Source organism: Cricetulus griseus, chromosome 2, assembly GCF_003668045.3.
Source record: "Cricetulus griseus strain 17A/GY chromosome 2, alternate assembly CriGri-PICRH-1.0, whole genome shotgun sequence".
Classification (NCBI taxonomy): domain Eukaryota; kingdom Metazoa; phylum Chordata; class Mammalia; order Rodentia; family Cricetidae; genus Cricetulus; species Cricetulus griseus.
In genome coordinates, this window is record NC_048595.1 from 375,457,185 (window position 1) to 375,518,132 (window position 60,948).

Here is a 60,948-nt window from a genome sequence, read left to right on the forward strand (position 1 = left end):
AAGTGTTTCAAATGCCCTAATTCCGGAGCTTATGGAGAAATAGAAAGTTTAGGGCAGGTGTAGCAAAGAGAAATTTGCCCCAGACAAAAGCAATTTCACAAGCCCATTGGATACAGATTTGTTAAAGGAGCACACATGGTGGCCACATATGGAGCATTTGACAAGGGAAGGAGAGCCAAGAAGAAGTCTATGCACAGTGCATTGCCAGCAAGAGGCAAAAGCACCAGGTTACCTGACAGGGCATGGAAATGGTTAACCTGCCAGTCATTCTGGTGAGCTGAGCTTGTCAGCCTGAAGCACAGGGCAGTACCAGAGCTAGAGGGACTTGTAGGCTTCACCTCCTACCCAAGGCAGACATTCCAGAAGTCCCATCTCTGTCACCAGATGTCAGTCGGACTGACAATAGCCCTGAAGCTCACTGAAACAGAAATGAAAGATCTAGGAGGATGTTTAATGCCCTGGATGGGCTGGTTCTGTATTCCAAGAAATGAGAGAGGAGAGGCATGCTACATTTACAAAGAAAAAAGTCAGTTTAGATAAAGCAAAAACTAAAGGTATAAGTGCATCAGATCGTAGAAAGCTCCAGTCCAATCTCCAGCCACAGAGAGGGAGAGGGGCTGCACACTTGTGACTGGTGGCTTATAGCCAATGAGGGGACCATGCTTTCAAGTCACACTGTTCCCTTACACCTTACCCTCCATTCCAAATCCAGTGTGGATTACAGATCTGAAACTAATGCACTGAGAGCATTAAAAATACATCTTTAATCACAGGGGTAAAATGCAACATTGAACCAGAAACCAGAAAGCAAAACAACACCCAAACCAGCAAACAAGGCTGGAGAGGTGGCTAGGTGGGTACAGGGCCTGCTTTGCAAAGATATGGACCTGAGTTCCATGTCTGGAATTCACATGAAGAAAAGCTAAATGTGGCGGCATTTGATTTTGAACCCAGCATTCAGGAGGAAGAGATAGGCAAATGTCAGGGGGCTACTGAACAGCCAGCCTAGTGTACTCACTAAGTTCCGGGCCAGTGAGAGACTCTGTCTCTGAAATGAGGTGGACTGTACCTAAGGAAGGACACCCAAGGCTTTTGGCTGGCCTTCACACGCACACACACATATGTGCACCCATGCATCCATGAACATACACACAGAGCAAACAACACAGTGAATGATGATGGAAGCATTTTTTTTATGACACAAGACGTCTTAAACCTGACCAAGGAAAAGAGAAAGATAGCCCAGGGACTACACTTCACCACATGTAAGTAAATTCGGGTGCATGGACTAACTGGTTTGGCCCTCAAACCGGCAGATGAAATTTATGAAGCAGTACAAAGGGAAACTTCCTCCTGTACATTGAGACTTTTGGGGGTGTTGACTTCTGATGCTTTTTCAGTGGAATGACCCTACACTACCTCTTAATATTTTAGACACACCTCTGGGATATGACTAAAACTAGAGACACTGCAAGACCACAACCCAGAGGATGGAAGTTGTTCCAATCTGCCAGGGAAAGAAAATAGTTTTGGAGGATCATGTGACAAAACCAGGACAAAGACAGAGGGTGGAGAGCCTGGAGAAAGCCTGGTGGGAAAAGTTCACGGTGTGTGCATCAAAAGGGAATCGGGTTTGGAGTAGGTGAAGCTGAGAGATGCTCAGGAACCTGGGGAAGGCAGCCTTTCTGGAGGAAGGGGACATCTTTGAATCTCAGAGCTGAGAAGAGAACAGGGCACCCAGAGAGGGACGCTTCACTCAACAGGATGACAGCAGACAAAAAAGGACTAGATGAGCCAGGAGGCTCTGCAGAGGCCCCCAAGCCCAACAATGGCTTGCACAGCAGTGAGAGCCGACATCCATGATGGAAAGACTAGAAGTGAGTGTGCTGCTGACCAACAGGCAAGCCAGAAGAGTCCTCTACATCCTGTCATTCTTTATGAAAGGAGGTGAACTTGTCACCATGTCTGGGACCTGCAGCTCAACACCTGCTTTGGTTTAACTTATGCATTTAATTATATGATATAATATATATTATGTATGTGTGTATGGAAACTTGGTTTTGAATTATGAGTGTGGAAAAAAATAATTATTCTACTGGGAACAAATATTGTTACATTTTCTTGAGAGTCACATTAGGAAAACTGTTGGGATTTTCTGTTGATTATTTTCTGGTTTCTTTTGTACCAATGGTATGGTATGGTTACTTTGGAGTTAGTTTTTCATGTCTCTAAATGCTGGGCACATTTTCCCTGAGGCATTCATTAGAACTGACTTACCTGGCATGCCAAAGGGCCACTCTGGGGTTTTGCTTTGTTTGTTTGTGGTGTGCACACACACAGCACTTCTATAAGCAGTGGTTGCTTTGTTTATAAACAGTCACTAACTCAAAGGCATGGGTGATAAACCCATGTTTCTGATATTCTCCAATTCCAAGGGACCTCAAAGAATAGGTTCAGTTTAAGTGGGATGTGCTGAGCCAGAGCCTTTCAAATCCAGCAGAGCTTCCACATGCAGGTCGGACTGGATAATTTATAAGCGTCACTTCCCAATACCTATTTATAGTCACACAAATGCAGTGACGTGTTGTTACATCCATGACTCTGAATTATCCTCATCCTTAGTAAATGGGGTGTGTGTGTCTTTGATGTTAATCACCAATGAATCTGGGCCCTCTCCTACAGTACTGGGGCATGAGTAGCCTACTTAGCACAATAAAAGTAAAACTGGTGATTGGTGGGGGCAATTGTCAGGAGTGGGTTCAAAGTTTACTCACTATAAAACTACTAAGAAGAGCGATATTATTTAATAAAGTTAGAATCTGAATATGTAATCATGTTCTGGCAGGGCCTCTGAGGATGGAAAGCCCTACAGCCAGGCTCAGAAGCTTGTAATTGAGGCAACACGCAAATCCCCCTGAGTGGACAGACACACACACACACACACACACACACACACACACACACACACACACACACACACACGCACACACGGACACATATGTACCTTCCTCCACCCAGGCACTCACCGCTCACCCTCTGTCATGGGGAAAGCACAAAGCATTGGAAGGAAACCATCAGGTCATATTTTCTGGGAGAGTTTCAATAAGAGCTGTTGCAATGGACAGAGACACTGTAGGCAAATTCTTACAGAAAAGGAGAGAATTGTGGGTCCCAGGGGTGGATGGGATCCTTTTATAGTGTGGATGTTTCCTAGACTGACCGAGGGTCAGTTATGGAGGAAGAAGGATGCCCAAGGGCTACAGGCCACTTGCTTTACACTGTGTAGTGTAATCCAGGAAAATCAGAGGAGCTGTCTCCGAGGCTACTTTGCTGTGGTCTGTGTTACTAAAGAAATCAGGATTTGAGGTTTAACATCTTCCCCGGGGTGAAGTGTGTAGAGGTCTTGCAGAAGCAGCCGAGAGACCAGTCCTGAGGCAAGTGAGAGTTAGTGAGGCCTTCCCACAATCCAGTCAAGAGGGTCTAGAGCAGTAGCTGTCAACCTTTGGAATGCTTCGACCCTTAACACAGTTCCTCATGTTGTGTGACCTCGATCATAAAATTATTTCCATTGTTACTTCACAACTGTAATTCTGTTACTGTTATGAATCATAACCTAAATATCTGTGTTTTCGATGGTCTTAGGTGACCCCAGTGAAAGGACCATAAACCCAAAAGAGATTGTGACCCCTCGGCTAAGAAAGACTGATTTAGGGAAAAGGCAGCAAGGGATACACCTTACTGATGGGTGGCCAGGGAGGCTGAGAGCAGGTGTCTCTGTATCAGCAGGTCTGGGTGATGGAACAGACCCAAGCCCCTGTGGCCCCTGTGATGTAACACTAAGATTCCCAGCACAGACAGACAGAAGATCCTGGAGACCCAAGGGTTTCAGCAGAGAAGGATGTAGGGTTGGGGTTAGATGCAGAAAGAGCAGCAGCAAGGAGGGGATGAGATCACTGGGCAATGTCACTGACACCCCAGGATCCATTACTGGATCTTAGGTTCTAACAAAAGAATTGTTAGAGCCAAGCCGACTGCACGGTAGAGTCTGAAGTGACATTTCAGCTCATCCAGACAGAGAAGGAATCTTCTTTTAAAGCCCTTTAGAAAGAGGTTCAGAAGGGTGGTGATGCACCACGGAGAACTAGGTGAGCATCCCATTTCATTGCCAAATTAGGTTAAAGGCACTGTGAGCTGGGTTTGAGCTGAGGCAGGGATCTCAAGCAATTTCTTGTGTTCACAGGTCATGAGATTTTCTCCAGCAATGGTTAATGTGTGGCCTGTAGGACTCGACCTGCAGCACGTATGAGACAGTTAGTTTGTGAGCTCTGAGATGTGACAGTGGTCAGGGTGCCTCTGACTCCAGTCAGCAGGGGGCTGAGTGCATCATCGTTCAGGAGGAACAGATCCCCTGCTATGGGATGAGACATCTCCCAAACAGCACCTGAGGTGTAGAACACATACATCTGGGCCCCAACCCAAATCACCTGTGGTGATTCAGAGCTCTGTGTGATGGGAGAGAGAGACACAGAGACAGAGACAGAGACAGAGACAGAGACAGAGACAGAGACAGAGAAAGACAGACAGAGGGGGGGAATGAGAGACAGAGAGGCAGAGAGAGAAGAATGAGAGACAGAGAGAGACAGGCATAGAGAGAGAATATTTATCGATAGGACTAAGGATAATAAGTGCTGATGTTGTTACTGGGTGAAACTTGGCAATCTCACTTTGGAAGGCACCAGACACATACCAGATTATTCTGCTCTGTCTCTGTCCCTGTGTGTGTGTGTGTGTGTGTGTGTGTGTGTGTGTGTGTGTGTGTGTGTGTGTCTCCTTCTCCTTCCTTCATTCATTTCTAATTGAGAACATAGGGGGTTATGTCTCCAACTCACCCTGTCCCACAGATGTGTGGCTGGAAGCCTAGGGCAAGAATAGAACTAACACATGGTGTTAAAGTAAGATGAACAGTGTGCCTACCCCCAGTCAGAGCTTTCAAGGGAGTCCTCCCTGCCACCAGAACTCCAGTGATGAATCTGTCTCCTCAGAGAGCCGCAGAGCAACCCTAATTCTAACCCTTCCAGAGCTGGCTACTCCTGGGTCCACTCTGCCCTACAAACTACCTTGAGATCAGGGACCTATCTACTCAGGGAGGCCCAGTCTTACTCCTTAGGTCCCTGGAGCAAGCTGCCACCCCAGGTCCTTCTCCTGTTTCTTTCTTTCCTGGAGACCCCCACCTCCCCTACACTGAGCCCATTTTCAGCTCTGTAGCAGGAAGCCTTACCTCTGGATTGGGTCCAGGCAGCCTCCTTCGGGAGCCTCCAAGCAGCAGTGAGCCTTAGGCACTTCCTATTTATTTGTGCCACATCGGGAGGAAACAGAGAGCAGAATGAGGAAGCACCAGTGCCCTTTCACAAGCAGCTTAGCCTGCTTCTCAGAAATGCGGACATGAGTCTCTGATAGTACGCACGCCATTTATTTCTGCCAGGGAAACTTGTACCCCTCTGCCTTCTGGTCAGCTCACATACACTTCAAGTCTCAGCCCACGGATGGCCTCCTCCATGCCGCCTTCCCTGTCTGGAGGAAGCAGACACAGTGGGCAATAGCCACCTCCCTGCTGGATGTGAGCCCAGAGCCAGGCAGAACTAGGGTGGATCCCAAGGACAATACTTCTCAGCATGTGGCCTCATGCAAATCAGCTACAGGTGTCCTCTTCAAGCCTTGGGACCCCTTGTGGCCTTTTTCTAGAAGCACTTCCGAACAGAAGGGTTTTGAGGGAAAGCCATCCATGTGGAAAACCTAAGTCCACAACCCTCAGTAAGCAGCAGAAACATTCTGGATCCCTGGGGGGTCTGCTTCACTTTCTGGACCCTGCCCTGGAGTCCACTGTGACCTCCCCCCAGCTTGGTCCTAGGGCAAGTGAGGGTCTGCCTCCATTTCCCTCCCAGCATCCAGCCATGGCTCACAACTCATGGCTGGTGTGAAGGGAATAAATGAAAGAACCAAAGAATGAATAAATCTGAGGCTGGTGGGTTTTGATGAGGTTGGTGAGCCTCTCCTTCAGAACAAAACTTAAAGGAGCACCAAAAAAATATAGAAATGAGAGTAATAATTTTGATACAATACTGTAAAACACGAAACAAATGAGTGTAAAAATACACTGGATGAAATGTCAGCCTATTTTTAGAAAAAGGCGCCATGACTGACACACTGGTCGTTTCCCTTCTCCCAGTACAGAAGTACAGAAGTGGAGGCCGGACAGCCAGGAGAGGGACCCCTGGCAGCAAGAGTCGTCAGCGCAGGATGAGCAGAGTGGGCCAGGTGTAGACTCAAAACCACCTGCCAACCTTATCATTATTTTCCTGGAGATCAGATTTACAGACACCAGCAAGTTTTGTTTTGCTTTACATTTTCTTTTATTTAAAAGAAAATGAATGTCAAGAAAACTCACAGGCTAACTGGGAGTGACCAGGGCAATTCATGGCATGGACAGTAGATAAATGGCCCACTTTTGGTCCACTGGGCAGACAGCGGGTAGATGGAACACCTTTGGTGTTTAATTAAGTGCTGAGTAAATCCTTTTACCTGTGTAATAGCTATGCCAGAGTAACTGTACCAAATGGCCCTGGGTAGGAATGGTGTGGAACCCATGAGAGTGAGTCTTTCACTGTACACACAGGATAACCACACAAGGCTGGTGTCCTCTATCAGATCACAGGATATACTCTCCTATGTCATCTTAAAATTCAGAGAAATGAGTATCTTTTCACACATTGCCTAAGTGTTTCTCCAAATATCTCCGTGTTTGAGAAAATTAACACATCTTTTGAATGCCGCATAGACTCAGTGCACGGCGCGTAAGTGAAATGGTCACTTCTATTTTTCCTCCCAACCGAGGCTGCTCCAGACATGCAAAGTTGACAAGAAATCCCTTGACTCTTAACATGTCTTTCTTGGCAGCCTACTAGTTTTGGGAACAGTGTCAGACTAGGGCCTAGTAGAGCACTTGCTGTGAGTGTACCACAGGGCTGTCACAACCTTCTGTCACCTCTTTCAGATACCCATCCCTTTCTTAACATGGAATGATTTCAAATCTTGACTTGGAGAGTATGAATTGGGCTGAATCAGGCCTGGGGCTCAGCTGAGCTCAGGTTCCTGGACTAGGACAGTCAAGGGCTCATAGTGGCCAATCAATGACCAATCAGAGCAGGTCATACAGAAGTGCACAGCAGCCTCCACATTTCCCACAGGCTATTGCTCTTGAGCTCAGAGAGAGAGAGAGAGAGAGAGAGAGAGAGAGAGAGAGAGAGAGAGAGAGAGAGACAGACAGACAGACAGACAGACAGAGAGACAGAGGCATTCAGGAGGGCAGAGAAGCTGAGGGAAGTGACGATGGGCATCCATGGGGTCTGAAATTGCATCCAGGGTGGCTTTGAACAGATACACTGTCTACTCCTGACTGACCCGTCCTTCACCAGCTGGCTGAGCGTGGAAGTGGTTCATCACTGAGGCTGCTGCCCTCGAGAGTGGGGGAATCAGCAGCAGTGCCTTGTGTTCTACCCAGTGGCCTCCCTATGCTCCTGGACTGCTAGCATCCAGCAGCTCTGAGCTACCTCAGAGGGGTAGGGTGGGGTGTCAGGGACAACTTCTGAAATGATGGCTTTTTATTCCTTCACCCATCTGCTAGGCTCAGAGACCTCTCCCCTCTAAGGTCAGAAACCTGTCCCCTCTGAAGTCTCTAAGCATGAGGAAGTCTCTTTATTCTGTGAGTTGCTGCAGATCCAGTGCCCTCTCCACACACCACACACACAATGGCGGGCACTGCTAGAGCACCTGAAACCTCCCTGAGTATATGTCTTCTGAGCCAGCATTCACAGCCTGTTCTGTCCATACCAGAAAGAGGAATCAAACAAGCAAGGGAGCAAACAGCCCTCTCTCCACATTAGCTTCTGTGGAGACAGCTAGTTGAGACCAGCACCAGAGGACAGTCTCCAAGGTGGTCACTTCCAAGCTGCCTCTGGGACTAGGGTTCCTATCAAGGGTTTACTTAGGAGCTGAATGGGAGGGAACTGAAGAAACAGCAAGGTAGAAAGGAGGAGGGGACCAACAACGAGGCAAGGCCAAGATGCAGGGGGATGTGGTGGCTTCCATTGGGTCAAAGCAGAACAGAGTCAGCAGAAACAGACCATGAAACCCACTATTTCTAGGAACAACTCAAACGAGAGATGGTGCAGTGAGCTAAGGGACAGGAAATGGTGTTCAAGAGTAAAGTAAGACAAGAGTGAGCCTAAAGTGTGTGTTCTAAGCAACTGAAAATAGACTTACCATTTAGAGGGAGCAGAAAAACAAAGGGACAGCTGAGAGTGCACAGATATGCATGCACATAAAATTAAATAAATTTCAAGATTTCAATGGTAAAAGGTAAACAAGAATCTTTTCGATGTTTTTAATCCAATGCTCAATTTGATCCTATGCCAAAGAGGTGGAGGCAGCCCAGTGCCTCCGGGGAACCACTGTCCCTGGGCACACAGTCCTGAGAGGTGAGTGGCATTTGCGACATAGAAAGGATATTTCCAGAAACCAGTATGTCTACATTTGTTTGTTTATTCCTTTATTTGTTTATGTGGTGCTTGAGAACAAACCCAGGGCCTTGCACATGCTGAGCAAGTAAGACTCAGTGAGTCCCCCATCTAATAGTAAAATAGTCAAAATATTCTAATCTAAATAGCTAGAAGGGCCCATTAACAACGAAACACTTCCAATGCCTCGGGTTTCCATGGTTTAACAGCAGGCTCTGCCCAGTGCTAAGCTCAGTTCAAGTTCAAATGCTTAGCAGCCAAAGTGCTTTTTAGAACAAATAATCCCTGTATCATTTAATAACACCCAGGGGAGGGACACGGAGGCAAGGAAAACTTGCCCATGTGTGCAACACACTATCCGTTCCCTCAACTGGGGACAATACATGAAAGCCCTCCTTAAGAAGAAGACTTGAGCATGGCAGGTGATAACAGGCCATTCTGAGCTGGAAGAAGTCTTCCTGGGACTCCAAAACAGGCTTGCAGTTTGGAGCTCAGCCAGAACCAAGGTCTCAAAGCCAGCTACCTGAGCACCAATTCCTGTCACCCGGTGAAAAGATGAGCCATTGAAGCTAATAAGCATTTTCTTTTGTTCTTTGTTCCATGTATCAGGACTCTTGGTAATCCAGTTGTTTCGATGCTTGCAAAAATCTCACTCAGATTTTATTGCATAATTTGTAACAACTGATAATGACTCGGAATTTACATGAACCAGACATAAATGGTTCTACCATGCTTCATGAAGCACGGGGCACTCAGAGGCTGTGAAACGTTAGTGACTACAGAATCAGATACCATTCTAAACCTGGGACTCTCGAAAGTAAATTAAACACAAAATGGGAAGATTCATCACACACACTCTCCTTCACATGTGGAAATATGTTATCTCAAAAAGAGACCAGAATGGATGTTAGGAGAGGAAAGGACAGGGCCCCTACAGAGTGTGGCTGTCAAGTAAAAAAAAAAATATACTGTTTATTAGGAGGAAAAGTCCTAGCACTCCACAGCACAGGAGGTGACTGCAATTCACAATCATATATCAGATGTATCAACAGAGCTAGAAGAAATGATCTTTCATGTTGTTGACACAAGGAGATGTTACGTGTGTGTACACTTCTTACTGGCTTGATCACTCCACACTCATACATCTACTGAAATACCCCCAACCAATGCTGTGCTGAGTGCCTGCAATTTAGGGAGGCTGAATCAGCAGGATTGAGAGTCTGAAACTAGTCTGTGTGCCTGTAATTCCAGGGAGGTTGAATCAGCAGGATTGAGAATTGGAAACTAGCCTGGACTACATCATGAGACCTGGGCTGGACCCATAGCACTACAGTTACGAGCACATACTGTTCTGGAAGAGGAACCGAGTTCAGTTCCCAACACCCACAATGGGTTTGCCAATGGGACTGTTAACTCCTTTGAGTTCCATCTTTACTTTTAGCAGAACCACTCTGGTCTTCGATATAAGGAAGAAATCCAGACTCTGAGATGCCAATATCACTTTGAGAGCCATGAGACCTATACAGGTAAAATTAAAGCCAGGGGCAGCCACCACTGGTGTGGGAGAACTGCCATCTTGCTTAGCCAGGGCTCTCTAGGGCAGTGGTTGTCAACCTTCCTAATGCTGCCGCCTTTTAACACATTTCCTCAGGTTGTGGTGACCCCCAACCATAAAATTATTTTCATTGCTACTCCATAACAGTAATTTTGCTACTGTTATGAATCGTAATAAATATCTATGTTTCCCAATGGTTTAGGCAACTGCTGTGAAAAGGCTGTTCAAAGCCTAAAGGACTAGCAACCCACAGGTTGAGAACTGCTGCTCTAGAGAGACAAGCCAATAGAAAAGAGGAAGGGGAAAGGGGATCAGAGGATTAGCTTTTGTGATTATAGACCCTGGAAAACCCAGGAGCTCGCTTCGAGCTGGAGACACTGGGCTATCACACTGTGGCTCAACACTAGTTCAAAAGACTCATGTACTGCTCAGTCTAGACTCACGGGCTGGGGTTGGGGGTCTATTCATATAAATTTTGCAGTCAGGGCCAAAGGGTCTCTTGGAAAGTCCTGGTGTCACAGGGCAACAGGAGGAGTGTCCCTGCTCCAGGACAGGGAAAGATATCTGCCCTCTGCCTTATTCTATCTGGGACTCCAGCCAATTGAATTGTGACTGCCCACAATGGTGGATCACCCCCTACTCAATCCACTGACAAGACAGTCTCCTCAGACACACCCAAAATGAAGTTTCCTAGATATTCCCCAATCCAGCCATGTTGACACCATTGTCCCACTAAAGGACAAGGATGGTTTTCAATATCCCCAGAGAGTGATGGGGGGATCCCACCTGTGCCCACACACTGACTGCAGGTGCTTTCTGAACACAATGGTTACTTCTCTTCTGCCTGCTAACTCTGGCTCAAGAGCAACCCCACTGGAGAATAAGCTAGGCCTCTAAGGAACAGGATGTGGGAAAACCTCTGCCCCATGGAGGAGGCCTCAGAAGGGAATGGTGGTGATTCCTGGTGTCCAGACACACCTGTACAGAGATGGGGTCTGTCTTACAGCTGTTTCCCTGTGGAAACATTCTCCTAGTGCTTGGGGAGTGGGGTCAGTTACCAGTGACTTCAAGGACATGGGCCCTTCTCCTGGTTCCTAACTTGGACTCTGGAATAGGAGAGATGGCAGAAAGAAAGACAGGAAAGAAAAGGCTAAAAGTGTTTTTTGAAACCACATGTAGGCCTAGAGAGATGGGTTGGGGGCTAAGAGTGCTTCCTGCTCTTGAAGGTAAGCCCACGTTTAGTTCCCAGCAGGCACACCAGAGGCACACAACTGCCTGTAACTCCAGCTCCAAGGGCTCTGACCTTCTTTTGACCTCCAGAAGCACCAGCACACACATGCAGGAACCCACATTCACACACACACACACACACACACACACACACACACACACACACACACGTACACATACATAAAAATTAATATTTTAAGTATCAACTTAAGATGGTTTTTACATTTGTGTGTGTATGTGTTCTGTTTTCTACAATAAAATGTGTTGTTTGTATTCAGGTTTTCTTTGTTTGCCTGGTTGAGTCTTTTTTTCCGAAACAGAGTCTCACTATACAGCCCTGGCTGTCTGGCACTCACTCTGTAGACCAGGCTGGCCTCAAACTCACAGTGATTGGCCTGTCTGCCTCCCTAGTGCTAGGGTCAAAGATGTGTACCACTATTCCTGGCTTGTAATCAGATTTTTTTTAAAAGAAAGCTATTAAAAATGCATTGGTAGCAGAATGGTTCAGATAATCCTCTCAGAGACAGTTGCTTTGGGGAATCTCAAACTCTTAGGAAAAGAGTGGATTCCCCTGTCACCTCATCCCCGTAACTGAAAGGCCAGCTTCCTCACCAAGGCAGCCCACTGAGGTTTGATTGGAGTTGTGCTGCCACCTAGAGGTTGACACCATGCATTATTTCAACTCTGCAGAGCTGGCAGTTCTCTGAAGCCTTTGAGCTTGAGGGCTGGGGCTGGTGATCAAGACAGGAAAGCTCAAAGCAGAATGAGTTCAGTAGGTTGTGGGCGCCATCTGTGTAGAACCACACACCAAATGGAAACTCGGACCGCTCGTTCAAATGCTGCTAAGAATTGCAAAACCCTGAGCATTAAGCCTAGTGTGGGCAGACCTGAGGGTGGTGAGTTCTCCCAAATGATTGCTCACAGTTAAAGATAGAACCTCATATTCTTAACTCCCCCTTCTAACTACTGTGCTTGACTAGTCTAAAAAGGAAGAAATTCGGGCCTGGCGAGATGGCTTGGTGAATAAAACATACTCACCATGCAGTCTGACAACTGGACCCATGGTGGGAGAGAATTCACTCCCAAAAATTGTGCCCTGGCCTCCACAGGTGTGCCACAGTGCGTGACCATGATACATGTGTGTGTGTGTGTGTGTGTGTCCTCACACACACAATAATGAAATAAACTAAGTTAAGCCTGGTGTGAACCCTTCTGAGCATGAGGCCCTCTGTGACCACGTGAGTGACACACCCACAGAGCTGTCACTCCTTGCACACTCATACTTGGGTGCAGGTTAGCAATACAGTGTAACTGTCCAGATGTGTACAGATACCTATGTTAGTGTACGTGCCAGGTTGCTGAGCACCTATTTGAACAAGTGCACATGCCTCCGTTTAGCCACTTAGGTGACAGGGTGTACATCCATGTGTGGTGCATAGTGTATGTGATGAAGAGAGCGGGCTTCAGTGTTCTGGAATGTAGGTCCTACATCTCTGATTAGGACAGCTGGGAGCAGCAAGACACAAAACTGCCTTTATCTGCACTCAAGCAAGTAAGACTCTGGCATGGCTTCTAGCAGCATAAGGGTGTGTCCCCTGACAAGCTCAGCTCCTATTAGCCAGCCTGAGATAGATCCATGCTGCTGCTGGGGGATCAGCCTCTTGCTCTGGCCAACACCAAGCACAGGCCCTGATGTCTTTCCCATTAACGAACAGGGCAGGTGGTGGATTTCCCTCCCCTCATCCCCCTTAGCTGAGTGTGCACCAGCTGCTACTCAAGAGGACCATTCTCAAGACCTCCAAGGCATTCCTTGGAAATAGAACCAATGAGAACAGAACCACAGCTTCGTGGCAGCCAGAAAACACAGATGGCTTGATCACATTTGTCACTGGAGTTCCTGCTTTCTTCCTCTACACCCCATTCATCCTTTCAAAGGTCCAGCCAATCCTTTTGTCAGTAATATTAAATCAAAGAGCCAGGAAGCCACTGTTTCTGTTTTACCTCAATGGATCAAGCTAGTAGTTAAAATGGACTCATCATGCTGAAGTCCCATGACACCAAGTATGCTCTTGACAACTTGACTGGATCTAGAATCATCATGGAAACAGCTATGGGCATGTCTGTGAGAGATTATCTAGGTTAGGTTAATCATTGTGTAAAGACCCACCCTAAATATGGGGGGTGCCATCCTATAGGTTGGGGTCCTGGGCTAAATAAAAAAGGAGAGCGCACTTAGCTTCAGCCCCCCCTCTCTGCCTGATACCTGACTGTGGACCCACTGTGAATGGCCATCCTGCTGCCGTGTCTTCTTGGTCATGACCGACTGTGTTCCCTGGAACTGTAAGCCCACGTAGACCTTCCTCTCAGTTTTCATTGTCAAGCATTTTGAAACAGCATCCAGACAAGTCACCAACACATCAAGTCACAGACTTTCTGACCTAAGAAATTAAGATTAAAGAACAGCCACTCTTCCAAGAAGGCCAGGTGACCTGGAAGGGTAATGGGGTTCCCTTCTGCCTAATCCTCCCCCCAGAAAACAACAAAGGCACCTGAAGTCATCCGAGGGAGCCAGGGCTTTTCATGCTTTCCTATCTCCCTGTCTACACTCTCGAGGGAAGTCCCTTTCTCTAGCCCTTTTCTGTCTGGAAAGCAACCCTCTGTTGGCTCACTGCAACTATTCTATGTTGTAAAATGAAAGCTACCTGGTTCTAGAATTAAAAATAATAATAAAGCCAAATTACATATTTAAATCCTGTCATGTTGCCCTTTGACAGTAGTTACTAGGTAAAAATTGCTCTTTCCTAAGAACTCACATGCACGGTTTCTCTTTTGTGCCCTCTCACTTTTCATATTCCAGGGCACTCCACAAAGCCCCACTGCCACCCACACTGTCACCACACTGTCCCCATGAGAACTCTGAGCAGAGCTCCCAGAATCAGAGAGGTGGCACCTAAGAGCAGCTTCCACCCACCTCCTAGTGGATGGCGGGGAGGTGTGCGGGTTCTGACTGCTTCCCAGAGCCCCTCTGGGAAACTGGAGAAACTACAGGGAGACATTTTGCTGAACAATTCATCCAATTAGTTTCCCTCCCTCTGCTTCTCCCCCCACCCCCCACCGGCAACTCCTGGAAAATGGCTCCTAAGTAAACCCTTGATAGGAACCCTAGTCCCAGAGGCAGCTTGGAAGTGACCACCTTGGAGACTGTCCTCTGGTGCTGGTCTCAACTAGCTGTCTCCACAGAAGCTAATGTGGAGAGAGGGCTGTTTGCTCCCTTGCTTGTTTGATTCCTCTTTCTGGTATGGACAGAACAGGCTGTGAATGCTGGCTCAGAAGACATATACTCAGGGAGGTTTCAGGTGCTCTAGCAGTGCCCGCCATTGTGTGTGTGGTGTGTGGAGAGGGCACTGGATCTGCAGCAACTCACAGAATAAAGAGACTTCCTCATGCTTAGAGACTTCAGAGGGGACAGGTTTCTGACCTTAGAGGGGAGAGGTCTCTGAGCCTAGCAGATGGGTGAAGGAATAAAAAGCCATCATTTCAGAAGTTGTCCCTGACACCCCACCCTACCCCTCTGAGGTAGCTCAGAGCTGCTGGATGCTAGCAGTCCAGGAGCATAGGGAGGCCACTGGGTAGGACACAAGGCACTGCTGCTGATTCCCCCACTCTCCAGGGCAGCCTCAGTGATGAACCACTTCCACGCTCAGCCAGCTGGTGAAGATGGGTCAGTCAGGAGTAGACAGTGTGTATGTTCAAAGCCACCCTGGATGCAATTTCAGACCCCATGGATGCCCATCGTCACTTCCCTCAGCTTCTCTGCCCTCCTGAATGCCTCTGTCTCTCTGTCTCTCTGTCTCTCTCTCTCTGTCTCTCTCTGTATCTCTCTCTCTCTCTCTCTCTCTCTCTCTCTCTCTCTCTCTCTCTCTCTCTCTCTCTCTCTCTCTCTCTCTCTCTCTGAGCTCAAGAGCAATAGCCTGTGGGAAATGTGGAGGCTGCTGTGCACTTCTGTATGACCTGCTCTGATTGGTCATTGATTGGCCTCTGTGAGCCCTTGGCTGTCCTAGTCCAGGAACCTGAGCTCAGCTGAGCCCCAGGCCTGATTCAGCCCACTCCATGCTCTCCACTAGTTAGAAAAAGCTGAGAGGTCACCAAGAAGTCACAAGAGGATGTCCAGAGGCCTGGATTCCACTCCAGGTCTCTGTGCCCCTCTATTCTACCTCTGTGCCTCTGGGCTTCAGCAATCCATCTCTATCTATATGTGTGCCTCAGTTTCCCCGTTTGTTTATGAAGTACTTCTTAAGACTTCCACACTTTACCCTTTTGTCCCTTAATGACTTTCCCACCATAGTCCATGCTGCCCTGTACTCGTGACCACCTAGCAATTGTCCCTCTGGGTAATTTTCCTTATGGCCTGGCCTGACTCTGACCCAAGTCTCACCAAGTACATCTGCAGCGTCTCCTCTGTCACCAGCTCTGAAGGATCTCTGGCACTTGCTTATCGGGATTATTTAAGGACTCACCACAAACAAGAAAATCTCCGTGTGAACTTCCTCCTGTGCACTCTGAACAAACACTCTAGACACCTCCTCCATGCCCAGCCTGAATTCCTGAGAAAACCACAGTTTGCACTTCAGTGGAGTGAGGTAGCTTGTTGGGCAAAGCATGGACTTCAAGTTAGGCCACCTGGCTTGAATCCCAGCTCCAGAGTGTATTGTGTGTTAAAGGGTAAAATTACACTCATTCAATTTTTAAATCTTAAAGATCTTTATATTTACTTTCTCTTTTTTGTTTGTTTGGCTGTTTTTTTTTTTAATGACAGGGCCATATGAACCCAGGCTGCTCTTGAACTTTTGACCCTGTGCCCTAAAGTGCTGGGATTATAGACACCTCCATACCCAGCTTTAAGACGTTTATCACCAATTATTATAATCACACTTCATTCCATCCAGTAGAAGAAGTGTTCTGATGGGTGGACAGAACCAATTGGGTTCATAAACCCATTCACAAACAGCTTTGTGAGGAGGCATAAACAAAACCAAAAGTAGAGTGGTCCTCCCAAGATCTTTCTCGTAACAGGCAATGGGGAGGCAGGATAGCAAGGGAATGCCTGGTTAGTATCAGGATAGTTCAGATTGCCTTTGCAGTAGTTTGAGGCAGAGGGCACTTCGTGACTGTGACTATTGGGAAATCTGACTTTTGTCTCTCATGCTGTCAGTTTGGTAGCTGACACTTTAGTACAGGAGTTTGGTCCCCAGCTGTGGCTTCCTGTGATGTCTATCCAGCAAGGGCCACAAGACAACATATATGGAAGGAGGAACTGTACCATTACCAGAAAGGTGACAGGGCAGGAGGATGTACCAACCCTGGCTGAGGTGACCTGAGAAAGAAGCCAGGATGCAAGCCATCTGTGTCTTCTATCAGAACATCCTCCAGGGCTTCTCTTGGTGGTACGTGGGCATGACACAAAGTATGACAATGACTCTGAATAACTTTTCACAATGCTAAGCAGTGCCACTTGCCACCCAGTCCCCGTACATGGCACTTACCAATCACTGAGAATTCCATCACACCGGGATCTCACACGGAGAGCTAAGAGTAATGTCAGGGGCAGTACCAGTGAGATCAGGGCCTCCTTTAGGTTTAAAAGCAAAAAGCTTTCATTTTATTTAGTTTGCCAACACTGCAGCTTTGCTCTCTCCAGAAAAAGTTTAATTAAACCTAACTCTTCTTTGTGTCTTGAGACAGCATCTTTAACTGAGTGAGGTACGGTCAATATCACATAGGCCAAAGTAGAAATCACCGACTTGTTTTACATCAGCTCACAGACACTGGGCTATCAGGCACCTTCCTCCATCATACAGGGCTCTGCCAGACGCCTCTCTCACCAGATTGGCCCTGAAAGTTCTGAGCTAAATGCAGCATGAAGGTGGATCCAAACCATGCTCTCAGTTCTCCCTCCCTACCTTACAAGCACCCCCATGAGCTGTGGTTGGCCTTTGGAGGCAATATAATTGGTGTATTCTGTATTGTGGGACACACTCTGTGGGTTGTCATTTGATGCCATTGCACACAGTGACCTGGCTCCATGATTCTGTGTGTAGATAAGGTTCATTCCTTCCCACTGGCCTGGATTAGCCTGTTTGTTCTCAGTCTGACTGAAGGACATTTGGGTTGTGGTCCTATGAATCAGCACACAGTGAGTACTTGGGGTGGTTCCCTCTGCGTGTGGGTTCTCTAGACTATGCAGAAATGGAATTTTGAGGCTGGGAGATAAAATTTCAGTTCTGCTAAATGTGCCCTCATTCTTTGTTCATCTGTGAAGCTTAATCTTGTCCACTTGGTGGGGTTTGGAATGACCACAGAAACAAACCTCTGGGCATATCTGTGGGGGAGTATCTGATGGATGGGGTTACCTGAAGTAGAAGACCCACCCTAATGTGGGCAGCACATTCAATAGCCTGAGGTCCCAGACTGAAGGGGAGAACTTGAGTTAAGCACCATCATTCATGATTGTTGCTCCTGTGGCCAAAATGTGAACAGCTGCCCCCTGCATGATGAACTGTGACCCTGCAACTGTGACCTAAGTTTTGCCAGGTCTTTTGTCTCAGTAATGAGACACCATATTTTGCTCTTTAATTCATCTCATTTGATGATCTGATTGCTTTAATCTGCATCTCTGGCGACTCAGTGTAGTGTAGGGGACAGTAAGCCACGCCTGTTAGAGGCTGGCTACAGGTGTGCTTGACCATGCCCTGACAGCCAGGTGTGCTTACTGTCCCCTACATGCATGCTTTCAGTTCTCTTTCCTGTGTTGTTTCTTCGGTCATTGAGGACTCTGTTTCCACTCCTGGAGGGGCTGTGCTGTGTTGGGCTGGACTGGCTGGGCTGCTATGGCACTCTGGGACCTAGCCCCTTCTGGTGTAGGCTGTCTGCTGTCCCTACTTCTCTTCCAAGCTTCATGAACCACATCCATCTTCTAAAGTATTCCTTGCCAGGGCTTCATACACAGCATGGCATCCTGAATGCTGAGCCTCTTCTCTCCACCTCAGTGCACCCAAACTTGTTCCAAGGTTCAACCTCTGCTACGAAGCCTCCCATGTGACCACAGGCCCCACCCCACTCATCCTGCAGCTGTCACCACATTCCCCTCCATGTCCCCACGTGAGTCTCACTGTATGCAGCCTTCAAGGTGTCCCTTGAAGCACAATAGTATCTATGGAGTGTCTTTTCACAATCTGACCTTGACCATGTGTTCTTAAATCGAGACCATGGGAACATCAAACCACCCAGTGTCACACTTGCACATCAAACCATTGCACACTAAGTCTGTCCCCCTTGAATCTTTTATAGACACTAGTCACTATGCCATGGAGAAGTCCAAGTAAATATGGAGTTCCACAGAGAGATGACAGAATGGCCTGTGGGTACCCACCTCAAGTGTGCTGTCCATCCCATTTGTATCTAGACCAGTGGTTCTCAATCTTCCTAATGCTGTGACCCTTTAATAAGTTCCTCATATTATAGTGACTCCCAACCATAAAACTGTCATTGCTATTTAATAACTGTAATTTTGCTACTGTTATTAATTTTGATATAAATATCTGTATTTTCCAGTGGTCTTAGGCAACCCCTGTGAAAGGGTTATTTGACCTCCCTTGTGACACACACAAAGGGGTCACAATCCACAGGTCGAGGACCACTGATCTAGACCATCTGTAGTATACATTTCAGCTTTGGTGATGGTGCCAATTGTATTCATCCCACCATGGTACCCATTCTACTTGTGGTATTCATCACAGCACTGGTACTCATCCAAGTTGTGGTGCTCATCTCAGCTGTGGAAGGCATCTCTATTGATGTATTCATATTTAATAATTACAATAATCATCCCAGCTGTGGTACCCATTCCAGCTGCAAGACTCATCCTAACAGTGGTACTCACTCCAGCTTATGATGCTCATCTCAGCTGCAGAACCCTTCCTAACTGTAGTATCATGCCAGCAGTGGTACCATCCCAGATTTGTTATCCATCCCATCCATAGTATCCTTTTCATCTGTGGTACTCTTCCCAGTTGTGGTACCATCCCAGATGTGGTACCCATCCCATTCATAGTATCCATTCCAGCTGTGATCCCCTTCCCAACTGTGGTATCATCTCAGATGTGGTACTTATCAAGCTGTGACAATCAACCCAGCAGTAGTACCCATCCCTACTGTGGTCCAGAACTGTGTGGCTTCTGCAAGGTCCAGAAGACTCAGAATGTGCTGAGCTACCCAGAGTTCCTCGAATTATCTGCCAAGGTGGCCTGCATAGCTTCCTGACTCTTCATTCAGTATGTTGGAAATAACAATGCTCTGCTGCACGCCCAGCTCAGAAATGTTTACCAGGCAACATCTCACACCTATACTTTGTCATTAATCTCACTGGCCCAAACTGAGCCACACACCTATTTCTGAACCAATTACTTTGTGCATATGGGAGACTCATCAGATCTACTACTAGGTTAGAAGAGGGGATGACCTGGCCAATTCCTCTGAAGTCTGTTCGGTTTCTGTGAGAGGAATAAACATCTAGAAACAGTTGGAATCAGCTAGGGACCGTATGAAGGGTATAACCTAGCAGTGTCCAGTAGAGGACCTGTCACACTGGCTCAACTCTCCCAACTCTTCCTGAGGTCATGGAAGAAAGCATGGAAGAGGGGTTTCAGGAACCCTAGATGCTTAGAGTGTCTGTCTTCCTCAGTTGTTCCCCCAGCCCCACACATGGGTCCCGATCCTGGCATGGAGGGAAGCAGCACACAGGGGCAGGCTCAGACCTGGGCCTTTCTTTCTTTATTGGCATCACTCTCCTCCAGCTTCCTTCCAATGCCCTTTTAACTACTTGCCCCTGGATTTGCTCTTTTCTCCATATTTCTCTTCCAGTGCTTTCTGCAAGTTCATATCCATAGCATTTTTCCGGTGCCACCGTCCTGCGGGGAACAGAGAAGGACCATCACAGGGGCTAGCACCTTCCAAGAGGTCTAGACCCCAGTGTCTGCCTGTGACCATGCTTCTTCAGGTCCAACCCCAGGGACCTGACTCCTCCTCTGCACCTTTCAGCCACCCACCCTGCCCATGGAGGAGAGGGTCACCCCTCAGCCCAGTGTCTACCTACCCAGCTCATCCGTCTTCCTGCCATGCCAATGCTCTACATCCCTCACAGCTTTCTCAATCACCTCTGGCGTGTAGGAAGCCTTCATGAGGCTCTTTGTCTCCTGGGGCGGGCCTGTAGACACCATGGAGAAATCCCTAGGTCATTAAAGGTATGGCAGCCTATGCTGTATGCCCATGTCAGTTTGCTGTGTGGGTGGCAGGCATGGAAGAGAAGGGGAGTCAGCGGGTTAGGATGGCCTCAGTGTTTAACCTCTCTAAGCTTTGGGTTATTTACCTACATGAGGGGATAGGGTCTTTTTTCAACCTTGGGAAAATTAAACCCATCTTTTTAAAAAAAAATAATTTATTTTTATTTTATGTGCATTGGTGTTTTGCCTTATGTATGTCTGTGTGAGGGTGTCAGATTGTGGAGTTACAGTTGTGAGCAGGCATATTGGGGGTGGGAGTTGAACCCCAGTCCTCTGGAAGAGCAGCCAATGCTCTTAACCACTGCACCATCTCTCCAGCCCAGTTAAGCCTATCTTTAAACTCAGCTTCTCACAGGATCTCAGGATATGGACAAAATATAGACACATTCTTTGACTCTAGCATGAAATGGCCTTGAGCCCACTCTCTGGAAGTGGGCTCAAGGCCCACTTGACACACCAGACACACCAGAACATCTTGACACACCAGAACAGTTCAGTATCTTACCATCTTGACACACCAGAACAGTTCACCGTCCACATTTTTGTTGGTGGTGTGGGTTCCTCAGCTCCCCCAAGAATCACCCTTTAATTGAGCTTGTTGCTCTCTGGGATTTCTCTAGCTCAGAAGTCCAAATGTTTCCAAATTCCTCCCACAAACTAGTTTCAGAATCCCATGCTCAGGTTTAGTCACAGCAAGGAGCTCATATCTCTGGCACCAGTCACTATGTCAACCAGTTTCTGATCCCTGTGACAAAATGCCTGAGCCAAACAACTGAAGAGAGCAAAGAGGCATTTTGACCCATGGTTCCAGAGGTTTCAGTTCAAGGGTGTGGGAAGAGAGGAGCTCACATCATGGTAGCCAGGAAACACGGAAGGTGCCACCCCCATCCAGGGTAGACTCCCACCCTACCCCCACACCCGTCCACACCACCCCTCCACCCTGACACACACTTAGTTGATATCTCTGGAAACTGCCTCCCAGACTACCCAGGCGCCTACTTACTAATCTTCTAGACCTCAGTTCAATCAATGTGACAGTCAAGAACAACACCTACCACACTAGGTCAGAGTTCTACACCGAACCACACCCACAACCTGCTGTGTGTACCAATCTCCCAGGAGCTAAGGATAACTCCAGATGATGCTTCCCGGGAACTCGCCCATTGAATCAGTCCTCCTAGGAAGCAGTTGAGACCTCTGTCCCCTGCTCACTGCTGGAGCACAGACTGAAGCAGAGTGTGCAAAACCACACAGCTGCAAAGGTAAAGAGTTCTGCCAGGGGAGCTCAGTCTTTTGACTTTACAACAGGTGGACACTGCACTGAAAGAGGCGGGAGAGTGAAAACAGCCTCCACCGACCTGAGGCAGCTGAGGACACCTCACGCCTTCCCATGAGGATGAGTCTGCCATGTGCCTAAAAATGTCAAAAATAACTAGAAAATGAAAAGGAACTGTGGAAAAGGACACCAAAAAAAAAAAATCTGACTCAGGAAAATAAGAAAGCTCATGTAATTTTTTCTTAAAGAAAAACACAAATAGAAAACACAAAGAAAGCACAGATCGACCCAAATATATCAGCAACAGAAATAAAAACTGACTTCAATCACTGGTTACAGAGAACAGATTGTCAGAGTAAATAATTTCCAGACCTATATTACTTAAACATTAAAAAAAGACATAAGGAGAGGATAAATATGAAGGCTAGAAAAATATACATCAGCCAAGTGTTAGCTGAGCGCAAGCTGCCCCAGCTACACTCATATCAGACTAAACAGCCTGTTAGTCAACAGCGGTAGGATAAGTAAAGATAATGGGGATTAGCACTATAGCTCAGCAGGTAAAGGTGCTTTCCGCCAAGTCCATGACCTGAGTTCAGTCCCTGGGACTCATGTGGTGAAAGCAGAGATCAGACTCTTGCAAATTGTCCTCTAACCTGAACAGATATGCCATAATATGTGTGTGTGTGCTTCCCACCCCTTCATATTCACATTTAAAAGCTCTTTAAATAAATTGGATATATATATATAAATATATATATATTTATATATATATATATTCCAATCCTTTGAGCTAGCACCATGCTTCTAAGGTTGCCTCATTGCAGGCATCTGAAGAGATATAGCAAGATCTAAAGAGAAATTGATGAGCCTGCTACCATCAGGAAGGATTTAGAGGTTTGTCTTTCACTAATTAATAGATCAAGCAAAGAGTATTAATAACAAATGACAGGATTTGTGCAGAAGCCATTAACAGGCCTCTCCTATTAGGTAAACACAAAGCCTCTAGCCAAAAGATGATCCAAAAGCTCATGAGATCTGCAAAAGCAGCCGTGGGCTGGTCTGTGACAGGTCCCAGCAACATCCAACATCCCAGCAACATCCAGAGGCCGCATTCTCTGAGGAGGATGCCACCAAGCTAGGAGTCACTGTGAAAAGCAAATGTTCAAGTCTGGTGTTTACAGCTGTAGGTTTATGTCACAGAGTGAGTTAGAGGCTTGGTTGAAGCTCTCAGTCCTGATCAAGGCAATCGGGGATCAAAGCTACAACGCGGGATTCTCCGGATAGAGCTTGAAAGCAGACCCTAGATGAGGCCATAAAATGGTAGGATTTGAGGGGTACAGTGGCTAGCATTGTTTAAAAGGATTGATTTGGCGTTTAGATTCCCCAAGGCAGAGATGAAGCTGGCTTCTCACCTCCCAGAATAAATCTAATTAAATGGGATTAGGGCTTGCTTCAGGAGCTTGTGCATTGCCTCAGAGTCTGGAGGATGCCAAGACAAAACAAAAGGCTTTGGCCTGAGCTGATGGGTCAGAGCACATGTGGGCCAGCTGTGACTCCAGTGCAAGAAACCCCCATGCTTCCATGAACCAGTAGCAGGCAGTTGAGAGGGATGCAGCCCCAAGACCCTGATGAGTCTTACCCCCAAGCTTTCAGAGGGTGGGTGTGCAGGCACCAACAGGAGAAGCACCAAGAACACCCCCAAATATCAGACAGCATGGGTTGGGGTGTGAGGTGGCAGCAGGACATGCCACTGTTGGTTTCAAAGTCCTACCACACTTCAGCCTGACACGGCAAATCAGTGATTTCACTACTTTCAGGGACTACCCTCCTCCTCCTCAGGAATCCTGGCCCCGAGGGCTGAAGCAATGGCTAGTCCAAGCCAAAGTCAGACCCAGATTCAGGTGCTTTCCCTTGCTTTGGAGCCTCCATCTGTGATAGCTACACAATTCCAGTTCACCCTGGAGTGTGTGTGTGTGTGTGTGTGTGTGTGTGTGTGTGTTTCTTTTTTTTTTTTTTTTTTTTTTTTTTTTTTTTTTTTTTTGTGTGTGTGTGTGTTTGCACGCACATGCGCATCTAAGCGTATGTACTTGTATGTCTTTGTGTGTATTCATGTCTGTGTATGTATGCATGGAGGGGTTGCACATGTGTTAGTGTATACTTGGAAGCCAGTATTACCCCCCAAACCAACGTTCTCCCAACACCATCCACCTTGTTATTTTGAGACAGTCTCTCTCACTGGCCAGGAGCTTGCAAATAAACAAGCCTAGTTTAATTTGAGAGAAACCAGTTCGTGTGATTTACTACATCTATGAATGAATGAGAAAAGAACCCAGGCTCATCTAAAAGTCAGTACCACAGGTAGTTAACCAACTCAACATCTACTCAGAATTTAAATGAAGAAAAAGCAAAGTAGGAATAAAAGGGCCTCCTAAACCCAATAAAAAGCATTTTCAAAATTCCCTTACAAATATGCTAGGCCCAGATTGGTAATCCCAGCTACCCAGGAAACTGGAGTATAAGGATCATAAATTTAAGGCCCACCTGGACTATAATGGACTCAAGGCCAGGTTGAGTAATTTACCAGGGCCTTGTATCCAAGGAAAAAGAAGGCTCGGATTGAGTAGTTACCTAGTATTCATGATGCCACTACACAACCTCCTGTAACAAAATTTTATATAACACAAATAACAAATAGAAAGATGCAAATATATTGATATATTTATGAATATGTGTGGCCATCTGACTATAATTATTCAAAAAGATCCCAAATAATCTATAATTATTGGAACTAATACACAAGTTTCTAGGTATGTTTAATATACAGAGAAAAAAAATGATTGGGCCAGCAATATAGTTCAGTGGGACAGTATTTACCTAGCTGGGTTTAAACTGCAGCACTGCAAATAGATAAATAGGCAAATGTATAAAACAGCTGTTGCATAGACCAGTAGCAAAAGTAATTCTGGAGACTGAACCCAGGGCCTCAAACACGCTGAGCAAATGCTTGGCCAATGGCTACATCTCCAGCCCCAGGAAACACTATTTTTAAAAGATAGCTTCTACAATAGGGATGGTGGTTTATGCCCCAAGCACTTGTGAAGCTGAGGCAGGAGGGTCACCCTGAGTTCCAGGCCAGCCTAGGCTGTGTCACTTTGCCTGTCTAAAACACCTGATTGGTCTAATGAAGAGTTGAACAGCCAGTAACCAGGAAGGAGAAAGAGGCCAGGCTGCCAGGCAGAGAGAATAAATAAATAGAAGAGGGAGGAGCAAGAAAAGGAGGGGAGGAGGAGAGGAGGAGGCCAGGATCCAGCCACTGAGCACACAGCCAGCCAGAGTAAGAAGGAAAGGAAGGTGTATAGAATAGAAAAAGGTAAAAGCCCAGAGGCAAAAGGTAGATGGGATAATTAAAACACACACACACACACACACACACACACACACACACACACACACACACAGGCTAGAAACAAGGCAAGCTAAGGCCAGGCATTCATGAGTAAGAATAAGTCTCCATGTATTTATTTGAAGCTGGGTGGCAGTCCCCCAAAGAGTAAAGAAAATTCAACACCAGAGCCTCCTGCATGTAGGAACCTGAGGGCAGATACCTGCCAGCCCTGGGGTAAGATGGGACTCTTGGAAAGATAAATAATCTGTGCAAAGGAATTTGAAAGGAATCCTTGTAATTGCAGACAGACGTGCACTTGAAGTGGATTAAGGGTTTAAAACAAGACTGAGAAAGCGGAAAGGATCACGCCCATGACTCAGCATAGACAGTGCTCTGCTTCTCTCCTCCCCCATTCTCCTTCTCCCCTCTTCCCCCCAGGGCTCCATTTCCACAACCAGGTAGCTATTCCTTCAGGCAGCTTGGGTAACTGCTTTGAAATCTGCCTTAATCCTGCTCTCACAACTAAAGTCGATTCCTGAGCCCATTCCTCTGTCTCCCATACTAGCTTAGTCTCCTACTCTACCTGGAAAAGACTTTCTAAGATCCATGACCCAGACTGCTTCCTGTCTGGCGTCTCTCTCCTGCCCCATTGCAGCCACAGCTCACCACAAGTGCCACGGTGAACCCCCATAGTTGGGCCTTAACATAGACATTGACCGTCACATGCTTAGAGTGCTGCAAGTCAAAGCCCTCATTCTGGTGCCAATCTCCCAGTACAGGCTACTCCCACCTAGTTTTAAGATACCATTTATATGCCAGTCACTTCAGAAAATCCAACAATGGCCCCTTGTGAACCTGGCTTTGAAAGCCAGCAGAATCGGGTTCCTCCTCGCCCTTGGCACATTTCCTCAGCCTAGGCTAGGCAAGGAGTACATGGATTCTTAAGAGCACTATTCTTTTATGCTCATCCACACATTTTATAGTGTTGTACATAAGAAGTCTATGGTGACCAATGTCAAAGAGAAAAGGCAGAAAGAAAGGGCAATGTGACCTGATCTAGCCCTCCGCCCCCACCCGAGCTACCCCTTCTTCCTCAAGCTCAAAGAAAAACCCAGAGAGGCTTCCAATGTGAGTCTGGTTCCTTGGGTGACAGGGACCCAAGCCAAAGAAAAGAGGTCTGCCAGACCCTGGGAGCACTACAGACAACTGGAGGGAGTAAGACCCATTAAATTGTGCCCTTGACAGTGAAGCTGAGCTGAAAGAGTGTAGAGAGGACCTCCCCATCTCAGCAACCGAGAAAAGCCTTGGGAATCCTGTTACCCCTCGGGGCTGTCATTGTGAGAGTCCCATTTCTTTTCACATGACAGGTCTCGAGCACTTGGCTGCAAGCCCAGCTGTGACATGAAGCTCATGGCACCCTAGAGCCAAACAGGATTAGACAGGCCAAATTATCCTTCTAGAAATGGTACTCCTCCAACCCACCTGTCCTTTTCTCCAGGTGATGTCACCACCAGGTTCCAGGGAAAGTAAATAAATGGCATGTCACCCCCCAACACATACTCCTGTCCTGGAATCCTGCCCATGGTTGCACAAGGAGGGGGCTGAGGCCAGAGACATGAGGCTCCTTACTCATAGTCATCCCCAGCTAGGAAGTGGCCACGCTGACCTTTGAACCCAAGAAAGCTGATATTATCACTGTCAGCAAAGGTGTCAGATCAGGGGTAAGTTAGGGAACCAGAGGTGTCCAGTGTGGGGGCTTCACTACCAAGTGGGCTGTACCACCTGCTCAGTGAAGACACACCTTCCAGGGATTAGATAGATGGTCCTGGCATTCCCATAGGACATGCCAGCATGAAGGATGCCTTGGGTGTTTGTAAAGTGTCTGTGGGGCTATGCATTTGAACCTTAAGGTCCAGGTAGGATGGACACCCCAAAGGCCTTCTGTGCCCAATGTTCTCTGGACCACGCATGCTCACAGCCCCACCCTTGTCTTTTAACCTGACCTTGAAACAAGTTGGACCGCATGTGGTAGCCCAGGTCATAGTAGTCTGCGAAGATGGAGGAGATTTGTGCAGGGCTCTGGGTCCTGCTTGGCCATGAGCTTGATCTCTTCTGGCCCTCAAAGATTTCACCAATGGCCTTTCGAGCCTGATGGAGGAGGCAAGAACAAGAGACAAGTGATGGGAAGATATTATGTATGCTGCCACTACCCGGCTTTCCCCACTGTAGGCTGAATCCCCCAGGGCAAGCTCTGCATATCCCCATTCATTTCCTCCTCCCAGAGAGCCAAATCTTAAGTGATGGCAATGATTCTACACACATTGAGCTCTTCCTGTGTACACCATCATGGCAAAATGATTCTACACACATTGAGCTCTTACTGTATACAGTATCAGAGCAATGATTCTACACACATTGAGCTCTGAAGACGGTCTTCACAGGGTGATCCTGTTCCCATCATTTTAGAAATGAGGAAACAGGACTTTGACAGGCCAGGCTCCCCTCAGTTAACACAGCTGGGGAACCCCAGAGTAACTTGCTGCTTACTACCAAGGCATCCCACAAGCCTAACTTAGTTTACACCGAGACCAACTTCTTCCTCATATCAAGAAGGAAACTGAGGCCCAAAGGGACAAGTCTGGGCCTATGAGTCAGGAAACCTGACTATGAGCACCAGTTCTGACATAGAGCAACTGCTGAATTTGGCAGGCCTTGGGACCTCTCTGGGCCTCAGTTTCTCTGGAAAGCAAACCTGAGAGCCTGCAAGTAGCTTTCAGCTCAGACACTTGCTCCTTCAGTGGCACCAGGGACCTGTACCCCAGAAACTGTGCTGCAGAGGCCAACGGTATCTTCCCAAGGCCAAGAGCTGCATGAGTGACCACACCCATCTCCAAAGGAACAAGTCGTTCAAAGCAGGGAGGACATTTAAGACTGTGACCCACCCCCATGAGTGTGTCTGATGGGTGGGGTTGTTTACCTTGAAATGACAAATGAAGGTGAGCCTGGGAGGGCCCTGACACTCAAGTTTTTTATTGCATGGATCTACTGGCCTTGTGGCTCTGAGCAGATCACACACAACACCTGTCCTGGTCCTAGTTATCCTGTCTAAAAGGAAACCATAACCTCTGCTCTACTGACCACACATTGCAGTCACTACAAGGGTTGAAATTGCAGCCTTAAAATATGTCTCAGAATATGAGAGTTTATCCTTTGACTAAAAATGGCGGGTGATTCTAGTCTCGATTTCCAATTGATAAGTAATGGCTGTCTAGAAGAATACAGCAGGTAGGAAAGACTGCCAGGATTGATTTGTCATGTCTGCCATGAATAAGGCTAGACTTATGGTATATATGCCATGGATTTATCAGCCTGAATGGTTTGGGTGTTTCATTTTGCAGATTTAGAGACTGAAGGCCAGAAACAGAAAGCAATTTAAAGAGAGTTACCTGGCCTTTGGGGAAAAAAGCCACTGCTGAAATAGAGCCACATCCCAAACCATGTCTCTGATACCCAGAAAATGATCCTTTAGGAGTTGTGTTCAGGTTGAAATGACTAATGCAAACAGACTTATAACTGCAGTCAGTATCAGCCAGGGCTCTAGAACCCACTTTAGATCCTCATTCCACATGGCTAGGTAGATGTGGTTAACCTGCTTAGCCCCTCTTGCCCTGGACTTCATTCATGTGAAATGGAGGTAATACCTCTTTCCTCATAGTGGTCTCGCACAAAGGCTTGAGACAGCACACAGTGCCTCATGCATAGCACGTCTTAGTAACCGTCACTTTCTGACAGTATAGGTATGGTTTCCAGGAATGGGTTTTGTACCCTCATTAAGTCTCCAAGACAACCCTCTTCCACTCAGTCTCCCACATCTCTGCTTTGTCACCTGTTCCTCGGAGATCAGATGGTCCACCACCTTGCTCCCAAACTTGTGGCGGATGTTATCAGGAATAACACTGTCCTGGTTCAGAGACACTGTGTGCTCTGGGGTCTCCCTGGCTTCTCTCAAGCTGGATCTAGATGACCCCTTCTTCAGGTCCTCAGAGTGTGAGCCCGTGCCCAGAGAAGTCCTGCTGGCAGGAGTCGGTGGCGGAGGTGGCATCTCCAAGTGGCTCTGGCCCAGGGGGCTGCATTGAGGACTCTGAGAGAGCCCTGAATGGTGACTGGATTTGGAGCTGTCCAAGTTGCTACGGGAAGCTCTCCAGGAGTCCATGTCCTGCTGGCCCTCCTTGTTGTTGGGTTGGGTCCTTGTCAAAGTGGTTGTACCTGAGCAGGGAGGAAGAGGGCAGCACAGAGACAGGAAGCCACCAGACCAGTGTGAGAAGCAAAAGTGGGAAAGGTGACAGAGGGGCCAGTGGGAGAGAAAGTGACAAAAACCAGAAAGCCAGAGACAGACAAGGGTAGAGACAAGAGTAGAGAAATCGCAGGATCCCAAGGCAAGGTGAGAAAAGAGAGATGAGGGAGACAGAGGGAAGTCAGTGAGCAGACCTACACAGGACAGGGTTGTCTCCATAAGGCCCTTTCTTGCTTTGAATTCTAACAAAACACTGTATGAATCCAATAGGCATCGGGGTGGCAGAGATGACTCTTGGCTTGGCCAAATTTCAGGTCTGCAAAGTGCTAGAAATGGGGTATGAGCCTTGCTCTTTGTTCCCCGTCCCCCACCTCTTCTCCCTTCCATCCCGGCCACCTCCCATGATCTCAGGGCCACTAACAGCTCCCTCTCTCATTCCCACTTGTATCACTCCAAAACTCCTGCTGCCAGCAGGACTGCTAACCTCATCCTGTAGACTACCCTCCTATCATTCCTGGCTCCAACAAGGGACTGCTGACTCCTTTCCTGCACACCCTGAAACATCCCATCTCTCTGCCTCCCCCAGGCTGCTCCACTACCTATTGAGGCCGTCCCTTTTAAATATTTTTAATCTTTATTTTTATGCACGTGGGTGTTCTGTCTACATGTACATATGTGTAAAACATCACATGCATACAGTGACCACAGAGGCCAGAAGAGACTGCTTTTGGATTCCCAGGTACTGGAGTCACAGACAATTGTGAGCCGCCATATGAATGCTGGAAATCAAACTTGGATCTTCTGGATGAGCAGCTCTTAACTGCTGAGTCATCTTTCTACCACCCATCACCCCCCTTTTTTGAAAGTCAAATCAGATCCTTCCTTCAACCTTTAAGTACACACACACACACACACACACACACACACACACACACACACACACCTCTCCGCCACCGGCCCCAGGCTGTTGGGTCAGTTCTCTGCTCAACACCTGACACTGTCCACTGTCCACATCCTCACAGCTCCGAGATTTTCCTTTCTATCTCACTGTGAGTTCCACGATGCCCCCTTTCTCCTCCTAGATAAGGGGAGAGGGTCTCACAGGTGAAGTCCCTGTAGGGGGCCAGTCTCAGACCTTCCACAGTACCCCAAGGTACCCAGAACATTTGAGTCCTTTAGTAAAGGAGAAGACAAGTAGCTGGCTGTAACATCAGACCCACGAGACCTTGGCCTCATCCCAGCCAAGACACCCATCTCCTCTCATTCTGACTGCAGGCTGTGTAACATTTGATGGCCCTGTGTAGGGCTAACCAGGAGTGTTTTCTCTTAGTGATACGGAGGTATATCTTCCAGTTAGACCCACTGTGCCTGAATCCTCACGCCCCTCACAGCCTGCCCCCACCCCCACAGCCTGCCCCTACCCCCACAGCCTGCCCCCACCCCACAGTCTGCCCCCACCCCCACAGCCTGCCACCATCTTCAGCCCTAGGAGCCAGCTGGAAACGTTTGGTTAGCTTTCCCCTAAGTATTCCAGAAGAGTCTTCCAGCCTACAACAGACAGTTTGTTTTGCTTTTGTGTATAAATGAAATCTGACTCCATGCTGCATTCTAACTCGCTGTTTAAAAAACATCCCTGCACCCCAAGGATGCAGTCCACACCACAGAGAGGGAGGGCAGAGTCCTTCCTACTTCCTACCCTGCTGTTGGGTGGTCACCAGTCACGTATTTAGGACAGACTGGTGCAAACATCAGCCTTCACTGCTGTGACTTTCTTTCCTTGTTGAGAACCAATCCCTCCTCTTCCCCAGGGAGAAGGTGCAGAAAAACCTGGGCTTTCTCCCCCTTCCTTCCCATTTCCTCCTGCCTATCCTACTCCACTTCTTGTCCCCACTCCTTTATCACCCACAAAAGGCAAAGGGAAAAACTGTCTCCTGGAGCCAGATGGCCCTCCCTCCGGCTCTGCCCTCTGCCCAAAGCAGCAGGCAGCCAGGCAGTGGGGCCTCCCAAGACAACAAAGGAGCTGAGGCCAAATTCACAGCATTCTACACAGAGTACACAGCACCTGCCTGGTCAGCTGAAGCTTCATCTGCCCCTAGGGAGACAAAGCCAGTGCAGGGGTGAACTCCGCCCACACCCCTCCCTGAGCCTCGATGCAGGGATACCATGTCCTCAGTCTGCCCTCCTGGCTGCTTCATCTGCTGAGTCATTATGAAGTAACAATGACGCCTAGTCTTCTGCTCTAGGGCTAGTAGCACTTCAGGCCTGGTATGTCTTGTGTTCTTGGACTCAGCAGAGGTCCATTTGTCCACTGTGTGCCTTCCTACTATGTGTCTGGCAGTCGACCATGCTCTGAAGTGACAAGAGGAAAGGAAAAGAGCCAGCCAGATCCTGAGCTCTAAAAGAAGAGTTTTGGGATGGATGGGATGGAAGGATGGATGGGATGGGATAGTGTGGTAGTTGAAATGTAATTGGCCCCCATAAACTCATAGGGAATGGCACTATTAGGAGGAGAGGTTTTGTTGAAGTCAGTATGGCCTTGTTGGAGGAAGTGTGTTGCTGTGGGGTGTGAGCTTTGAAGTCTCCCACGCTCAAGCTATGCCCACTGACATAGTTCACTTCCTATTGCCTAAGGATCAAGATGTAGAACTCTCAGCTCCTTCTCTGGCCCCACATCTGCCAGCATGCTGCTATTTCTCACCATGATGATAATTGACTAAACCTCTGATACTGTAAATTACACCAATTAAATATTTTCCCTTAAAGAGTCATCATGGGGGGGGGCTGGAGAGATGGCTCAGAGGTTAAGAGCACCGACTGCTCTTCCAGAGGTCCTGAGTTCAATTCCCAGCAACCACATGGTGGCTCACAAGTATTTATAAAGGAATCTGACGCCATCTTCTGGCATAAAGGTGTACAGATAAAGCACTCAATCATAAAATGAAATAAATCTTTAGGAGCTGGAGAAATGGCACAGCAGTTCATTCAGAGCACTGGCTGTTCTTCCAAGGACCTAGGTTCAATTCCCAGAACCCAAATGTAGCTCACAATTGTCTATAACTCCAGTTCCAGGGGGATCTGATATCCTCATACCAAAGCACATTAAAAAAAAAATTTTTTTTTAAAGTTGCTGTGGTTATGGTGTCTCTTCAGAGCAATAAGAAACCCTAAGATAGATGAAATGGATGGATGGATGGATGGATGGATGGATGGATGGATGGATGGATGTCTGCATCTGGCCTTCCTAAAATCTGGACAAAGTAAGTAAGCAAGCCCTGTTTTGTTTAGTACCATGAGCATGGAAGAACCGTGAACAGAATTTTCTAACACTGGTCTCTTTGTCAAAATACCCTTCACACTCACTAAAAATACAGATTCCCAAGTCAGAATGCCCCCAGGAAAGGTACAGAACCTAAGGATGTAAAAGAGTTACTGGTGTGACTTGGGAAGCTTGAGGCAGCTGGTGCTCCTGATGCTCTCTCCCCAGTACTTGCCATGTCCACCTGCCCTGGGGGCCTTCCCAGAGCTGACCTGGCTCTGCAACACCTGCCTAAGATTCCTTTCCCCTTCCAGGCTGGCATCTCTGTCCCCAGTACTCAGCCCACACAGCATCCTGGGCTGGGCTCAGTCAGGCCTGATGTACCCGCAACGCTGGCCCATATTCTCACATCTCTGTACTTTGGGTGCAAGGGAATGGCTGCCACGATATCCAACAACCCCATCTTAACCCAGAGAAGCTGGAGACCCAGACCACACGAAGTCAGAACTTCCAGGCCTGGCACCTGGAGGGCTCAGAAGTTCTTTCCTCCAGTTTTCTTCTGCATTTAAAGTACACTGGGTCAGTTAGGCCATTCCATCTGGAGGCCTCAGCAAGACTGAGGAGATAAGGGAGTCCTCCACCCCACCTCAAGAAGCCTGTCTCTACAGGTAGTCTTCCTATCTTACCTGGTCGGTGGCCCAGCTCCATGGACTCTGGCTCTGGGACCCGAAATTTCTGAGCTTGACCCTGTAGACAAAGCAGCACACACTGAGTGGTTTCAGGTGACAGTTTCCATAAAGGATGACAGCTGAAAACTGATCGGGGAGGCCCCAGAGACTCAGCCGAGCCATGTTTAGGCTTTCTGCGCTGCAACCACCACGGCTCTTTCAGCATCCAGTGCAATCCAGGCCCCAGAACCACCTGTCACTCACCAGATGCTTCTGGTTAGCCGGGGCCACCACTGGGCTTACGTGGCCTTTCTCACATAGTCACGTTACGGGAATTCTCTTACTCTTTCCTAATCTCTTATCTCTTCCTTCTCTCTTCCAGAAGCCTCCAGGAGGCCCTGGCTGTGTGACTACCGCCTCAGCCCCCCATTCTACATTAACACTGCCACAAAGTTCTTTATGGATGCCTGGATGAAAGGTCTGTGCTCCTGAGCTGCCTCTGCTCCTTCCACGTGGCCTCTGCATTAGACAGATTAAAACAGGGCACCTTAGGGTGAGGGGAGCATGAAACTCAGGCACTCATGAGTGCTTGGTCGAGCTTCACCCCAAGCCCATTTTATGCATGGATTGTTCACTGCAAGAGAAGGAGGTTCACTAGGAGGTCATGTAAAGGGGCCCAGGACCCAAGAGCATCAGCTCTGTTTTTTGTTTGTTTGTTTGTTTGTTGTTGTTTTTGTACCTGTGTCCTTTTCTCCTAAGGGATCTTTTCCTTATTTATATTCCCTTATTTTGAGCACATATGAAGTTGTCCCCCAAGTTTCTACAAATGTAGTAATGTCAGGACAGTGAAACCTGGACTGACAACATTTTCAAAATAAGGGAGGGACAGAATACAAGCAGCAAGGGTGAGCTGGAAGAGTGCCCTGGTTTCATTTTCACTGCTGTGACAAGACACCCTGTCAAACGCAATAAGGAGAAAGGTTTCTTTCAACCCACAATTCCATGTTACAGTCCATCCTAGCAGGAAAAAAACAGCTACTCACACCCCATGCACAGTTAAGAGCAGAGAGAAATGGATGCATCTGTGCTTACTACTCGGCCGGCTCACTTTCTCTACTGTTACACAGTCCAGGACTCAAGCCCAGGGAATGATGCTGCCCACAGTGGGCTGGGTCCTTCCACATCAGTTAACATAAGACCAGCTCCCCATACATGCCCAAAGGCCAGAACCTCTTCCCAGGTTACTCTAGACTGTGTCAAGTTGACAACACTAACGATCAAAGGGGTCTCTGAGGGCTGAAGCTGTCTGTGTCTGTGTCTGTGCCTGTGCCTGTGTCTGTGTCTGTGTCTGTGTCTGTGTCTGTGTCTGTGTCTGTGTCTGTGTCTGTGTCTGTGCCTGTGCCTGTGCCTGTGTCTGTGCCTGTGCCTGTGTCTGTGTCTCTCTCTCTCTCCTCTCCTCTCTCTCTCTCTCTCTGTCTCTCTTCTCTGTCTCTCGTCTCTCTCTCTCTCCTCTCTCTCCTCTCTCTCTCTGTGTGTGTGTGTGTGTGTGTGTGTGTGTGTGTGTGTGTCTAAGGTCACCCAGTAAGGTGATTTGTTGGTAACCTCAAATTTGGTAGGAACCAGACCAATTTTATCCCCTTAAAAAGTTGAAAAGTTGTTAGTCAAAACTCCCTACTAATTTTGACTAAATTGCATGGGGACAAGGCTCAGTTGGAGAACACTAGCCTAGAATGCATGAGGCCCTGAGTCAATCCTCAGCACCCCAAAACCAAAATTATCATTTGATAATTCTGCATTTTCTGATATGAACCCTACCCCTAGGTTCACAGGCTGGTCAATCCTTGAATATGACTGGACCTAGTGACTTGTTTCTTGATCAAAATGATGTAATGAAAGTTGTGTTTCTTTCTAACCCTGAAACTTCCAGGATTAGATCCATGACATTTGCCTTACTGGAACTCTCCCTGGCTCTCTCCAGCTGGCTTGCTCTGACCTGCCATGCATGAAGCTGACCCATGCAGAAGTCATGTGGAGGGGACTGAGGCAGTCTCTGGCCAGCTCTTCATGAGGAGCACAGGCCCCAGGGCCCAGTGTCCTCCCAAGTGACCCCTGTCCCTGGAAGAACTTGGATGGGGACCCTCCTCCAGCTGACCCTGAAAATGAGGCTCATGTGACACTTTACATCCACAGGAGCTAGCCCACTGTGAAGCAAACTGTAGGTGGAAGTTTCTTTCCTGCCCTGTCCTTCAGCCATTCAGTCCCAAATAAACACATAGAGGCTTCTATTAATTACAAACTGTTTGGCTGATAACTAGAGATTCCTATTGGCTAGCTCTCTCTTAATTATTAACCCATTTCTACTAATCTGTGTATGTTCACATGGTCTTGGCTTACTGGTGATGCCTGGCCCTCTTGTTTCCTTGGCAGCTACATGTGTCTCCTTGACTCCATCTACTAACCTTTCTCTATCCCTGTTTGGATTTCCCACCTGGCTAAATCCTGCCTGTCCATTGGCCAACCCAACTTTATTCATCAACCAATAAGAGAAACACATATTCACAGCTTACAGAAAGGCATCCCCCATCAGCAGACTATGGCCATCAGTGGCCCTATGCTGAGCACACAATCTCTTCCTCTCACTTTTCAGGCCTATGCTTTGGCTTATTTTCCTGAACTAATTTCAAGAAGTAGCCAGAAAACTGGCCGACTGGAATATCCTACCTTTAGACAAGAGGATTCCATTCCTGAGGAATAGCCCCTGTTTCTGGTGCATGACGGGCTCCTGGCAAAGCTCTCCGAATGCAGGCAGGAACTGGACCTCACACCAACACTGTCCTCTTCCCTGAGGCCCTGAGAGATGCTTCTAGAGACATTCCATGTCTGACTTCTTTCTGATCACTCACTGAGCCCACATTCTTTCTCCTCAACACATCTCTTGGACATGAATTTTTCTACATGAGACCTTCCTAATTTGAGTCTTTTGTAGACATACAAACTGTGGGACCATAACTTGGGACCTCTGAAAACACACACACCTACCCCTAGGTTCACAGGCTGGTCAATCCTTGAATATGACTGGACCTAGTGACTTGTTTCTTGATCAAAATGATGTAATGAAAGTTGTGTTTCTTTCTAACCCTGAAACTTCCAGGATTAGATCCATGACATTTGCCTTACTGGAACTCTCCCTGGCTCTCTCCAGCTGGCTTGCTCTGACCTGCCATGCATGAAGCTGACCCATGCAGAAGTCATGTGGACCAAAACCAACAACAACAAACAAAAACCTGGGACTTTTGAAAATTTGAAGTGCTACCTTTACGTGTTATACAGCAGTATCTCACCAACACACATTTTGATACCAAGATTGGGGTGTTTCCAGGGCAAACAAATGAAAATATTATGGGGAGGTTCTGGACCAAGCAGTGAGTACACACTGGAGGAGGATGGGATGTGTGGTAGGAGAATCTTCCATTGTCTTAAGTCCCAGGAATCAAGAAACGGATGCTGCTATCAAGGCCACACTGAGCAGGGAGACACCATCAGAAGGATTTAGAGAAAGAAGTCCCTTGATATACAGTGGCAGAAACTTGGGCACTGTTACCTGCAGTGATGTGGGAGGAAGATGGTGAAGCAGCGAACTGAGTCAAGCCAGCCATGCCTGCACTTGGTACAGCTACATCCTTCCTGCTGTAGGGGAAGACCACTAAACACAAAGGAGCCAGGCTTTGAGGCTTTCAAAGTTCTCATACTTGGGCCAGCAAGATGGCTCAGCAGGTAAAGGTGCTTGGCAACAAACAGGATAACCTGAGTTCAGTCCCTGGAACCCACAAGATGGAAGAAGTGAACTGACTTCAAGTCAGAGGTCAACATCCAGGAGTATTTCTTCAGATGCTACCCACCCTTTTTTTTTTTTTTTTTCCTGGATGGTAGCTCGACAAAGAGGCTAGGCTGACTGGCCAGGGAGCCCCAAAGCTCTTCCTATCTCTACCTCCCCAACTCCAGGATTGCAACCATATGCCACCACACCCAGCATTTTACATAGGTGCTGGCTATGAGCTCAGGCCCTCATGGTTACGGAAAGCATGTTATCAACTGTACTGTCTCCCTAGTCCCATTTTTTAGTGGTACATCTTTTGGCATGTGGAAAGAATAAATTTATTTTCTTCAGAAGAAATTTCACTGATTTTATTTATTATGTACATTGGCATAAACACAGACATGTGCACATGTGTGCACGAGAGCACACACACACACACACACACACACACATACACACACACACTGTGAGGCCATAAACACCAGCATTGTATGTTTCTAAATGATGGGGTGATTTGTGACACAGCAAGAGCTGACTGCTACAACTCATATTAGCACTTTGTGGTGGTTTGAATAAGAATGGCCCCCATAGGTGCATATATTTGAATGCTTGATCCTTAAGGAGTGGCTGTGCTTGGCAGGGATTAGGAGGTGTGACCTTGTTGGAGGAAGTGTGTCACTTGGATGGGCTTTGGGATTTCAGAAACCTGTTGGGGCCTATGAAGATGGCTCTGCATCATCTTGCCTCAAGGTCGGAGAGCTCAAAACTGTCCTTAATAAGTCAAAAGACCTAAAGGTCTAAGGCTTGGCTCCTGCAGAATGTTTTGGTCTTGGTAGCAGATGTCTTATCTAAACAACAACAGACTTGGGCTGAGGTGTGTTTACTCTTGACCAAATAACAGGTATGGTTACCAAATGCTTGGAGGATTAAGGGAAGAAAGTCTGTTTTCTCCTTACACATGATAATATAAGTCTTCTGTCATGTCTTTTGGTTGGGGTACTTAAGAATGTTGAAGAATAAACTTGGGACATTCAGTATTCACTGGATTGCTCTCCTGACTCTATCCTGTGTCTGTCTTTTTCTTAATGTCTTTACCTGCCATTTCTCAATCCATACTCCCTCAAGTACGAACCAGGGAAGTTGGCTGGATCTGACTGAAGCCCCACAAACACCGGTTCCCACAGAAACCCAATCTGGGTTAGGGTTAGGGTTAGGGTTTCTTTCTCTTTCTCTCTGTTCTCCTTCTCTCTTCCCCACCCTCCCACCCCGTGGCTCCAGATGAAGAACTCTCAGCTACTCTCCAGCACCATGTCTGCCTGCATGCTGCCATGCTTCCTGTCATGATGACAATGGGTTAAACCCATGAACTGTAAGCCAGCCCCCAACTGAATGTTTTCCTTTATAAGAATTGCCATGATCATGGTGTCTCTTTGCAGCAATAGAGCAGTGACTAAGACAAGTTGGTACCAGGGAGTGGGGTGTTGCTGTGATAGACCTACCCTTGCTGCTTGTTCACAGAATGTGGATTTTGGGACTTTGGGTTAGAAAAAGTAGTTGAAAGCCGAGTGGTGGTGGCGCATGCCTTTAATCCCAGCACTTGGGAGGCAGAGGCAGGTGGATCTCTGAGTTCCATACCAGCCTGATCTACAAGAGGTAGTTCCAGGACAGCCTCCAAAGCCACAGAGAAACCCTGTCTCAAAAAACCCAATAAATAAATAAATTAGTTAATTAATTAAAATAAAGCAAAGCAGTTGAATGCTAGGAGGAACATGGAAGACAGTGGTGCTGAGTCGATTATGACAGTTCAAGATGTTTCAGAGGAAAAGAATATTAGAAAGTGGCCTAGAGGTTGTTCTTGTGATATTTTGGCAAAGAATGTGGCTGCTTACTGCCCTTGTCTGAAAAGTCTGCCTGAGGCTAAGTTGAAGTGTTTTGGATTAATGTTGTTAGCAGAGATTTCAAAACTGCCCAGTTTTGACTGTGTCTCATGGTTGTTAGTGGCCAATCTTAAGTAGATCTATAATGAAAAGGAACAAGCTGAGCAAGGCAGAATACAAAATTTAGAAATCAAGGAGAAAAGGGCACCAGGAGGTGAAATGAAGCTAAGTCCTGTGTTCAAAGACATAAACAAATTAAAAGAAAAGCCTGATGCTAAATGGAACAAGGAGAGGGGTGAGCTCATGGAAGGAGCCCACCCACTAAGCTTCCAACTTGTGAAAATTAGTGTAGGAGTGGGCGTGGCGGCACACACCTTTCATCTCAGCACTCGGGAGGCAGGGGCAGGCAGATCTCTGAGTTTGAGGCCAGCCTGGTCTACAGAGTGAATTCCAGGACAGCCAAGCTTAGGCAGTGAAGGAAACTATCAAAATCAGAAAGGTGACACAGATGTAATTGAATGAGTGGGCCATGATCCAGTCCCAGCAAGCAGAAGAACTTGGCAGCTTTGGCCACGTGGTTCTGGTTTTAAAATCAAGAATACAAAAAAGGGGCTATGAAATCTCTCTCCACGGCTATGGAAAGCCACTGAGGCCAAGCATGTAACAGGGGTCCCTGCACGGAGACCCAGAGAAGTGGTGAATATGATACCTGGATTGCTTTGAGGACTTCAAGTTGTTGGCGATACCAGAGCTGTGGGATACCTGCCAAGGAGAGCTGCTAACAGGGAGTGGAAACAGCCCAAGAGAAAGAAGTGTGTTGCAGTCCCCCAAAGCAGAAGGAAGTTGGAGATCTGAAAAGTGCTTTGACATCACACATAGAGATGCAGAGTTTGCAGTCTGCCCAGGCTGCCTTTGTTCGTGCTTTGGTCCAGCATTTTCTCACCATTCTCCCCTTTCTTCCTTCTGGAAGGGCAACGTATACCCTGTGCCATTGTGTGTTCGAAGTATGTGATCTGCTTTTTCGTTTTGATTTTACAGGGGATTACAGTTAGAGTGCCAAGAGTCTCCAAAGAGACTTTGAACTTTAGACTTTTAAATTGTGTCGAGACTGTTATAGGCTATTGAGACCTTTAAAGTTGGACTGAATGAATTTTTGCATCATGCTATGGCTATAAGCCTTTGGAGGCCAGGGAATGGAATGTGGTGGTTTGAATAGAAATGACCCCCAAAGACTCTTATATTTGGATGTGTGGTCATCAGAGAGTGGCTCTACTTGACAGGGATTAGGAAGGAAGTGTGTCACTAGAATGGGCTTTGGGGTTTCAGAAGCTCAAGTCAGTCCCAATCTCACTCTCCCTGCTGCCTGTGGATCTGGATGTAAAACTCTCAGTTCCAACACATATCTGCCTGAATGCCACCATGCCTCTCACCGTGATGGACTCCTCCTCCTCCTCCTCCTCCTCCTCTTCTTTCTTCTTCTTTCTTCTTCTTCTTCAGATTTATTTATTTATTTTGTATACAGTGTTCTGTCTGCAAGTATGCCTGCAGGACAGAAGAGGGCACCAGATCTTGACAGATGGTTGTGAGCCACCATGTGGTTGCTGGGAATTGAACTTAGCACCTTTGGAAGAGCAGGCAGTGCTCTTACCCTCTGAGCCATCTCTCCAGCCCCGACAATGGACTAAATTTCTAAACAGTAGGCCAGCCCAATGTTTTCCTTTAGAAGAGTTGCCGTGGTCATGGGGTCTTTTCACAGCCATAGAAAAAGACACACTAGCATAGATTAGTGTGTCTTCAGAAGGACCCACAGAGATTTTCAGAGCCTGAACTTAACCCTTTGTCATGAAGGAGAAGATGGAGTTCAGAGAGGAAGTAGGATTACGGGTGGGACTAATTAGGAAAGTGAGTGTCTAGCATGTGACAGGCCCTGAGAGCTATCTTGAAGTCAAGTTAAGTTCAAGTTCGTACTTTCAGATTAGCTTTCGATTGTAGCTGGTTCACCATCCCCAATCACAACCTGATGTGACCCCCATCGCTCGCTCTTACCCAATAGATACAGTCAGTCAGAGCAGCCTTCTCTGGCTGACACGGAAGGTGAACTCAGTCACTAACCTGGAGAGGAAGGTCCTGAGAGGCACTGGCCACGGAACGGGAAGATATGTGCTGCAGCAGCCTGGGCACCTGGTACTCACAAGCAGCTCTAAGTAGGGAGAAGCAAAATGAACTCCAGGTGGTGGTGGAGCCCCAACCACCTCACAGGTCCCTCTGCCTCACCTCCCCAGGTGAACCACTCTGGAGGGTCAGACTGAGTAACACTGATACTCAAGAGGACCAGTGGGTTACTAAGGAGCAGATTTCCAAGTAGTTCATTGGAGTTGCCACGGTGACACTGTACACTGGCCTTTGTTACCTCAGAGGTTGATAAGCTCACCTTACCATGGGCCAAGACTGAGAGGACAGGTGAGACTTTGATGTGTTTCTTGCTGACACATCCTTTCAGAAATGTCCTTTGAACAGGCACCAAGGCCAAGTTTACAGGGCTCACGCCAAGCACAAACCATGCTCTTGGAAGTGCAAGGAAATGGTAGACAATATTGTCAAGTCTGTCTAGGGAAAGGGCTCATAGAAGGGCCATTTGAGCTGGATCTTGAAGCATTCATAAGAGCTCACTGGTTTAGAAGAGAGAACACGAGAAGCACGAAGGTGTTTAAGAGCACAAATGTAGTTCAAAGTAAGGAATTCTCAATACCTGAGATGGATGTGGGGGATTGGGAAATAAAATTAAACATGGGTGTAACAATGAGGTCCTCTCTGCCTTGAACTACAGAGCTGGTTACAGATGAGCTCAATAAAGTTGTGATTTCTACATGTGATGTGGAGGACGAACCATGGATGTTGTCACTAGCTCTGCCACCCAGCAGGCACAGGGTCAAGGTGGGCATATTATGTGATCTCCCCAGGAGACAGACAAATCTGGCATCCTAGGGGCCCACTACTTATTAGACAGGGTTTTTTTTTTTTTCTTTCAGTTATGAGGCCCAGGCTGGCTCTCAGCCTCCAGTATGCTGAGATAACAGGTGTATGCCACCTCAGGTAAGCAGCTTGCACCACGCTTCTCAGGGATCCTAGTGTGGGACAGAGCTGGTCCACCCACAAAGCTCTTGGTTTATTATGCATTACTAGCCCACAGTTGCAGGAATAGGGGGTCTAAGAATGGCTACACAGCATCGCAGAAGGCTACAAGGGAGGGGCTGACCAGGGCTAATGGGGCTCATCTTAAGATTCCCTTGGGGACATTTATGCAGGCACCCATGGCTGACGGTGGGACACTACTTTGTATTCTACTAGATAGTGGCTTAGGGTCCTGTTGGCTTTCTCTGCCCTTCACTGTGAGAGTCCCCACATAGCATTTCATCAAAGTCAGTGAAGAAAACAGACATCATCAGTCTTGCACTGTGAGGTCCTGGGAGTGGCTTCTCATCCACTTTGCCCTGCTTTCTTGGCTGTAAGCAAGTCTCTCTCTCTCTCTCTCTCTCTCTCTCTCATGCACAAAGAGGGTCCCACAAGACAAGAAGGCAGACACCGCAGAAGGCTTCTCTCACTGGACTCTGTGAGTCAGATTCCCTTGAAGGCTTCTCTCACCTTCGTCGCCATAGGTCCTGGTCAAACCTATGCCAGATGATGTCATCCCTCTGATCAGAACCTTCCAGAAGTAGAAACTGAAGGCTTTCTCTTGACCTGCAAAACCCTACCTGACACACTCCCTTCCCTCTGTGGCAAACCTTTCCACACTGCCCATGCCCCCACCCATGGCCTCAGATGAGAACAGTGGCCTCAGGCCCTTGGATTAGCTGCCCCTTCAAAGCCTCCTCCTCTCCCCCAGATGTCTTCAGGGCCTACTACAGGAGTTCTGCTCACTTCCAAGACCTTGGCAGCTGCTCTGAGATTGTGCTGATAAAACAGTTGGGGTGGGAGGAGCAGGAGAGGGTCACATGTCATTCAACCCCCAGGATGATTGGGTCCATCCAGGTTTCGAGAGGGGATAAGCTGGCATGGGAAGGGGAAAGGTGACAGAGATGAGGCTTAGCCTGGAGGCTCAGAACTCCTCCCCAGAAGTTCTTGTGCCCTTCTTGCCCCTGCACTGGTTAGGCTTCCTCCCCAACAAAAATGGTCCTGGCTCTCCAGAACCCCTCTTCCTCTGACAGGCAAAAGCCAGATCTCCAGTTGATGGGACCTGGATTTTACTCAGCAGCTTCAAAGCTAGTTTTTGGAAAACTCAAAATGCATCAGCAATGGTCCTTCTGCATCTTCAGGAAGCCCTCATCTACGGTGGCTTCCTGCTACTACTTACCAGGCTTGAAGAGCCCTTTAGTGGAACTGTTCCCCGCCCTCCCCCATCATCATCATCATCATCCCCAGAGGGTCTATTCAGAGCCAGCAAGGGAGTCGAGGCCAGGGCCACCTTGCTTTTGCCTGATTCTGAGCAGGTGGGAAGGCTACTTTTTCTCTCCCTCCCTACTCTCCGTGAGTGGGTTCTACAGAGAGGGCTTGGTAGCAGGCTAGTCTTGGCTTCATCTCTCCCTGCCTTCCTCATCTTCCTTTGTACATCCTCTCAGGTAGGACCCAGCATCCTCTATGCTAGGGCATCCCTGACTAGTGTTGTATGACAATCTCCTCACAATTGAAACATTCCCTCCAGGAGTGGTGTATATGTGGTGGTGGGGGGATCTCCAGAGGTAAATAGAAGACACATGTTTGGAATAATAAAAACTTGAAAGATTCCTGAGCCCCCTCTCCAGCAGTATAACAAGGAGTCAGAACTGCTGGGGGAGGGTACCCACAGCAACAGAGCTGCAGTCTGCAAGCTGTGCAGAGAGCTCCAGGTCACAGCCCCTGTGAGCTGTCTCTCATGTTGAGGTGAGCTTTGGTGTGCAGCTGCTTCTGAGTTACACCTTCTAAGTAACCCTTCACCCATGCTCCTGTGAGTAACCCCAGTAATACCCTTGGTTCACTATGTTGGACATTGGTGCAGTTGTTACTTTGGTGTGCCGTGGGTTCCCTTTCTGGAAGGAGTAGATGTGTGTGTCATGTCCTCTTAGGAAAAGTCTGCCACACAACACAAGAGAGGGTAACCAAATGCCTTGGCCAAAACCAAGTACAGCAACAGTGTCCTCTGCATGGGCATCTTGGCTAAAGGTCGACGAAGGTAGGAGTCAGAGCCCAGGGCAAGGGGGCAGACTCACTTCTGAGAAAAGGCACTTTATTTCAGTATGGTAGGAAGGAGGCACTCACAGCAATTCTAAAATCCTGTCAGTCTTCATTGCCTAAGAGGTGTGAAGCTGTGACAGATCACACTGGCCTCTCTTAAGGGAACTAACTGAAGTTGGTGTGCAGAGGAGGCTGTGCACACTCAGGCCTTCCCACTCTTTCCCTGGGACACGCGGGTCTCCGGGGGTGCCCTGCGGAACCACTCCGACCAGGAGCCGTCATAAACAGCCACATCAGGCTTGCCACAGAGGTAGGCAGCCAGGGCAATATGACAGGCAGTGACCCCCTTGCGGCATGTGGCAATGAGGGGCTGTGAAAGGTCCACCTTTTTGTCCTGGAATATGGCACGCAGCTCCTCTGGGCTCTTCTCAAAGCCATCTTCGGTTAGGAAGTTCATGAAGGGCATGTTGACTGAACCACGGATGTGGCCCGAGTCCAGTCCTGAGTAGCAATAGAGGACAGGGATTAGGGAAGACACGGGAGTGGGAACTGGAAGGCCTGGGGCCACCATCAATAAAAATAATGTCTTTGCTCTCTTAGGAACTCAGTTTCTTTCCTGTTCTGCTTATTTTCAATACTCAAGCTGTAAGAGCCCGAGCAAGGGCCTGTAGCCCCTGCCCCATGAGCTGTCTTGATGGAAGGATGTCCCAAGTCACCCTAAGTGACATCTGCATGCATTGCAAACCCTCCTAATTTTTCCCCTAACTTCTGCAAATTGCCTCTGCTCTCTACAGCTCAGGTTTTCTCACCCGTGAAATGGGCTCTGTGTAATAGACCTGGCTGTCCTGGAACTTGATTTGTAGACCAGGCTGGCCTCAAATGCACAAAGATCCACCTGCCTCTACCTCCTGAGTGCTGGGATTAAAGGTGTGCGCCACCACTGCTCTACTGGGTAGAGCAGATAGAATGAACTCAAACAGAAGTGGTGAGAAACTAGCTGGGCCTTCCTGGACAGCAGTTTGCAAGAGTATGGAAGCTGGCTGGCTTTGTAGGTCATTAAATAAATTTACCTGTAAACGTATTTTACAGGTGAAAACACTGAGGTGCGTTGACATAAAATGGCTCAGCTAACGATACAAAGAATGACTGAAAGACCCAGGACCACACCCAGTCTTGGTTTTCTGTGAGGCACATAGTAGTGAAAAGAGAAGGAACCTGGGATCAAACAGGTGTTCAGATCCTAGCTCTGCCACTTACTACACTGGTGACGTTAAGTAAGTCCTATAGCCTCTCTGCACCTCAGTTTCCCTATGGGGAGTGAATGCCCCTGGGTGAGGATAAATGACATAAAGACAAATATTGAGCCAGACATGGTGGCGCACGCCTTTAATCCCAGCACTCCCGAGGTAGAAGCAGGAGGATCTCTGTGTGTTTGAGGCCAACATGGTCTACAAATCGAGTTCCAGGACAGCCAGGACTGTTACACAGAGAAACCCTGTTTCGAAAAACAAACAAAAATATTGAACCTAATGATGCCTGCCCCCATGCTGTACTCCCAGTGCTGTGCTCCATCTAGGTACAGGCTTGTGCCGTCCCCTCCACACAACTCTAAAGCTTAAGCGAGAGCAGGGCAGAGGTGGGCAGGCCAGGGTCTGGTCTAGAACACAACCAGCATGAGTGGTAGGTATACATGGTAACACACCTCTGCAGTCCCTGCGTGCTGGAGGCTGAGGCAGGAGGATGAATAGTTTGAAGCCAGCCTAGTCTATATAGTGAGTTACAGGTCAGTCTGGGCTATAGAGTGAGACCTTATTTGGAAAACATCAAACCAACAAAAGGGGGAGGCCCTTGCAAACAACAAAGATGGGCAGTGGCTGGCTGTTAGCACCCAAAGGACCCATGCCTTATCGGTCCCCGCATGCTCAGCCATTTCACTCTTCCTTGTGCATCCTGCACTCCTCCACAGACAACACTGAGAGTAAGGTCCATGTCAGCTGTCTCCATCTCTTCAGGTTCCCCAAATCCCCACCACCTTTAAACTTGGACCATGAGGCAGGGCAGAGATAACATGATAGGCATAGTGGGAAGGGGTGGGGGGAGGGCTTTGATTGCTGTGAGCATGTCACATCCCAGCCCTGAGCAGCATCAGACAGACAGGCTCGCCCTCAGGGCCTCAGTCTACCCTCCTGTAGGTAAAAGGCCCCAGTGAACGCCAGAGAACAGTGGGCACACGGTTGGTCAATGAAGCAATGTGGGAACCCCCTCATCCCAAAGAAGATTCTAGACTCACTAGCATAAGCAGTCAGTCCTTTGACTGAATACATGTCCCTGCTTGCAAAGGGTGGTGACTTCTAGAGATGTCTTCCTGCTGTGACCTGAAACTAGCTATGTGTAACCCTCCAGTGAGGAGCCACTGGCCCACGGACATCAACTGTCAGGTTACAGTAGTTTCTCACAGGCGTTGGGGAGCAAGATCATTTGCTGAGTGCTGTTTTATTCTTGTCCATAACACACCAGCTTTATTGTTTTCTTGAGTCTACAAAGGGGGCCTTGTCCAAGTAAGGATGAAGCCAGGGATGCTGGGAAACCTTGGCTCCAGCCTGAGGAGGTAACAAGGCCGCCTCTGCCAGGAAGGCTCAGGGCCCATCTGATTTTTTTGTTTTTTGTTTTTTGAGGGGAGGGCAGCTTGAGGAGTGCATCTGTGCAGACATGTGTGTGAGGAGAGAGAACCACCTAGGGGCTACTGTTCCCCATTGGCCCACACCCAGGAATTTGCAGTTCTAGCGAGGCTAGATGAAGTTAGCCCCAGAGATCTGCCTGTCTCTGCCTCCCCAGTGCTGGGACAAGCATAGGTCACCAAGGTGGGCCCAGGGGATCTAACCCAGGTCCTCCTACTCCCAAGGCAAAGACTTTACTCACTGAGCCATTTTTCCAGCCTCTACCTGGGGACTTTAAAGGAACAGAAGCCACAGCCTGTGTGCAAAGGGAGAACCCAGGGAAGCCATGGGCAGGGCCAGAGAACTCAGGAACATTGCCAACCTGAGGAAGGGCTTGCAGCCAGAAGCAGGCCTCTGTCGTACGCTTCTGGCTTCCCTTCCCCACTGTTCAGGCAGCTTCGGGCAAGCAGCACCCCAAAAGTGGGTTCTCTAGAAAACTATATCGCCCTTATTCCTCACAAAACTGAAGGGACCTTCCTCCTGGCTCTAATGGAAATCCCAGGCTAAGGGAGAGGCAATAACTTCCCTAAGCACGTGAAGTCAGGTGGGACTCCAAAGCCTCTGTTTTTTTAGTCACTCTGAGTTCCCCTGGAAAAGAAGACTGAAGCAGGAGAACTACTGGGGTAACTTCCTGTATTCCTCAACTGCCTAGAAATCTAGGAATTTGTGTTCCAGCTTTGACTGAGGAGACAAAAGCAGGCATGTTAAGATCCCTTAGACCACGGATAGGCATGGCTGTTGGAGGCCAGGAAAACCTGTTTGGACCTTTCTCTCCCCCCCCCATCCTCATGTTTGCTCTGGCTCTCACACCACCCTCCACAGCAGCCATAGGCAAGCCTCACTTTGGTGCCTGCTTCCCTAAGTGGAGTGGGGCCAGGCTATCAGCAAGGATTGCAGAAGTGACTGAATCCAGGGGACCGCAAATCAAAGTGCTCAGCATGGACCAACAACCTCCCCACTCCTCATCCACAACCATCCCCACCCCCAGGGATATGGGAAAAGAACAGGTGCACAGGTACACAGGCTAAATAACTGAGAAACGAGTGATACCAGGCCCAAATGTAGCATTCCCATTTTATAGATGAGGAAAACTGAGGCTTGCAGAGGGGTGACAGTTTGCTACTGGCAAGCCCTCCAGAGACCCCTGAACTCTAAAGCCCCTATCTTCTCTATGATTTTTCCTACTTACTCTGGTGCCCAGCCCTAGGTCTGAGGGACATAGGTCACTTCTGTCCTCATTTGCTACCGTTCCTTTATGGGGACAGTTTTTCTCTCTGGTGGATACACACAGCTATGCCTGAATATTCTTTTATTCTTCACTCTTACTCAGGACCATGGAAGGCACATGAAGGCCCCAAGGAGAAGGTGGTTGCCCCCAGAGGACAGGAAGTAGTCTTGGGGTCTCTGAAGACCTGTTTTTTGTCTCAGTCAGAGTGAAGGTTTCCCCACCCCCCATGTTTTATATCTGGACTTCTGAACCCACAGGAACTTTGCTGAACCAATCCCAGGCAGCAGACCATGACCTCTGTAGTGTGCACCTGTGTCCAGCAAATCCTCTAATAGAATTGGGCAAGCTGCCCATCGCCTAGCTGTCTAGATGGCCCTGGACTTTGCTCAATGCCTTCCCCACCAAAGAATCCGTTTGCCGGCTTGCTGTGTGGAACAAACGCCCTGTGCATGTGGCAGGGCTGGGGACCTCTGCTTGTTTATGACTGGGAAATGCAAAACCAAGCAGGGCTCAGTACCCTCCACCTAGGAATGGCTAAGCTGGAATGGGAACCCAGGCTCCCTGACACTCCAGGGCAATCAGGAGATGTGGGAAGTGGCATAGAGAAGAGAGGCCTGCTCAGGCAGGCTTCTCTTCTCTCCAAGCCTTGGTTTGCCTGGTCTATGGAATGGTGGAAGGCTGTGTTTGGACCCTGTGTCCCTCATTTCTCAGTTTTCTTTTCAGCCTGCTGGGAAAGCTCCACAGCCAGCTTTCCTCTCCCTTCCCCCAGCATAAGATCCAAGAAGAAAAAGCACTTTCAGCCAAGACCAGGAGGGGCTGCAGGCATTCCTTGTCGGGGATCTCTGCAAAATGCCTAATGAGCATGAATCTCTCTCTTCTGACCTTTCCAGAGCAAAGCAGCCAGGGATATCAAAGGCCTGGAGAGAGCTGGACTGGGGAGCTCTGCCCACAACCAGATCTGTGGCCTTCCCCTGCTCCTGCCTGTGTGCCTCAGCCTCCCTCTGTCCAGTGGGTTGATCGTTTAGTATTAAGACTGTAGAAACAGTGTTGCGGACATCAACTGCTAAAAAGGAAAAGACATTTTGCAACAAGTTATGCAAAATGTTACCCCCAGGTAAAGTCCTATGGGGCAGGACTAAGACAAACTAAGAAAAGAGCCCGGGGGTTGCTGGCCATCAACCCATCGGGTGCTCAGGAAAAGCAAGAGCTGGCAGTTAGTTGCCTCTGGTTAGAAGCCTCTAGAAGGCAGTATTTCCTCTCCCGAGGGTTTTTGTGACTGCTAAGCTGGGCAGACTCCTTCAGGCTCCCCTCCCCTCCACCCCCACTCATACAAGAGGGGACTCAAGGGCCATCTCTCGAGGAATGCCTGGCACAGGAGGCTCCCCTGAACCCTAGGAAGTTATAGTAGGACTGAATGGGTTTATATATGGGTTTAGAGCCCTGGTTTAAAGCAAATTAGTACTGGGTTCAAATCCTGGCCCAGCCACTTAACTGATCAAGTAACAATGTCATGGCAGCTCATCTTCCTGTCTAAGCTAGGGGTATTTCACCCTATCAACATCCCTGGCACAATCTGGCAGCTGGTGTAACAGCTACAGATGCGCTACAGCTGCTTGTTGAGATATGAACAGAGCTGCTTTTCAAGACACTAGCTGGGGTCCCAGAAGAACTCAGGGAAGGTCTCTGTTGATGTTTGAAAAGGTTTCAGGATCTAGAGGGTGTGAGTGTATTTGTAGAACTCTGTACAACCCTGTAAATGATTGCTTGTGGGTAGGACACCCTTTGGTCCATCCCAGTGTATGTGGGAGAGTTGGTTCCTAGACGTGGACATGGACGGACAGGCCATCAGTCACCTCTACTGAAGTGGGCAGCTTGTTAGCACACGGTTATGGGCACACTGGGTCCTCACATATCTGAGCTACAAAAACCTTAAAGGTTGGCTGTCCCCTTCTATTTCACAAACAGAAAAGTCTACATGGAGGGGCTGAGGGTCCCAGCTATTCTGATTCCCCATCCTCTTGTTGACAATCCTCCCCAAAGGCCACAGGGATACCTACCTACGATATCCGGCTCCGGTTCTGTGCCCAGGTACCGTCCTTGGGCACGGGAGTCTACCAGCTGGAACCTTTTAGACTGGAGGTTCTCCAGGACCTGCTCATAGGTTTTGAGAAGGGAGCGGTCCAGTGTAGCTTTGAAAACGGCTGGCTCTGGACGTGAGGGCTCAGATGTCACTGGGTGGCCCTCCTTCAGCCAGTTCCGGAAGCCACCATTAAGCACTGACACCGTGCGATGGCCAAACACACGGAACATCCACCATACTCTGGGTGCATAGAAACTACCCAGGTTGTCTCCGTCGTACACCACAACGTGTGTGTCGTTGCTGATTCCCAGACTGCCCACGTAGTCCCCAAAGTGGGCCTCACTGGGCAGCATCATCTCATAAGGCGAAGTCGTGTCCCGGCACTCCTCTATATCAAAGAAGGACGCGCCAGGCACGTGGCGTTCCTGGTACTCTTTGCGGGCCTGGCGGGTCCCCGGAGAGTACCATGATGCGTCCAACACCCGCAGGCCGGGCCCCAGGCTGCCAGACCGAATCGACTCCGCCAGCCACTTAGTGGAGACCAGAGCCCGGTAGAGCACTTGATGAACCATAGTGGCAGCTCTGTGTGTGTCACCTGGCGCGGGTGGAAACCAGGAAAAAGTCCTGAAAGGACTGAGCGAGGCGGGCGGAGCCCAGGAGGCGGGGCTGTGGTCCCCACTACACTTTCCCAGCGTGCAATGGTAACTACACTGACAGCTTGACTGGGGAGACTGTGGGATAGGTTTTCACATTCCCTAGGGAAAACCCGCTCCGCACCTCCCACTCCGGCGCCCGCCCAGTCTGGTACCAGGGAAAGCAGATGGGCGTGGCCAAGAGTTTCGGCGCGCTCTTATGGCAGCAGCTGCTCAGGACCCTGTCTGCAAAGATGGGGAGAACACAGGTCCTAGGTAGGGAAGATGGAACTTGGGCTTCGAGTACCCTCTGCGGGGCGAATTGACCATTTGCCAGTCATTCTGTTTCCGTTCCCTGCAACCTCGATTCTCTGGCTTCTAGACTGCCTAAGTCCGGTGAAGAGGTCCCAAGCACTCTGCCCTGCTTTCTCCACCAGAACCCTCCCCTGGTCCACAAGTGGCCCAACCGGCGGCCCCATGCATTCACTCGCCCTGGTAGCTGCGCAAGAACTCGCCCTTGCGCTCCAGAGAAGCTGGCAGGTTCAAACCCGGAGCCGGTAGTGTCCCCAATTGGATCGAACCATTGTGCCACCTCCCTTGGGGGAGGACATTTCTTGCAGACAGTTGGGACTTCGAGCAGCCCCTGCGCTTTCTCACGGGAGCTCTGTTTGACCCTACTGATGTGAGGCTTCTCACATCCATAGGGACTATTGGAGTCTCGGGGTGACACTGTGGCAGTGCACAACCCGACTGCATGGCTCATGTGTCCCCCGCAGCCCGGAGAATGGAAGGTGCTGCTAGCTGCGTCTCGGAGTGGCCGAGGCAGTGGGCCGTGCCCAAGACTCCTCCCTTTGGCTGGCCGCAGGTTGGTGGCGGAAGGAGGGGACCGCTGAGGGCGCGGGGAGGGGGTGCCATGGCTGGGAACAAGGGAGTTCGGAACCCTGCTATCTGCTGCCCAACGCATCCTATTTGCTTTTCTGTGAGGGAGGGTGCTTTTCGGGTGTGCATAGTGTGGTACCACGCGGGAGTGGAGGAGGGGACACAGTCTAAGAGAGGAGAGTTTCCAGAGCGTCCCTAATTTGCCTTTAGGGGGACTGTCGCTGCTGCTTGTGACCGCCTGTGTGTTGGGGTGGGGTAAGAGTCAGGTGGGTAGCCGTGGCTGGCTGGGGTTTGGGGTGCCTCCTGAGAAAGCAGGAAGGCCCGAGAGGGGCTGTGGTAAGAAGATCCAGTGTCCCTCAAGAGGAGAAAGTAGCCGAACACACTGGAAAGAAATGAAACCAACTTTTACCAGGCCCGCCTGCGGCGGCGCGGCCTTAAGGACCCTGCGGGACAGGGCTGAAACTTCTCCCAACAGGAGAAACAGGTAGAGCCAAGGGATACCAGGGCGCGTGGTGGAGTAACGACTAATTTCAGACTTGAAGCCCATGGTGGTGGGAGCTACCTTGGTTTACCTGACTGTCTTTGAAGCTTTATGCTTTCTGTATTAATTACCTTAGCTTTCAATTTATACAGTTTCATTGTAAATTTATGTAAATGCCAATTGGCAGAATATCTGGAAATGGAGCATGGCTCTTCTTGCAAAATGGCTAGACAACACCTCAATAGGCTATTCTGTTCCCTGGAATGCTTTCCTCTTGGACTCTTCTCTCCCTTTATTGAATGTTGATCCTGCCCTGAAATACTGTAACGCATCTTGAAAATATTCAAACACTGCTTAGCATTTTCCCAGTATCCTCTGAGCCTTGAGCTTGACAGTGGTGAAGAGAAGGTGCCAGGAGGGTTCAGGTAGGGACATGCTCTAGACTGCTGCCTGAGCCCCTCCTTCAGGGGTGTAGTATACAGGCTTACACTAGCCTTAGGATGGCCTGGGCCCGTCCCCCTGTGTCCTGACAGTCCTCCAAAAAACCACTCTCCCCTGGGATCCTGGCCCACCAAGCACAAAGGAACCTAATCTGGTTTCTGCCCCTCAGGGACACCCATTAGCCTAGCCTCTCTGTCAGTCTTTCTGCCTCCCAGGGTCCTTTGTGAGAACTGTCAATCAAACAGGAGGCGGGGTCAAGTGTCCTCAGACCTCTAAAGTCCCACCCCTGGAAGGATTAAGAATCTGCTTCCGGGCCTTGGTGGTGCATGCTTTAATTCCAGCACTCAGGAGGCAGAAGCAGGCAGATCTCTGTGAGTTCAAGGCCAGCGTCGTCTACAGAGTGAGTTCCAACAGGCTCCAAAGCAATACAGAGAAACCCTGTCTCGAACCGGGCGTTGGTGGGTCACGCCTTTAATCCCAGCACTCCAGAGGCGGAGGCAGAGGCAGGTGGATCTCTGTGATTTCAAGGTCAGCCTGGTCTCCAGAGCGAGTGCTAGGACAGACTCCAAAGCTACACAGAGAAACCCTGTCTCCAAAAAACAAAAAACAAACCAAAAAACCTGTCTCAAAAAACAAAACAAACAAACAAAAAAAGAATCTGCCTCTGTCGATTCAAGTGCCACTTAAGAAAGTAAAGAAGGAAATAACGCTTTTCATTCCACTGCCCTAAATGAAAGAAACTGTATATAGGGTATATGGTAGCCTTTCTATATTCATCTTTAAATTTCATTGAAAGGTTTTGGAGTCTGGCATGGTGATATACACTCACAATTCTTTTACTCTGGAAGCTAAGGCAGGAGAGGGGATGATTTCAAGTCCCAGGATAGTGAGACTTGGAGGGGGGTAGGCATGGTGGTGAGGAGATAGCCGGTCGATAAAGTGCTTGCCTTGCAAGCACAAGGCCCCAGAGCCTACATAAGTAGCACAAGGCATGCACTGGGGAGGACAAGACAGGTAAAGTCCTGGGGCTCAGTGACCAGCCAGCCAAAGTGAGTCCTAGGCCATAGAAAGACCCCATCTCAAAATGAAATAAAATAAAATAGCTGATACTTGAGATTGTCCTCTGCCCTACACACACACACACACACACACACACACACACACACACACACGCACGCACGCACGCACGCACGCACGCACGCACACACACGCGCACACACACAGAGGTTGGAAGCTTCAGTATAAGACACATACCCAGGAACCCTCACATACCCACACAAACAGCCTATGCCATGGCATTTCTGCCTACTTTGGAGGTCTCTCTGACTTCCAAACCGAATTCCAAGCAAAATTCCCAAGAATGATGGGGGTAGTTCACAAGAGGATTGTTCCACCAGCCTTGGCCTCCTTGCCCTCTGCACACACACCCTGTTGCACCCCCACTAACACATCTAGTTGCATCACAAACACTGGGATCAGTCCTTAACTGGAGTCCATGTCTACCTCCTTATTCCTATCCCTAAGTCAAAAATGTGATTCTGCTTCCTTCAAAAAGTCCTTCCATCTTCTCCCTTCCATCAAGGCTGAGGTAGAGGCCCTGGTGCTCACACCAGAATTCCTCTCTTACATGGTTGCTTGAGCTGCTCTGGGGCCTACCAAAGTAAAAGGTCCTCAGTGCCCCCAGCACAGGGCCTAGGCCAGTGATCCAAACCTTCCCCCACTGAGCACATTGGTTGTTTTTTACTTTTTTTGTTCTGCTTTTTTGAGATGGTCTTGCTGAGTAGCCCAGGCTGGTCTGGAACTTACTATGTGAAGGACCAAAAATTAGAATTAGTAAAAGTTTAAAAACTTGGGCCCTAAATCTATGTAGAGAAAGGGAACTTCTAATGGTAAAGGAAAATTTAACTTCTTAAATTAGAAGTGTCATGGCTGGCCCCTGATCCCCTCCTCTCATAGAAGGGGAGGTGACTGTCCACTACTTCTGTTAACATTCCTTTGCTAATTACTGGTCATAAAGGTCCCCTGCCCCCAGTTGTAAAGATCCTGCCCCCAGGGGATAACTGACAGACCTTGTGACCCCATAACCCTGCAAGCCCATGCCCTGTCTTATCTCACTCAAATGTATCTTGCTAAAATATATAGTTACTGCTTGACTCTTTACTTTGTATGACCTTAAGTAACCATGGAAACCCTGAGATTTGCGGCCTTCAACCTTATGGTCTGCCCCTTTAAAAGCTTCTCTTTTGGGCTGGTTGGCATCTCATTTGCCTGCCATGCAGTGAGATCCTAGCTGGCCAGCTTGAAATAAAAAGAAACCTTTTGCTTTTGCATCAGAGTGTCAACTCCTTGAGTTAGTCTCTGGGCTCCGTGAACCTGGCACAACACTATGTAGACTAGGCTGGCCCTGAACTCTGGCCTCCTACCTCAGTCTCCCTAATATTGGTATTATAGGAGGTACAGCAGCCACACCAGGTGACTCAAAGCACATCTAGGAGCCTCAGTGGCTTTCAGGAAAATGTGACAGTACCAAAACTCTTTAAATGCTGTTCCTCCAACAGGTTGGGGAGAGGCTGCTTTGTCAAGTGTTGTAATATATGAGGATTAAATGGCACTGGGCTAAGGGTGAATTCTGGTTATTGCTCCTATTGGACACCTAGAACTGCTCAATGAATGGGTGGATTTGATTGGTTTTGAAGCTGGGCTGCATCTTAGAGAAGGCTGACACTTTGGCCTTGTTTGCTTTAAGGGCCACTGGGCCTGCCCCTGGCCCTACCCTACCCACCTGCATGCTGGGCAAGGAATAGAGAGTGAGGGGTACGCACCACCCTCCCCTGGCGCCTGTGGTCATAACGTTAGTTGGAGCTGTGTGTTATTTAAGGCCTGACAGGGCGAGTCCCTGGGTGATAAAGCCTGATGCTGGCTTCACCCCAGGCCTTTCTGTATTCTTGGACTCTGCTCTGCAAGTGCTCAGGCTCCACCTCCGCGGATTAGCACACATGCCACAGCCACAGCCCCTGACAGCAGGCCAGTCTCTCGATTCTGATATCTCCCCTGTCTTGCAGGCCCACAATCGGAGCATCCCGGAGGCCATGGCCGCCCCTAAGCTTTTCCGAGCTCTCGTGTCTGCACAGTGGGTGGCGGAGGCTCTGAAGTCTCCGCGAGCCTCGCAGCCGCTGAAGTTACTGGATGCATCCTGGTACCTGCCCAAGCTGGGCCGTAATGCGCGACAGGAGTTCGAAGAGCGCCACATCCCAGGCGCCACCTTCTTTGACATTGATCATTGCAGCGACCACAGGTCGCCCTACGACCACATGCTGCCTAGCGCCGAGCACTTCGCCGACTACGCGGGAAGCCTGGGCGTGGGTGCTGCCACTCACGTCGTGGTCTACGATGGCAGCGACCAAGGCCTCTACTCTGCTCCGCGGGTCTGGTGGATGTTCCGTGCCTTCGGCCACCGCTCGGTGTCGCTGCTGGACGGCGGCTTCCGCCACTGGCTGAGCCAGAACCTGCCAATCAGCTCTGGCAAGAGCCACCCGAAGCCCGCAGAGTTCCACGCACAGTTAGATCCCTCCTTCATCAAGACTCACGAGGACATCCTGGAGAACCTGGAGGCCCGGCGTTTCCAGGTGGTGGACGCCCGCGCAGCTGGCCGGTTCCGGGGCACAGAGCCGGAACCCCGAGATGGTAACACTCTAGGGGAAACGGCGAGCAGGGGTTGGGGACAGGCTGATGGTCTTTCAAAGCACACAGAGCAGGGCAGAAGGGTTGGTTTCTGGGCACCTCTTCCTGAGCTTTTTGCTTCCTTCTTACAGTGGAGGCCTCAACACTGCCTCACAAATTCGGAACTAGGGCAGAGGTTGCTTCAGTACCTTGAGAATCCAAGGAGGCCCTGTATGAGCTTGACAACTCAAATAACTGCAATACGGTGCTTACGTGCATGTGCGGCCAGCGCAAAATAGCCTGAGGCAGCCCCACCTGGTTTAGGAAGGGCCCAACCTTGGTCCCTGAGTTGATGGCGTTCAAGATGTCTGCAACTGTCACCAGAGTTTCTGAGAGATTCCAAGAGGGGAAGAGGCTGTGTCGCCCAAACTGAGGGGTTGGTGCCTATGGCCTGGACTTCTCCAGGAAAAGTGATGTGTGATGTCGGAAGGGACCCCGCAAAGCAGACAGGGCTATAGCCATGCTAATGTGGGTCTTTCAACACTCGGAGGAGATAGGTACTACTTTCCATACTGTAGAGACCTCTGAGGAGATAGGTACAGCCAACTTTCCTTACCACCACGTCCCTAAGTTCAAACAACCTCAACAAACAATTTTTCTTTTGTCTGTACCAAGAATATGCATTCCTTTCCCGGTCATTATTCCTAAATGATACAGTATAACTACATAGCTTTTACAAACGCTATGGTAAAATGGATATTGAAAGTAATCTAGAGATGGGTACAGCGGCTGTTGGATGTAATCCCAGCATTTGGAGGCTGAGGTAGGTGGATCACGGGTTTAGGCCAGCCTAGGCTCCATAGTGACTTCCAGGTCAGCCTGGACTATAGAGGAAGACGCTGTCTCAAAACTTAAAAGGGAAAGAGAGGAGTGGGAGAGAGTTAAAGATGTCTTAAATGTTAGGAGGGTATGTATAGATTACATGGCAGGATACCATTTCATATGATTTGGTATTCTGGCACCAATTCTCCTGAAACCATGGAGCAAAGCAATCACTACCCTTGTGCAGGTGAGGGAAACAGCCCTGGGATGGCTGCCTTGTCCAAGGTCTCAGGAAGGAGCCACTCTGGATTCAGATTCCCTGAATACTTAACCACATCAAGCAACCAGAAATCCCCCATCATTTCTCTCCAGCCTGCTACAATGCAGGAGCCAACCATAGCCCTGGAAGCTCTCCTATGCCCTCTCTGCTGTGCTTTTACAGTATCTGGACTCACAGTGCATCCTGTACTGAGTCCATACCCCAGAGGTGCTTGGTGACTTCAGAGCCTTCTGCCACCCGGAGTCCTGCAGAACAGTACTGCTGTGTCTCCAACCCTCGGAGACTGTGGATATACCCCACCAGTTTTGAACCTACTCAGACAGCAATTTCCCGTGGGCTAGCCTAGTGAGGGTGCCACCAAACTAAGTCCCCGAGGAAGAACAGCACGAGGCATCTGCTGGTGCAGGCTTGGGTTCAGAGCTCCGTCTCTGCTTGTACTTTCTATGTAGCACCTGGCAGGTTACCTAGCCCCTCTGGATGGTGGCCCTTGAATGTGTGTGATGAGAGCAATTATTGGGAGGGGCCATAATGGGTGATGTCATGGTGTAAAAGAGCAAATATACCTAAATTGCCCAGCTCTGTTCACACATGCAGATGAACTACACTCAGTGGGGAGTGACATATCAGCTTGTGCCCCCCTGCTCAGGCTCCTTCAGGGGTGTTTAGGGTGTCCCACCATCACACTTACTCACCTGTGAATGGGAGGCAATGCTGAGAACCTAGCAGGTTAGTTAGCCTGGTCCAGGCTGCCAGGCAGGAAGGCTTTGCATTTAAAGTGTTACCATTTCTACTCTACAGCCCAGACCTGGCCCAGCACACCTGTAATTTGCTTTCTCAGTCCAGCAGGGCAGGGTGCATGTTTTTCTGGGTAGAGCTGAAGGTATGAGGAAGCCCTGACATATCTGTAGAACCCTGGCTGGATAGCTTGCTCTTCGCAGGGCTTTGGGGAAGACTGCCTGGGATAACTTTGAGCAGGCCTGCTTCACTGCGGATGACCAACCTACCGTATCTTCTCTAAGCTCAGGAGGGCTGTCTCCCACTATCCTCTGAGGAAATAGACCCATGTGGGCCAGCAGCTCACACAAAGACCTGTCCCTCCCTGGACAGGGAAACCAAGGCACAGCCTCATTTCAGAATCTAGATGGCCGGGCTATGAGGTTTCACTCTAATGGGCATCTCGGCTCCTGTGAAATGGGGCATTGGTAACTTCTGGCTGAAAGAAACAGACAAAATGTGCACTGGAGCTCTTAGGGCTTCAGAGCCCGGGTAAAGTGACACTCGTATTTAATCACACTTCTGGTTTTGCTGGAGTCCTCATCTGTCAGATTGGTTTTATTGGAGGGTGGGGGAACAGAGTCTAATGTAGCCCAGATTGACTTCAAACACACTGTGTAACTCGGAATGACCTTAAACTTCCAATCTTCCTGCCTTCACGCCCCCAAGTGCTGGGATTACCGGCATCACCCGAATTGGGTTTTGAGGTGCTGAAGGTGAAACCCAAGGCTTCATGCATGCTAGGCAAACACTCTACTAGCTGAGCCACATCCCCAGCACCAAGACAGAATTCTACGAATAAAATCTGATTTTTCCCTATGGCCAGACCGCAGCCCAAAGTCTTCTTCCAGGCATTCCTCCCTGTTGTCTGAACCTTGATGGCCATGATGTTTTGTGCCTAATTCCAGGGTTTCTGAGTTATTCCTGCCTTCCATGCTCTCAGTCCCACTGCCAGGCCCCTGACTGGTTGACTTCTACTCATCCTGGCAGAAGACTCCACCCTCCCTAGGCACTGAGGCCTGCTCCATGGCAGCACAGGCTCTGGGGTGGGTACCACTCTTGCTACCCACCATGAACTAGAACATGCTACTCTTTGTGTCTTATTCTCCTAGGGTAGGGGTGACAGTCATTTCTTTCCCATAGACTTCAGGTGGTACTAAAGGAGAAAATGTTGCTGAGGGGGTTCAGGCACAAAGCAAGTATTCAGCCACGTCAGCTGCTTTGATGACTACTGCTAATTTTATGTTACAGCCCCAGGGCGTTTTTGTCTCAGTAGCAATTATCTGGTTATTGCCTATCTGCCCTGTACACCACCTCTAAGCCTCCAGGTGCCCCAAACCATAACTGGACAGAGGTCATGTGCATTCCTCTGCTGCCCCCAAGGTTCAAGGTCAGGAAGCCCAGGATCTTCTGTAGCTCTGGTGGAGTCTAGTTCCAGGATTCAAACTCTAGCTGGCAATTATCTGAGTGTATCAACTTTGGGTGTTACTTAGCCTTAACTTGGCCATCTGTGTAGTGGGGGTAGCCCTGGTGGTTGGAGGTTAAGATCAGATATTGGAGACACATGTGGCATTCTGCAACACTAGGCGTCACTCATATTGCCCTTCCATGTGTCCCTTTGTGCAGGCATCGAACCTGGACATATCCCTGGCTCAGTAAACATCCCGTTCACTGAATTCCTGACCAAGGAGGGGCTAGAGAAGAGCCCAGAAGAGATCCGGCACCTGTTCCAGGAGAAGAATGTGGACCTGTCCAAGCCCTTAGTAGCCACATGTGGCTCCGGTGTCACAGCCTGCCATGTGGCCCTGGGGGCCTTCCTGTGTGGCAAACCCGATGTGCCTGTCTATGATGGCTCCTGGGTAGAGTGGTACATTCGTGCCAAGCCTGAGAATATCATCTCAGAGGGCAAGGGAAAGACCCAGTGAGGCCAGGCAGGACACGGTACAGCTCAGGTGACATCTGACCATCATGGTGCCAACAGCTCTGACTCTGCCAAGAGTCCTTTCTCAGACAACTCAGGTAGTGTTTAGGGTGACATCCAAGAGACCAGGAGTTCCAATGACTTATGGGAACCCAGTGAAGGTAGCAAAGCAGGTAGCAAAGAGAGTAGTACCTAAAGAGGGAGGGAGGCAGACAGCAGAACAGCCTGCATGGGGCTAAGCTGGGCCCCCCAGCTTGCTTCACTATTGGGAAATAAAACACCAAGCTCAAAACCTTTGTGGCTGTGAGAATGTCTCAGTTTCATGAGGAGCAGAAACTCCTCACGAACACCCACAAGAGGTTGTTCTGGAGGAACCTGTGTTGTCTTCACTTGATCCTGGGGACCCAGAGACCCTGTTCCCAGATACTATGACAAACTGTCATCTGCCTATAATCCTGGAGTGCCCCCCACTTCTTCATTTTCATTTTATTTGTGTGTGTATGCGTGTGAGTTTGTGTGTGTGGTTGTGCATGTGTGTTGAGATCGGAGGACA

The 60,948-nt window shown here is 48.7% G+C and overlaps 3 protein-coding genes across 5 annotated transcripts; 1 reads left to right on the forward strand and 2 right to left on the reverse strand.

The window, feature by feature from the left end:
- Window positions 1-20,177: 20,177 nt before the first annotated feature.
- Window positions 20,178-29,815, reverse strand: Tex33 (testis expressed 33). The gene is made up of 4 exons (XM_035439183.1): window positions 29,247-29,815; window positions 27,364-27,508; window positions 20,510-20,620; window positions 20,178-20,324 (listed from the first exon to the last, which is right to left on the reverse strand). Exons 1-4 carry the CDS (start codon window positions 29,571-29,573, stop codon window positions 20,233-20,235), a joined length of 675 nt encoding a protein of 224 aa, XP_035295074.1. The 5' UTR covers window positions 29,574-29,815; the 3' UTR covers window positions 20,178-20,232.
- Window positions 29,816-44,516: 14,701 nt separating this feature from the next.
- Tst (thiosulfate sulfurtransferase) lies at window positions 44,517-51,127 on the reverse strand (the record flags this gene model as incomplete). The annotated part of the gene is given in 2 exon segments (NM_001246747.1): window positions 44,517-44,981; window positions 50,483-51,127. Coding segments are annotated over 2 exon segments (894 nt in total). The 3' UTR covers window positions 44,517-44,682.
- Window positions 51,128-51,851: 724 nt separating this feature from the next.
- Mpst (mercaptopyruvate sulfurtransferase) lies at window positions 51,852-60,691 on the forward strand. Of its 3 annotated transcripts, none has more exons than XM_027403927.2 (3): window positions 51,852-52,002; window positions 56,001-56,622; window positions 60,101-60,691. In XM_027403927.2, the coding sequence occupies exons 1-3, from the start codon at window positions 51,892-51,894 to the stop codon at window positions 60,397-60,399; spliced, it is 1,032 nt and encodes a 343-aa protein (XP_027259728.1). In that variant the 5' UTR covers window positions 51,852-51,891; the 3' UTR covers window positions 60,400-60,691. The 3 variants fall into 3 exon arrangements, with proteins under 3 accessions (XP_027259728.1, XP_027259729.1, XP_027259730.1); XM_027403928.2 differs by lacking the exon at window positions 51,852-52,002 and adding an exon at window positions 52,044-52,500; XM_027403929.2 differs by lacking the exon at window positions 51,852-52,002 and adding an exon at window positions 53,229-53,338.
- Window positions 60,692-60,948: the final 257 nt, after the last annotated feature.

What these genes read in the sequence shown, in the direction of transcription:
- Tex33 (XM_035439183.1), bottom strand. Translation starts at nt 29,573, where the DNA reads ATGGACTCCTGGAGAGCTTCCCGTAGCAACTTGGACAGCTCCAAATCC. An exon ending in GCGGTCCAACTTGTTTCAAG is followed by an intron (nt 20,621 to 27,363) that starts GTCAGGTTAAAA and finishes TGGTGTCTACAG; the next exon opens with GCCCGCCCCAGGAGACAAAG. An exon ending in CAGGAAGACGGATGAGCTGG is followed by an intron (nt 20,325 to 20,509) that starts GTAGGTAGACAC and finishes TGTTCCCCGCAG; the next exon opens with GACGGTGGCACCGGAAAAAT.
- Mpst (XM_027403927.2), top strand. Translation starts at nt 51,892, where the DNA reads ATGGCTCATGTGTCCCCCGCAGCCCGGAGAATGGAAGGTGCTGCTAGC. An exon ending in CTCCCTTTGGCTGGCCGCAG is followed by an intron (nt 52,003 to 56,000) that starts GTTGGTGGCGGA and finishes CCTGTCTTGCAG; the next exon opens with GCCCACAATCGGAGCATCCC. An exon ending in AGAGCCGGAACCCCGAGATG is followed by an intron (nt 56,623 to 60,100) that starts GTAACACTCTAG and finishes CCCTTTGTGCAG; the next exon opens with GCATCGAACCTGGACATATC.